This window comes from Lagenorhynchus albirostris, chromosome 5 (assembly GCF_949774975.1).
Source record: "Lagenorhynchus albirostris chromosome 5, mLagAlb1.1, whole genome shotgun sequence".
Classification (NCBI taxonomy): Eukaryota; Metazoa; Chordata; class Mammalia; order Artiodactyla; family Delphinidae; genus Lagenorhynchus; species Lagenorhynchus albirostris.
In genome coordinates, this window is record NC_083099.1 from 64,911,348 (window position 1) to 64,982,555 (window position 71,208).

General features: G+C 42.0%; 3 protein-coding genes and 1 pseudogene across 8 annotated transcripts in view; 1 reads left to right on the forward strand and 3 right to left on the reverse strand.

The window, feature by feature from the left end:
* Positions 1-8,982: 8,982 nt before the first annotated feature.
* Positions 8,983-17,349, reverse strand: LOC132520235 (mitochondrial assembly of ribosomal large subunit protein 1-like; annotated as a pseudogene).
* A 13,765-nt stretch (positions 17,350-31,114) lies between these two features.
* CRYGS (crystallin gamma S) lies at positions 31,115-52,345 on the reverse strand. 3 transcript variants are annotated; one of them, XM_060150247.1, is made up of 5 exons: positions 41,588-41,628; positions 38,943-39,002; positions 36,736-36,802; positions 31,878-32,120; positions 31,115-31,482 (listed from the first exon to the last, which is right to left on the reverse strand). In XM_060150247.1, the coding sequence occupies exons 2-5, from the start codon at positions 38,978-38,980 to the stop codon at positions 31,210-31,212; spliced, it is 621 nt and encodes a 206-aa protein (XP_060006230.1). In that variant the 5' UTR covers positions 38,981-39,002; positions 41,588-41,628; the 3' UTR covers positions 31,115-31,209. The 3 variants fall into 3 exon arrangements, with proteins under 3 accessions (XP_060006230.1, XP_060006232.1, XP_060006231.1); XM_060150249.1 differs by lacking the exons at positions 38,943-39,002; positions 41,588-41,628 and adding an exon at positions 52,205-52,345; XM_060150248.1 differs by lacking the exon at positions 38,943-39,002 and having other exon boundaries at positions 41,588-41,644.
* Positions 41,598-59,505, reverse strand: TBCCD1 (TBCC domain containing 1). Of its 4 annotated transcripts, none has more exons than XM_060150245.1 (7): positions 59,432-59,505; positions 56,562-56,655; positions 52,205-52,360; positions 48,880-49,246; positions 46,898-47,084; positions 46,266-46,763; positions 41,598-41,738 (listed from the first exon to the last, which is right to left on the reverse strand). In XM_060150245.1, exons 1-7 carry the CDS (start codon positions 59,458-59,460, stop codon positions 41,609-41,611), a joined length of 1,461 nt encoding a protein of 486 aa, XP_060006228.1. In that variant the 5' UTR covers positions 59,461-59,505; the 3' UTR covers positions 41,598-41,608. The 4 variants fall into 4 exon arrangements, with proteins under 4 accessions (XP_060006228.1, XP_060006226.1, XP_060006227.1 ...); XM_060150243.1 differs by having other exon boundaries at positions 56,562-56,940; positions 59,432-59,493; XM_060150244.1 differs by lacking the exon at positions 59,432-59,505 and adding an exon at positions 59,199-59,391 and having other exon boundaries at positions 56,562-56,940.
* Positions 59,506-64,200: 4,695 nt separating this feature from the next.
* Positions 64,201-71,208, forward strand: part of DNAJB11 (DnaJ heat shock protein family (Hsp40) member B11) — a 15,207-nt gene continuing 8,199 nt past the window's right edge. The window contains exons 1-3 of the mRNA XM_060150251.1: positions 64,201-64,479; positions 67,130-67,286; positions 71,051-71,148. Coding sequence (XP_060006234.1) covers positions 64,412-64,479; positions 67,130-67,286; positions 71,051-71,148 — 323 coding nt within the window. The 5' untranslated portion in view covers positions 64,201-64,411. The remainder of the gene's footprint in view (positions 64,480-67,129; positions 67,287-71,050; positions 71,149-71,208) is intronic.

The following is a 71,208-nucleotide window of genomic DNA, read 5'->3' on the forward strand; positions in this document are numbered from 1 at the left end:
CCAGCCCTGGGCAGGCACGAAATGACACACCGAGGGCTGTGCGAAGTGCATTTACATCTCTCGCTTTGTTCCTGGATGACTCATGCAGTGGCCCACACGACAAAATTAATGTCTCCTCCAGCTCTGGCAAACTGCTTGGCTTTCTTTAAACAACTCACGATCAGCTTGTAAATGGCCCTGGCTTATTCTGGGGACATGGAGCCATCCTGTGGTCACTTCCCTGGACAGGCTGGAAGCTGTGGTCAGGATCCCAGGAATGGGAGTCCTCCCTGAGGCCGTTCCCGAGTCCTGCCCTCTGTTTCTGGCCAGACCTTCTGCTCCCGCCAGTAACATTTTGTCACAGCCCTGTCTCCTCCGAACTCTTGTTCTACATACGAGCAAGTGCTCTGGAAGTCCCGTGACCGCTGCCCTCACACGGCCCCTCTCCCCTGGGTGGCCAGGTTACTCACCTCTAACGTTTCACCTCCAGGCCCCGCTCTGCAAGCCCTCTCTGCCCCCGCCCACCCCCAACTCCATGTACACATCTCATAATAATAATAACCAGACACTACTTACAGAGTATTTTTGATGCACCAGACACAGTTCTAGGAAAAATATATATATACACACACATTTTATATGTGTGTGTGTGTGTGTGTGTGTGCCTATACAAACACATACACACACATAGGCACATTCATTTAATCGCCACAATCCTATACGATAAGCATTATTATTATCTCCATCATACAGATAGGGAAACCAAGGCATAGTGATTGCGTGCGATCGCTGTGCTAGTTAGTGGCAGAGCCAGAACCTGAGTCTCTCCCGTCAGGCTCGAAACCCCTCATCCTAACCACTGCACCTATGGCCTAAGTCACCCCTTGTTGTACTTGCTGATTTCTCTGGGCGCATGTATTCTGTGGGCTACTCGAGGTGAGGGCTTCTTCTTCCTCTTCCTCTGGGTGTCTCTGTGTTCCGCTCAGTGCCTAGACCACAGCAGGGCTCCACGCGTGCTCGCTGAAGGGGTGCATCGAGTTGACGTTCCTGGGGCAATAGCCACTTCACGTGGCTGCCACTCAGCTTCACGCCTCTTGTTTTTCCAGTTCATCCACGACGTGCCCCTGGCCCTGTTCTCTGTGCTGAGGATGGTCGGTGCTGCTTCTAGCCCTGGCCTTGCCTCTCTGTTTGGGGCTGAGGGCTTCATTCCGTGGGGGCCTAGGCGTGCAGGGGACACAGACGAGCATGCACTCCATTCCTAGTTCAATGTTTCTTTGCCTTACCAAGGCACTAGGTGTATACACATACATCCAACGGATACATTTTGGACATCTACCTTAAATCAGGGGCAGTTCTAGGTGTGGGGACATGGCGGTGAACGAGAACCAATCCCCACAACCATGGCAATTATATTCCTAGCAGGGGAAACAGTAAACAAATAGCAACTGAGCCTGTAAATCGGTGCCAAGTGATAGTAAGTCTGTGAGGAGGAAGGAAGCAGCAGAGGGTGGAGAGCCGGGATGGTGAGGCAGGCTTCCCTCAGAATACGTCGGAGCAGGGACCTGATGGACAGAGTGAGGGAGACAGGCTGAGATCTGCGGGAAGAAGGCTCCAGGCAGAGGGAAGAGCGAGTGCCAAGCTCTGCGGTGGGCTCGTGCGTGGAGGGATGGAGACACAGCCGAGCGCCACTGCTGCTGGAGCAGAGCCAGTGAGGCGGGAGCGGCGGCATGTCCTACAGATTCCCGCGGACCTGTGCTGAGGACTGAGGCTTTGTCTCAGTCGATTAGGGCTGCTGTAACAAAACACCACAGACTGCGGGGCTTATAAACAACAGAAATCTATTGCATACAGTTCCGGAGGCTGGAAGTCCGGATCAGGGTGCCAGCGTGGTCGGGTGAGAGCCCTCTCCTGGGTCGCAGACTCCTCATTGTCTCCTCACGTGGCGGAAGGGGCCGGGGAGCTCTGTGGGGTCTCTTTTATAAGAAGCGTAATCCCACCATGAGGGCTCCACCTAAGCACCTCTCAAAGGCCCCGCCTCCTAATCCCTCCCATTGGGCGTTCGCATTTCAACCTACGCATTCTGGGGCGGGGACACAAACACTCAGACCATAGGCGGGTTTCGTTCCAAGCGCTTTGGAAAGTTCTGCGGTCGGTTCTGCACAATCCGACCCATGTTTTACAATGTGGGAGCCTGGGTTTCTGTGTGTGATGTCCCTTCAGTTACCGAGATCAGTAATGACGTTTGGGTGTTTACACGTAGTCCTTTCTGTTACCACCGCCTTCTCTCCACAGCTTCCTCCCTACACAGCCCCCGTGTGTCTCCACGGGCCACAGCCAGAATATACAGTCTATCGAGGGCCACAACTAAACAAACGATGGCAGTGCTGCTGATAAGGGCTGTGGTCGGGGTCTCTGGGGGCCCAGAAAAGGGTCAACTCAGTCAGACCCGGCTTTCTCAGCTGGAAGGTCACATGGCTTCTGCAGGGGGCGGCGTATACGTGAGGCCCGAGGGATAAGCAGGAGGTGGCCAGGAAATGAGGGGTGCAGGCAGGGGAACCACACATACGAGCAGAGAGGCTCCTGTAGTGATGGGCTTGCCTGCACCCCGATTCCCTCACCTGCCCTCACCTCCTTTAGTTCCTACCCTGCCCGCCCAATACCAGACCCGGCCAGACCGGGTCAGGGCTCGTCTGCTGCTGAATGTTGCTGGAGAAATTCGCCAGCATCGGTTCCAACACAAATTCACACTCTAATGCCAGCTGGACCCTCGGCCTCTCAGCACTTCTTTCCTCGATAATTAACTGCTGCCACACTCCCAACTGCACAGACGCCAGACATTCTTTTTCTGCTTCCCTCACTTGCTGAGGCTGATCTGACCTCAGGTTATAATGTGAACTCCCCTTCCTCTCTTCTGATCTTCACCTCCTAGAATGTTTGCATTTTCAACCCTCATCTCCCTCAAGTGGTCTCAGAAAAAGATGTGCTGATTTTTCCTGGTTAAGATGAACCACTTATCTTGCCTTGCCTGGGTGGACTGTATTTCAGGGTTAACCAAATAGTCCAGGTGAATAAGAGAAAGCTCTTTTTTTTTGTTTGTTTTGTTTTTGTGTGGCCTCTCCTGTTGCGGAGCACAGGCTCCGGACGCGCAGGCTCAGCGGCCATGGCTCACGGGCCCAACCGCTCCGTGGCATGTGGGATCCTCCCAGACCGGGGCATGAACCCGTGTCCCCTGCATCGGCAGGCGGACTCTCAACCACTGCACCACCAGGCAAGCCCGAGAAAGTTCTTTTTTATAGAAGAATTCGCACTTGAAAATGTGACCAGAATGCAGAATTAGAAAAAGCATCTTTTCATCAGTGGATGAACCAATCAGATTGGTATGTCAACAGGAACTGCCCCGGAGCAGTATGGATATCACCACCTGAGCCCACTGTTTGGTCTTAGTGAGACCACTAAGGATGGGAAAACCAACAAATGGGCCTCCTGATGAGATGAAACAGTAGCAGATGGCACACACTGGAATCACCTGGGGAGCTTTAACAAGTACTGATGCCCGAGGTCCAGCCCCACCACTCATGATTTAAAAGGTCTGGGGTGCAGCCTAGGAGGAGAGCTTTTTATATAAGTGCTGCAACACATTGTAATGAGTAGCCAAGATTAAGACCCATTAGAATCACTTGGGGAAATTTTTAAAAACAATAATGCCTAGACCCTGTGCCCAGAGATTCTGATTTCGTTGTCCTGGGATGGAATCCAGGCAGAAGTACTTTTTTCGTACAAACGATCTTTTTGTAAAATATGATCTGTCCTGATAGAACAGAAGGGATACCAGACAGACATGAAGTTGTTATCGAGAAGTCACAACTAAATTCGGACCAATCAAGTTTCATGGGTTCAACTCTGTCACTGAACATTAATTTACTGTTCAACTATGGGGTATTTTTTGGGGTGACAATTCTGAAGACTGTAGCATGAGAAAATATTATGCTATTGAATGAGAAGATGGAATTTTCTCTCCTCTATGATTGCAATTGCATAAAAATATGTTTTAAAGGCCTGAAAATGAATGCACAAAATGATCATAATTAGGGTATTGGATGAGTTTTTTTCTTTCAAAACTTCTTTTGCATTGATCATCACACTTTTAAAATTTAAAAAAAGAAGCAAAATAACGTCTAAATACTTGGATTTATTTATGAAGAGACTGCCTTTTGCCAACGACCAGGGTGAAGACAGGTTACTGTGCATGCAAGTCAGACAAGACTCCCCCACCTCGTTCTCCCATCTGCAAATTGCACCAGGAGAGCGGCAAGGCCTCCTGCAGCACCACACTCTGATTCCAGGCTCCCACAATGCTGTTTCTATGAGACCAGTTAAGCAAATGTTAACCAATATGCTTCTCGTGGTGAGGAGTCAGGGCCAAGTGGGCTCTGAGCCGAGCTGTTTCACCTCCTCACCTTCTGAGCATGCACGCCCACGGTTCTGCCCTTGCCTCCGCCTACACGGTGCCTTGCGCTTGCCAGCTTCCCTCTGTGGTCCCCTTCGCCCACTCACAACTGCAGACCTCCTTCCGGGCCGCCTCTACACGATGAGCAGTTTGCCAGTTAATATACATCAAGCTGCCACCTTCAAACAGCTCGGAGAGCCCCATCTGTTCTCAGGAGCATTCTAGCTAGAGAGACCACCCACCACCCACTGCCAGCAACTCACAGGCCAGCCCAAGAGGGTCCTCTTGAGTGCTGGGAAGAGGTTCCCCTCTGAGCCCAGTGGGGCTTGGCTGGGAAGAGCCAGAGGCAGGCGCATCCCGTCACCCGGCTGAACGAGGGGCTTTATGCTGTACCCAATGAGGACCTCCTTCTCACTGTCGGAGGCTTTGTGAGTCAAGGTCCATCCCGAGCCACCCTCCCCTGGAGAGATCTGAGGGCTGAGGACAACACAGCCCTGGATGCCAGCACAGGGTTCAAGGAAACTATCCAGTGTGGCTCTGGGAGGCTTGTCCCTTACAAATCATCACATAATGACTGCTGCCACTCGTTGGTCCCTGTGTGCTGGCTGCTCTAAACTCCTCATCCCACGGAATGTTCTCAATAACACTGAATGTAGGTACTGTTATTATAGTTTTAGGTAAGGAAATTGAAGCTTAGTCAAGTTATTTTCCCCAAACACACAGCTAAGTGGTAAGACCATGTGAAGTATTGGTTCTGAATTCAAACCGCTTGGATTTGAATTCTGGCTTTGTCACTTACAAAGTGTGTGACTTTGGGTGAATTGTAAATTGCTCTGAACATCAGCTTGTTCTTCTATTACATGGGGTAATAACCCCCATTTATCAGGTTCAATGTGCAAAGATTAGGTGACATGATCAATGAAAAGTGCTTAGCTCATAGTCTGGGCTCAGGAAATACAAACTATCATTTTTAGCTGGATCTGAACCCAGATCCCTCTTCCACGTGCTCAGAAATGACCTCCCGTAAGTGTTGAGTTTGTCTGATTTGTCGGATTTGCCCCTGCCCACAGAGTCTGGAGAGCTGGACTCCAGGTGTCAGCGTTGCCCTTCAAAGCCCAGCCTTGAAGAAAGGAGTAACTGAACATGTGTACTGAACGTATCTTATTTTAAAGGCCCCCAATCCCACAGCCTTCTATTTCTAGTTGCACCATCTTTCTTATATTATCAGAAACTTGGTTGCCCTGGGCCAAAGTGTTGAGGTAGGATGGGGGGAAGTGAGTGGAACATTTAGAAGAAATAAAATAAGACCACCCATCCAGAGACACACCACAAGGGAGAGTTGGGATAGTTTCAGAGCCTGTTGAAATGGGCTGTCTTACATCCCACCCCCTCTGCCCCATGCTACCCAATCCATGCTCCAGTCAAATAGAGATGGGAGGAACACTTGCAAAGCAAAAACAAAACCACTTAATATATAAATAAAATATAGTATGAACACCCAGTTGACCTTTAAGGTTGGAATAATCTGGAGGGTGGAGAAGCATTTTTCCTGCCCCAACATTCAAGTAGGAATGGATAGCAGCAGTGGCTGCTGGGAGTATTCTGGACTTCGTGAACTTGTGGGTTTGCTCTGCCCATACAGAAAATCATCTAGTAAGGGCTGAAGTGTGTGTGTGATGTTAGTGATTTCAGAGTCCAGGCCACAAGTAAACAAATTGAGGGATTTGTGACATCCCTGTGGAAGGGGCCTCAGAGGTGTACCCTCCCATCATGTCCTTCTGCAGGCCATTGGCTTATTGCATCCAGAGAAGAGGCAAGTTTCTTTCTTTGTCACTAACCATTGCTGTGCACACGGTTTGCAGCCACCTGGGAGCTGGGACTGTGATGATGGTGAGCTCACTCCCACATGGCAGCACTGAGGGACCACTGAAGAAACTCTTCCCATTAACCTTTGACTCCAGTGCCCACGGGGCCTGGGACTTCTGCGAGAGCAAGACTGTGTGGGTGTAAAACTCACATTGAAAGGACTTTCTTCTTTTTTTCTGTTGCACTTCATTCTGGGCAAGACTCACTGGCTTGTGACTAGTACATGCTCTGGAGACGGATGCAGGCCTTCTGCTCTTTTTTATCCTTCTGGTGTAAGGTCGTCCTCCTCCCTTAGCTCTCTGGGACATTTCTTCTGCCAGGTGGCCCCTCGGGCAGGAATCAACCCTCTTGGAAGTCAGGCATTTTCCCTTCTTGCTCCTTTGGGATAACTGGCCCTCCCTTTGCCATGGCTGACCTCCCTCTGCTTCCTGGGAAGGCTCACGTGCCTGGCCTCCATGAGGTTCCAGTCCCGACGTGGAACTCTAGGCTTTTCCATTAGCCTTCATCTACCTCCCCATTCTATTCTCCCACTCAGACAGCCTTCACCCTTTCCCTCCACCTGCCACGTTCCCACATGTGGACTAAGGGGAGGGAAAGCGGGCCTGTGGGGAGGGGTGGTTGGGAGACAGACAGACAAACAGACAGACAAATAAAGACAGAGAGAAGTAAAGACAAGAGATGCAGAGAGAGAGCTGCTGCCTGGGTTGCCTTTGGTTCTCCAGGTCTTGATTCCGGGACTTCCAGAATACCGCTATAATCGTATGATGCTTTTTTTTTTTTTAAACTGGAGTTGAGTTAGCTAAATTTGCTTTCTATTTATTGTCTCCCAAAGTGTCCTAATAAATATCTTAAGTCACCCCCTCACCCCACAAAGGCTCTGCTTGTGTGCGCCCCTCTTCTCTGAAGTCTCCCCGCGGGTAGAGTAAGCTGCGCCCCCCTTCCCGCAGCATCTGTACACAGCCTGCTGTACACAGCCTGTGTCGGGTAACCGTCTCAGAAGCCCTTTGCCCACTTCCTTTCCTCACGCTTTCAGGGCAGGGACTGAGTCTTTTTCCAGACCAGGGACCAGGTATCTTTCATGCGTCAAGGTATCTTCAGAAGCCCAGAACAGCACCTGGTATATGGTTAAGTGTTTATTAATGTTGGATGAATGAATGAATCAGTGAAAGAATGATTTGTCAGTGCAGCAAAACAAAAGTTGTATAAAGCCCTCTAAAATAGCTCTGGAAGGGGCTTCCCTGGTGGCGCAGTGGTTGAGAGTCCGCCTGCCAATGCAGGGGACACGGGTTCGTGCCCTGGTCCAGGAAGATCCCACATGCCGCGGAGCGGCTGGGCCCGTGAGCCATGGCCGCTGAGACTGCGCGTCCGGAGCCTGTGCTCCGCAACAGGAGAGGCCACAAAAGTGAGAGGCCTGCGTACCGCAAAAAATATAAATAAATAAATAAAAATAAAATATTAAAATAGCTCTGAAAATTTCCATTCTAACTTAAGTTTTAGGCATGCCATTTGGCCCAAGAAACATTAGACTGGCAAGGATGCTGCCAGGAAGAGTGACTGCAGAAGCCCATCAAACAGGGCTTAGGAACTGTTGCTATCTGTTTTGAGAATGTTCCCATGCCCCTTCTCCTGGTAACATACACCATCCCCCCAGACAAAAAGGTAAGCATGTGACCCTGTTCTGGCCAATGGGTGTCCTTGCCTGACCTGTAGCACTTTTGTTCCCTCCCCCAAGATGCAAAGTGGCTGCTTCCTGAGGACAGATGGAGACCAAAATGAGCATTGAACCAGACAGGCAGCAAAGGGGGACAGATGGAAAGTTGGACATAACCTTGGACTCTTGAGCTGGTTCTTTTGTCCTCTTCCTTCTCTGGGAGCTGCCCCTGAGGCCTTACCACCTTTGAGAGCCAATAGATCTCCTTTTTTGTTTAAGCCAGTTTGAGTTGGATTTTTGACACTGAGAACATAAAAAGCCCTGATTAATCCAACATTAACTCTCCTGTGGGAATCTGGACCTGGTTACCAAGGCTGTCCCCCAGAAGACTGCAATGCCAGCCCTTCCTTCCTACCTGTCTGGCCAGGAATCATTTGCGGGCTTTACCTTTCTTCTGGCCAAGGCTGATCCAAACAAAAAGGCCTCTGGGCTAGATTTAAACGTGGCCTTTATCATTAACCTCCTAGAAGCAGGATTAAGTGAAAAAAGCAAGGTACAGAAAAGTGTGTAAAACAGACAATGATCGATGTACTGAAGCAGGGGTGGACATGGTATAAAAGCATAGAGTCGGGGCTTCCCTGGTGGCGCAGTGGTTGAGAGTCCGCCTGCCGATGCAGGGGACAGGGGTTCGTGCCCCGGTCCGGGAAGATCCCACATGCCATGGAGCAGCTGGGCCCGTGAGCCGTGGCCACTGAGCCTGCGCGTTCGGAGACTGTGCTCCGCAACGGGAGAGGCCACAACAGTGAGAGGCCCGCGTACCGCACTAAAAAAAAAAAAAAAAAAAAAAAAAAAAAAAAAAAAGCAGAGAGTGCATGTACAAAGGTAAATGGAAGTACCATCTGAACGTAAGCTCTTTAAGGACAGAATTTTTTCGACTTCTTTTTTAGTCACTGCTCTATCTGCAATACCTAGAACAGGCACTCAATGAGGATTTCTTTTCTTTTTTTTTTTTTTTTTGACCACAGCAGTTCATGTCATTTTATTCCCATTTAAACTCCACAGGAGCCAGAGGCGAAGTGTCATCTTCTATTCCAAGGATGAAGTCTTCAGGTAAGGTCTCAGGTGCTATCTGAGCTAACTGGTCATCATAAGAATGTAGGGTCCATAATTTCTCTAATTCATAGGTTTCCCTGGTTTCCGGAAGCATCGAATGAATCACCATGCTGCCAAAGTCCACACAGAGCCAGCCAGCAGTGTCCTTCCCTTCGGTGTTAACATGAGGCTCACTGTTACATTTCAGGTGTTTGTACATTTTCACAATGTAGTAGGCCATGGGATGTATGTGTCCAGTGGAAGTTCCACTACCAATTACAAAGTTATCTGTATATTTCATTTCTGGAGGCACCTCAAGGACACAAATGTCTCTTGCCTCAGAAGTGAAACCAGCATATTGATGTCAAACTTGGGACCGGTACGATCTCCAGTGCCTGACTCGGGCGCCCCTCGCCGGCGGTCCCCTCCGCCCGCCCCTCCGGGCCGCAGGCCGCGCGCTCGGCCGGGGGCCAGGCAGGCCCTGCGGAGCGCTGGTCCCACCGGAAGCCGCCCAGCCGAAGGTGGCGCCCCGCGGCCGCCGTGGGCCACGCTCCCGGGGAAAAGGCCTCAATGGGTATTTCTTAATTGAATAAATAGAACAGAATGAAAAGCATATCCCTGAAGAGAGAGATGAGAATACGGTATTGGTGGCTGCCCGCTGGTGGGGAGGGTGGGGTGTCAGGGTAGAGGAGGGCTGAGAGGAGACGGAACCCCATTCTGTACTGTGTGCAGCTTTTGTACACGTGCACCACCTTAAAAAGTTAAAAAAAAAAAGGGGGGGTAAGAACAGGAAAGCAGGACACCGAGGGCCTAAAAACAAGTTGGAAAAAATGTGAAATCTGGTCGAGCATCTCTTACTGATACCATCCTCCATTATAGCAGAGGAGAAAAGCTAACTAGAGAGTTAGCAGTCCCTTCCCCTTCACAGGGCGGCCCTGAGGGGTTAATCTGCTCTGGCTGTAAATATGGCAGCCTTGAGGGTTTCCTTACATAAGCAAATAAGGCTCCCTGTAAATAGCACAGCCTGGTCCTTTGAACACTGAAGCAACAGGCCTTCGTTCTGACAGCCAGCCCTTGACATCTTGTCAACCTCATGAGAAGTCATTTCTGCCTGTTCTCCACTAAGCTGGTTTCACTGACACCTTGGAAATGGTAGGCACTCTTGGATAAGGAAAGTCTCTATGTGTTTAATTTGGGCCAATTCCTGTTAAAACCAACATTCTTCTATTTCTAGCAATATTCCCAAATGCCTGATTTCAGTGCTCCCTTCAAAAGGTGGGCAGCATATGAAACACAGAGAATTAATATTCTTTATCTTTGACAGAGAATTTACTAGTTAATATTTTGACAGAGAAGTATAAATTTACATGAAATATCTCATTTAAATCTCATAACAGCTTTATGCAGGAGATGGGATCATCCTATTTTATAGGAATTGGGGCTTAAAGAAGCAGGTGGGAAGCAAGGATTCCAACCAGGCTGGTCTCTAAAAGGCATGCTTTTCCTCTCCACTGCCTCCCAGCATTTGTGTGTTACCTGCAATTTACAAAGCAACTCACATACACTATCCCATTTCATCCTCACAACCCTGAAATCTAAGAATTATTTTAAATTTCCATTTGCTATGGACTGAACATTTGTGTGCCCCCTGCAAATTCATATATTGATGCTTAATCCCCAGTGTGGTGGCATTCGGAGGTGGGGCCTTTAGGACATAATTAGGTTATGAAGATCCAATATCAAAAAAACAAACAACCCAATCAAAAAATGGGCAGAAGACCTAAATAGACATTTCTCCAAAGAAGGCATACAGATGGCCAACATGAAAAGATACTCAACATCACTAATTATTAGAGAAATGCAAATCAAAATGACAATGAGGTATCACCTCACACCGGTCAGAATGGCCATCATCAAAAAACCTACAAATAACAGATGCTAGAGAGGGTGAGGAGAAAAGGGAGCCCTCTTACACTGTTGGTGGGAATGTAAACTGGTGCAGCCACTATGGAAAATAATATGGAGGTTCCTTAAAAAACTAAAAATAGAACTACCATATGATCCAGCAATCCCACTCTTGGGTTTATATCTGGAAAAGACAGAAACTCTAATTTGAAAAGATACATGCACCCCAATGTTCATAGTAGCACTATTTACAATAGCCAAGACACGGAAGCAACTTAGATGTCCATCAACAGAATGGATAAAGAAGATGTGATACATATATACAATGGAATATTACTCTGGCATAAAAAGGAATGAAATATTGCCATTTGCAGGAACAAGGATGAACCTAGAGAATACTATACTTAGTGAAGTAAGTTGATATATTATATGATATCACTTATATGTGGAGTCTAAAAAGTAATACAAATGAATCTATACACAAAACAGGAACAGACTGACAGACATAGAAGACAAATTTATGGTTACCAAAGGGCAAAGAAAGGGGGGCGAGATAAATTAGGAGTATGGGATTAACAGATACAAACTACTATCCATAATGTAGAGAAGCAATAAGGATTTACTGTATAGCACAGGGAACTATATTCAATATCTTGTAATAACCTATAATGGAAAATAATCTGAAAATATATATATAACTGAAAAAAAGAAAAAGTTTCACATCAGTGTGTCTCCAAAGACACCAGGCTCTTTTTCCAAGAGTTATACAAAGTCTTGTTAAAACCTAGAAACGTTTAATTACCTATGGCATATACAAATTACTCAGATTTCAATTGGGTCAAGGCTTAAGATATTATTAAAATTATCTGTCAGGGGACTTCCCTAGTGGTCCAGTGGGTAAGACTCTGTGCTCCCAATGCAGAGGGCCCAGGTTCAATCCCTGGTCAGGGAACTAGATCCCGCATGCCGCAACTAAGAGTTTGCATGTGGCAGCTAAGAAGCCCGCATGCCGCAATGAAGATCCCGTGTGCCGCAACTAAGACCCAGTGCAGCCAAAATAAATATAAATAAATACATAGATAAATAAATAAATATAAAATAAAATTATCTGTCAGGATAAACTATAAAACAAAAAATTAGGTTGTGAGGGCAGAGCCCTCAGGAACAGGAACAGAGACTTCCTTTCTGCTCTCTGCCTGTGAGGACACAAAAAGATGGCCGTCTGCATCCCAGGAAGCAGGTTCTCACCAGAAACAAAATCTGCCCATGCCTTGACCTTGGACTTCCCAGCCTCCAGAACTGTAAGAAATAAATGTTTGCTGTTTAGGCTACCCAGTCTAAGGTAATTTGTTACAGCAGCCCAAACTGACTAAGGCATCATTTTACAGAGGGGAAAACTGCAGCTCAGAGACGGGCACATAAGGGTAGCATGGTATAAGACAGAGAGTGCTGGTCTGGGGAGAAAGACCTGGATCCTACTCCTGGCTGTGCCCCTGATGAACTTGGTGACCTTGGGCAAGACATGCATGCTCTCTGGACCACAGTTTCCTCTTCTGCAAGGCAGTGTAATGGACTAGATGCTCTAGCATCCCCAGCAGCTCAGATAGTCTTTGATCTTAGGAAACCTCTTGGTGCTCCTTGCAATGAGGTTAGAACTTTAGTTGTGAAGGGGGAGCCAATGAAACTGACATACACAACTGGCCCTGGTGGGATATTGGCATTTATTCCTATGCTGCAGTTCACACTTCTAAGTTTCTACAGTTGCAATGTCTTAATCATAATGACACTGTTTCTAGAATGCCATTAATATTCCCATCAGAAATGGAAATGCCAAATTGCTAATCACACCCCGGGGGCTTTTCTTCTCATACTATCATCGCTTTATATGATATTTAAAATCATATTTAAGTTCATTAAAATATCAACCATTTTTCGTTTAGAAACAGGAAAGTCTACGCCAGTGTTTATACAATGGCAGGAAAAAAAAAAACTCTGTCCACCAGAAACAAGCCAGCCCACAACTCCACAGAGCTGATGAAAACATTTGAAGAACCCAGCTCTGCCTGACTGGGGCTTCCCTTTGCGAGAGGGCATTGCCAGTAGCAGTAACAGATTAGTGCTGAGTTAAAGTAGCAGCTGGCATCAGCACAGGTGGAGGTTCATGACCCCTGTCTGTGGCTCAAAAGTGGAAGCTATGGTATCTTGCCTGCTAAGGAAGTGGGTGGAGCAGAAAGAGAGTGGGCAGCCCGGGTTTGAATCTGCGCTCTGTCGCTCGTGTCTCTGTGATACTGGGCCAGTTACTTCATCCCTCTGAGCTTTAGCTTCCTGACCTATAACTTCTCATTTAGCATTTCTGGCTGAGGACTGCTGCAGTGATGGAACGGGCTTAGTAGGTGCACAATAAACGTCCATGTAACCACAAACATCTGCGCTGGACAAGACACAGCCTTTGACCTCAAGGAGTTCACGGTCTAAAGAGCAAGAGAAACGTGGAGAGGCAATGACGACTGAGGATACCGAGGACTGGGGTAGTGGCAAGGATGGAGAGTTGCGGGAGCTCGGAAGAGAGTGTCTAGCCTTATGGGAAGAGGCGATGTGGTCAGAGGAGACCCTCTCCTCCCCCCAACTTCCCCCCAGGGGACATCTGAGCTGATAGCAAAGATGAGGAGGAGACTCACAGGGGGGAAGAAGGTAGGAGGATTACTCCTGGCAGGAAACAGCCTGCTGCCTTTGAAGAATTATCAGCGATTTGCAGGGGATTAGAGTTGAGGGTGAGGGAGTTGGGGAAGCAGAAGGAGCTGAGGCCTGTGAGCCCCTCTGTGAGCCTGGGGCCTCCCCATGCCCCCTTCTCTACCTGCGTGTGGGCACCCCCCTTGGCTGCATGGCTCCATGCACACGCTGCACAACTGCACCCCGAGGCCCGAGGCACAGCGCGCTGCCTCAGCAGGGACGTGTGTCATGGTCTGGGAAATCTGGATTTTGTTCAGAACACTCCGAACCTGAGAAATGAACTAGAAGGGTTTAAATCAAGGAAGTGACACAATCACAGCTGTGGTTTAGAAAGAACACTCTGAACACAGGAAGGCTTCTGGATTGCCGAGGAGAGAGAGAAGGCTGGAGGCCTGGGGGAGGATACCCTGAGGACACAAGCAGAGGCACGGGGGGCGGGGGGTGCTGGCAGAAAGGGAGGCTTCAAGGAATCCACAGAAGGTAAACTGGACAGGATTTTGTGCCCGCGTGGAGATGGGAGGAGGTAAGGACACGACGGTGGCTGGGGCCTGTGGATCTGCAGACGTAGATGTGGGAGTCATTTATGTGGAGAGAGAGGGGAAGGTGAAGCCGTCGGAGAGTCAAGAGGGAAGAGGATCCAGAACAAAATGTCAGGGGCCCCTGAGGTAGAGACAGGAAGAAACGTGCAGGGAGCGGGGAGGAGGCCGAGCAAACCCGGCCCTGTGGTGTTTCTTTTCCCCACTGAGTAGGAGGTGGAGGTATCTGCAGAGGCTGGGGCGTGTGGTAGGGCTCAGGATGGCAAGGAGGAAACAGCTACTGTGAGGGGGTTGGAGAGGCAGCGGATGGGGGACGCCGGGGAGGACTGCCAAGCACGGGTTGTTTTCTCCTGGCCCGACAGCTGCCGTCAGTCAGGGGACCAGATGGAACAATGAGGTAAGATCCTCCCAGCACACAAGCTACACTCCGGGGGCAGAGCAGGTGCTTTTAGACACAGAATTTACTCGTCTGAACCGCTAGAGGGCCACCGGTGCCATTTGCTTGCGGGAGTGTGGGAAGAGGCTCCCAGCCGGCCTCCCCAGCTACCAGCAGGAGCGGGCCTGGAGCGAGAGTGCAAACGGAGGCCCATACACCCCCTACACCAGCTGGCTAAGCATGTAGAAACTCAGCGAAGCTGTCCCCCCAACGGGCCTGCTTTCCTAGCTGGGCCTCGCAGCCTGTTCCCAAGCACTACCCTTGCATCCCAGAGGCTAAAGGAGGTGAGCTCTTCCCTGGGTCAACCCGGCCACCTGTGAGCCTGTGAGCCAGGATGGGGTAGAAGCTGGACCTGGGCCCAGGACTCCCAACTGGTGACTAGACCCTCGGGACTGAAACGGATGGACACAATCAAGGTCTCCCAGGAAGCTGAGGCAAGCAGATTCCCCTCCCTGTGTGTCATTTTGCCGACTCAGGATTTCCAGGCAATTCTAAGCACCTCCCCAAACTACATCACCCGCGTAGAGAGAAGGGAAAGCGCATAGTTATCTTGTGGAAACGTCTCTGGCTATATAGGTGATTTGAAGTGACTGTCAACAAAGCAGGGCTTCTGGAAGCAACCCAATTTCCTTCGACTGGTAAACGGTAAAACAAAATGTGGTACATCCAAACAACAGAACACCACTCAGTAACTGAAAGAAAAAAACTACTATATGCAACAACTTAGATGTATCTCAAAAGCATTTTATGTTAAGTAAAATAAGCCAGGCACAGAAGGGTGCATACTGCACGGTTCCACCTTTATGACATTCTAGAAAAGAGGAGCTATGGGGAGAGAAGACAGATCAGGGGTTGCCGGAGCAGGAAGGGCAGAGGGGATTAGCTGCAATGGGACCTAAGGGGATTTGACTGGGTGATGAAAGTATTCTATGTCTTGATTGCGTTGGTGGTTTCACAGTTGCATACATTTGTCAAAACTCATCAAACCAAATACCTTTAAAAAGGGTGAATTTAATGAAGCTAACCCCCAAATAAGTAAATTAATCCGACCCGCTTTCTCTGGTTTCCCAGGACAGAGGCTGTGGTTTTCTCCCTCTTCCTTGGTCTAGGGGGTCCATTTCAGCCCAAGTGACCCTCTCCTGTAATTCCTCTTCATTCAATTGGTTATCAAACCAGAGGAAGACAGACAGACAGAGACAGAGACAGCAGGAGACAGATTTAGACAGAAAGACAGAAAACATTCTATATTTTGGAGTTTGTGATATGTAGAATCCTCCTAAGCACGGGCCCCGAGGCAGGGAAAGGGTCCTCTTTGCAGGGTGTAAGAATAGCACGAGACTGTCATGGCTGAGAGCATCTCCTTTGATAAGTCTGGGTACCTCAACTTCTACCACCCAACAGATTCTCACTTTCACAAATTCTTTGATAGTAAGCATTCTGTGAGCATTGAATTTTTGCTGAAATTTTAAATGTGAATTTTTTAAAGACTCCCATAGGTAGTCACTTTAAAGTTTATATGCTTCCTGATTTATTTGTTTTGCACATTTGAAATTTTCGTGAATTGGATTTGCTTAAAAGGGAGTATACCTGAAGGAGAAGCCATCACACCTCCGTTTTGCTTGACAGACCTGCCAGATGTGTCGTTCTTTTGTGGCAGGGCCTAGCTAGAAACCAGAAAGATGGAGGGCAAAAAGGAAGAAGATAACACGAAACAATGGATAAACAGAAAGCGCTTCTATTTGTCTTTCTGATGCACACTCACAGACACTCGCACATTCCTCCCCAGCCCAGCACTCCCATGCTCACTTGGATTTCACTAACATTCCATGAAATCACAGGAGCCACCTACTCTGAAAGTATGAGTTCTACGTGTGATAAAAATGAAAGGACTTTTTCAAAATTGTCATATCATGGGAGAGACTTTTGGCATGAACCTGTCACACCAAAGGGCTGCTGTTGACTATGGGAGCCCAAGAAGTCTGTAAATGACCCCCACAGTCACCAGCCCTTCAGGGACTCAGTTTATTCACATGTAAAATGGGAATAACAATAACTGTCTTCTTTTTCTCACGTAACCCGTGGTTAGGGGCACGTGTGGAATTGCACGTGAAACAGCGCTGTAAACTCTGGACTAGCACCTGCCCACATAGCGCCTATAGCAGCTGCTGCTGAACGGCTGTGTGACGCAGCCAGCGTGGTGTGAAAAGCGACTCCCTCCCCACTGCAAGGACCCCTGGTCTTTAGAGGAGGCCCCCGGAGCTCGTTAGTGGTCGAGATACTTTCGTTTCTAGTTTATAACCGAGCTGCGGGAAGCCCCCTTCGCCTCCCCCGCTCACCGGAACGCAATCTAAAGATTTCTCTCGCTGTCCTGAGTGCTGGATCCTGCAGGACCCGCCAAGCCAGGGTCATCGGCTTCCCCGTAAGCTCGGCATAGCGTGCGGGTGTGCTGAGAAGCGCCGAGGTCAGCACCCCAGCCGGGACCCCCTTGTCCGGCCCCAGTCAGCGCGCCGGCTAATGCGGCCTATTCAGGGAGGCGGGGCGGGAACAATGGGAACAAATCTGTGCCCACAGCGCTCCCAGGGGACAAAGTGCTGGCAGCCTTTCCCTCGGAGCTCATCAATTCCGGAACCACTCAACCAGGGTGCTGAGCCCCGGCGGCTGCTGACTCACAAAGGGCCACGTGGGCGCCGGGGAAACAGGAACCCATTTCGCGCAAGTGAAAGGAAATGCGATCCTTTAGCGGAGATAAGAGAAGACCGAGGGGGCAGCACAAGGCCTGGCAGAAATGAAGTGAGAGAGATCACGTTCCCCTTTCTGTGCAAGTAGCTGCTCCTCTCCCCCTCCGAGGCACGGAGCTCTCTGCTCTCCTGCGGCCCCGTCCCCACCTCGCTCCACCGCGCCCTCCTCCCCTCCACCTGCTCCCCAGACACCATCTCATAGCCACTCACAGACTCGTAAGTCACTGGTCATGAAAGTGGGGAGGGGCTGAAGAGACCATCAGCCCACTGTTCCCAACCTTTTCAGCATCAATGGCTCCTCTTAAGCCTCCTCCTGCAGGGATTCCATATTTGGAGAGATTTTAGAATAGCTGCCTTTATCGAGTACCTGCTCCTTTGGGTCGTTCCCTGGACAAAGAATTTCCCCCTTACTATCTCATCTAGTGCCAGCAAGACTACTGGGAAGTGGGTGTAATTATCTCTATCTTACAAATGAGGAGGCTAAGACTAAGAGAGAGGTGTGTTTGCCTGAAATCCTACAGCTACAAAGTAGCAGAGTTAGAATTGAACCAAGGTCTGTGTGGCTTCAAGTCCCCACAGGCTTCCAGCATTTGAGAAGAGATAGCTCATGCTCCCAGCAATTGCACTGCTAGGTATGTACTCAAGAGAAATGAAGCTATATGTCCACATAATAACTTGCACACCAGCGTTTATAGCAATACTGTTCAAATGTTCATCAACTGGTGAATGGATAAACAAAATGTGGAATATTCACACGATGGAATATTATTTGGCCATGAAAAGGAATGAAGCATGGGTACATGCTACAACACGGCTGAATCTTGAAAACATTTGGTTAAGTGAAAGAAGCCAGTCACAAAAGACCTCATATTATATGATATCTTTTACGTAAAATGTCCAGGATAGGCAAATACATAGATACAGAAAGTAGACTGGGGATCACTCAGGGCTGAGGGACAATAGCAGTGATCCCTAAAGGATGCAGGGTTTCCTTCTGAGGTGACAAAAATGCTCTGAAACTGACCGTGGAGATGGTTGCACATATCTGTGAATATACTAAAAACCATTGAGCTGTACATTTTAAACCGGTGAATTGTATGGTATGTGGCTTATATTTCAGTAAAGCTATTTAAAAAGAAATAGCTCATGTTATGACTGACAAGGTATCCTGGCTCTGTGTCGTGAAGGTTGAGAAGCAGAAGCGCATGGTACAGTGGAAAGAACCAGAACTTTGGAACCAGCGACCTTGGACAAGTTGTTCAGCCTCTCTGAGCCCGAGTTCCTTGTCTGTAAACTGGGGTTAGTAAGCCCATCTCACCCCATTGTTACAGTGTAAGGGAAGGCCCCCAGCCCCTCCAGGTATACAGTTCCCTGATTTTGAAGTTTGAGGCTTGAGTGAAGAGGCAGAGGTGGGAGGTGCCTGCGGGCAGAGTGGTTTCCCCTGCATAGAAGGGATCCTTCTCTCCAGATGTACCAAAGGCTAATCAGGCAAAGGGCTGAAAAGAAAGCTTGGTGATTCACTGCCCTCTGTTGCCTAAGCGACCCCAAATAAGAGAGGCTGAGAGGAAGTGAGAAAACAGGGTGTGTGTGTGTGTGAGGTCTCGGGGCGACCCTGCTGGCCCTGGGACTGGTGGGAGCCAGAACCAGGAGGGAGGCAGATGAGAGAACTAAGGGAAACCAGCCTCCCGTGGAAAGCGGCTCTTTTTCAAGGCAGCAGGATGGGTTGGGTGATCCTGATGTATTTCTGCCCGACTCTGAAGCATCTGCCAAAAATGCCGCGATGCTTTTCTGAAAACAACTGGGGCATTAGAAAGAGGTATGAAAAAGCTAAACAAGTAAAATAACAAAAACCAGAAAACAGAGCAACTTGGTAACAGAGGTACTTAAGGTCTAGGAGGTGGTACCAGCATGTTGGCCACGGTGGGAAGTGCAGTCGATCTTCGTCATTCACAGATTCTGTATTTGTGAATTCACCCACTCACTAAAATTTATTTGTAATTCCCACATCACCGCTCATGGCGCTTTTGAGGTCATTCCTGGACATGAGCACAGCAGCAAAAAATTTGTCGCCCAGTGTGCACGTTCCCAGTTGAGGCAGAATAAACGCTCTGCCTTCTTGTTTCAGCTCTCATACTGTAAACAAGAGTCCTTTTTGCAGTGTTTAGTGCTATGTTTTCTGCATTATTTTCCTTTGGTTCATGATTTCACTGTATAAAATAACCCACAAAGGCAGTGCTGAAGTGCTGTCCAGTGTTCCCAAGCACAAGAAGGCTGCGATGTGCCTTACAGAGAAAATGTGTGTTATATAGTCTTCCTTCAGGTATGAGTTAGCTATGAGTTCAAGGTTAATGAATCAACAATGTATATTAAATAAGGTGTCTCTAAACAGAAATACACGTCAACAAAAGGTTATGTATTGATTAGTTGACAAGAATGTTGTGACCAGAGGCTCACAGGAACCCAGCCCTATATTTCCTGTAGGGAAAAGTACTTCAGTATTGTATCTGCTGTTCAGGGTTCACATAGGATTCTATAGTCATAGAATATAACTACTACAAATAATATATGCTCTGTATTTTTCATATATTATCTCATTTAATGCCCACAAAGTGTTATATTTTACAAATAAGGAAATTGATATTATATATATTAGATTATGTGACTTCTCTAACATGTGAAAGTGGCAGGATTTGAACCCATTTCTAACTCTTCAGTGGGGAAAGGAACTCTCTAGCCCTTGAGCTGAAATGCCAGTTCTTAGGGAAGTGTGATCAGGCTCATATCAGGGCTGGTAGGAGGGCACAAGGAGAGCTGAGCTTGGTCAAGAACAGTATAGATCTGAGAAAGGAGGGTGAAAGAACTAACATGACCCTCCAGTTGCAGTCTGCACTGATCAGACTGTAGCCAGGACAGCGGGGAAAAGCCAACTGCGATCAGCACAGAGGAGAGGCACCAGTGTGGTGAGGAAACTGGGAGCCAACCATGTCCAGAGAGAAACAATGGAAGGACTAGGAATTGTTCAGCCTAGAAATGAGAGCATGGAGGCAAACAGGGAGGGATCTTCAAATATCTAAAGGGTTATCTTGGAAAGGCAGAACTAGATGGAAGGCAGAACTAGGATTGAGGGCTGACAGTTAGTTACAGGGAGCAGATTTTGACTGGGTGTAAGGAACATTTCCTGATATTCAGAGCTCTCCAACAAGCCAAGATTGGAAATTGGTGGTCCACACGTCAAATCAAGCTGCAGACATGTTTTGTTGCCTCACAAAAAGCACAAAAGTGTTTTTTAAAAATTGTATGTAAATGCCCTGTGGGACATGTATCCCAGTGCCACAGCCTGCAGCACTCGCTTTTAGTCCCATGTCACTCATGTGTAACTTGCCTTACCCATCATGTATGGGGTTGACTGATTTAGCAAATAAAATACAGGATGTACAGTTTAATTTGAATTTCAGACAAATACTTTCTTAGTATAAGTATGCCCTGCAATACTTAGGATATACTTATACTGTATTTGTATCCCAACACTTGAGACTTACTAATACTGTCCTGCATTTAATCTGGCAACCCTACCCTGGTAACTTAAATGGGAGTCCCTGACATTGCATTTTGAGGAAGTGGGCTCCACCGTTGGGAGATAACCAGAGACTTGTCTCAGAGGAATGTTCAGGATGGAAGCAGAGCTAAAATGGTCTAAGAATACTTTTGCCCAATTTTCTTGAAACCCCCCATTTCAGAGCGACAAAACAATAAAAGGTAGAGGAAGTTAATAATTCTAAGTAACACCCCCGGTGCTCTTCTGGGTGTGCTTCATGGGAGAACGCTGGCTTCTTGCTCTAATGGCAGAATATCGTACCAGAACTGGGACTGATTGCTGGATAAGGACATAATGTGTTGCTGACCTCTAATATCAATTGCTAGTAAAATTCCTTTTAAGTGCAAGTTGACTGATGTCTCTACAGCTGGGGAGAAAGGTTGCAATCTCTTTCTGGATCAGGGCATGAACAAAAAGACATCTAATATCTCAAAATTATAATTCAGTTTTATCTGTCAAAAGCCATCCTCTGCTTCTCTGAGGCTGTGGTTAGTCATCCTGACACTTGTTTTCCTACCCTGCTGCCAGAACTGCTTTTCTGGTTGTTTTGAACAGACGGTGGCTGACTTACCGTGGATTGGAACGTGGCAGCAGTTGATACGGGAGGAGAGACTGGCCCTAACTCACTGCCTCAGTTTCCTGGGCAGAAAAGGAGGAGCAGTATCTCTGAGCCACTTCCAGAAATTGTGCCTCTAAAAATGAGTGTCAGTAGTCCTTGGTCATCAGCTAGTCCTTCAGCCTCCAGAGAATCCAAATGTTGATGTTTGACGGGATTTGAGTAAGCATTTGGTTCAACTCACTGTTTTGGAGATCAGAAAAGTTAGCTTCAGGTAGGGTGACAGGGCCCAGAGCCCTTTGAGGCTCAGCGAACGGCCTCCCATTCCTCCGCCCCGGTTCCTCGCCGGTCCTTCCCTTATTTTCACTCAGTTTTCTCAAAGCCCCTCACTCAAAACATACAAAATGGCAAAAGGCAGGGGAAGTTAACAAAATGCATAAAAATACTTGAGGGAAAGTATCTACCACACATTAGAGTGTAGACTAGAGTGTAGACACACAGAGGCCGTGTCCCCAGCCATCCTAACTTGTCCTTGTGGGGACAGCTCCTAGGAGACGGGCTTTGCTGTCTCTTTTAAAGACAGGTGAATTCAGCATATCCCCAGGTTCACTTGGATGCTCACAGAATATTCCTAACGATACTGTTTCCTTCATCATTCTTCATTAAGATTCAATAGGTAAGATCCCAGGGGTCACTCAAAGTAAATAAAACTCCATGTCAACTATTGTAGAGTAGGGACAAATTGTTTAATATGTCCTTTTGTTTTAGAGGAACTGAACTTAGGTTGAAAAGTAAGAGACCTAGGAGTCTCTGGATCTTAAACAAGGGAATTCCGGTGACTTGTGGCTCTGTTATTTTCTAGTAGTAGCCCTGTTCTTACTGACTATTCTTGATGGGTGTTCTGTCTCCTCAAGCAGAACTTCAAGGGGACCTCTCCTTCCTACCTTTTAAATTTCTCAGGGTCTTATTCTTACATTATGCACACAGATCCCCAGCCAATATGTGTTGAATGAACGAGTTGGAATCAAAAAGGACAAGGACTTTGGAAACAAATATCCTGGAGCAAATCCAGGTTTCTCCATTTACCAGCTGGTAAACTTGGGCAAATTTGAACTTCTCTAGATCTCAGTTCCCTCATCTGTAAAAAGCAGATGGACCCCCTCTCTTATAGGGCTGTTGTGAAGAGAACATGGGATAATGAAGGCACACGATAAATGGCAGCTGTGATTATTGTACCTGTTGAATTAATACAGACCTTTTTTTTTTTACATTTTAAAAATCAGTTTTATTGAGATATAACTTACATGCAATAAAATTCACTGATTTTAACTGTACAACTAGATGAGTTTTGACAAACATATACAGTTTTGTAGATACCACCACAATCACGGTATAGATTTCCATCACCACAAAGAGTTGCCTTGTGCCCCTGTGTAGTCAGTTCCCTCTCTCCATCCCTGACCCTTGGCAAACACTGATCTACTTTCTGGCACTATAGTTTTACCATTTCTAGAATTCCATATAGATGAAATCATACAGTATGTGGTCTTATGTGTCTATCTTCTTTCACTTATCTTAATGCTTTTGAGATTCATTTATATTGCTGTGTGTTATCAGTACTTCATTTCTTTTTACTGGTGAGTAGTAGCCCATTATGCGGCTATACCACAATTTGTTGATCCATTCACCTACTGATGGATATTTGGGACTTGCAGATTTTTGGCTATCATGAATAAAGACTGAAGTACAAGTCTTTGTGTGAATATTCATTTTTATTTCTCTTGGGTAAATACCTAGGAGTGGGATTTCTGGGTCAAATGACATATTAATTTTCTACTGCTGTGTAACTACGTATCACAAATGTAATGCCTTAACACAACACCCATTTATTACCTGATAATTCTCTATGTCAGAAGTCTGGGTGGGCTCGACCAGATTCTTTGCTTAGGGTTTCACAAGGCTGAAGTCAAGGTATTGGTCAGGCTGGGTGCTTATTTGGGAGAGCTGGGAAAGATCCACTTCTTCCTCCCGTTGCAGGGGGGCGGGGTGGGGTTCTTTCAGATCTTTAAGGTTGCCCACATTCTTTCTCACACACCCCTTGCATCTTCAAACCAGCAATGCATGTTGAGTCCTTTTCACACTTCCAGTCTCTCTGGTTCTTCTTCTGCTACCAGCCAGAGAAAACTCTGCTTTTAAAGGACTGGTGTAATTAGATTGGACCCATCCAAACAATCTCCCTTTTGCCATGTAATGTAACCTAATCACAGGAGTAACATCTGGGAGCAAAGGTCATGGGACCATCTTAAAATTCTGCCTACTACATATGGTAAGTGTATGTTTAACTTTATAAGAAACCATCAGACTGTTTTCCAAAGTGGCTGCGCCATTTTTCCTTCCCTTCAGGAGTGCACGAGAGTTCCAGTTGCTTCACATTCTTGCCAACATTTGGTACTGTCAGTCAGGTTAAGCTGTTGGTGAGTGTGTAGTGGTATGTCAAGGTGGTTTAATTTACATTTTCCTAACCCTAAGTTCTTTGTTATGCTTATTAGAGCATAAAATTTTGTTTGATGAAAGGTTCTGCTGCTTTAAAAATAGATTTACATGCACTGGCTTAGATAAACTGTGTGGCTCTTACAGAATCTGTGAATCTTTTTTTTTCACATCTTTATTGGAGTATAAATGCTTTACACTGTTGTTGTTGTGTTAGTTTCTGCTGTACAACAAAGTGAATCAGCTATATGTATACATATATCCCCATATCCCCACCCTCTTAAGCCTCCCTCCCACCCTCCCTATCCCATCCCTCTAGGTCGTCACAAAGCACCAAGCTGATCTCCCTGTGCTATGATGCTGCTTCCCACTAGCCATCTATTTTACATTTGGTAGTGTATATAAGTCAATGCTACTCTCTCACTTCATCCCAGCTTCCCCATCCCCCCTGTGCCCTCAAGTCCATTCTCTACGTCTGCATCTTTATTCCTGCCCAGCCACTGGGTTCATCAGTACCACTTTTTAAAATTCCATATACATGCATTAGCATATGGTATTTGTTTTTTTCTTTATGACTTACTTCACTCTGTATGACAGACTCTAGGTCCATCCATCTCACTACAAATAACTCAATTTCATTCCTTTTTATGGCTGAGTAATATTCCACTGTATATATGTGCTACATCCTCTTTATCCAATCATCTTTCGATGGACACTTAGGTTGCTTCCATGTCCTGGCTATTGTAAATAGTGCTGCAATGAACATTGTGGTACATGTATCTTTATGAATTATTGTTTTCTCAGGGTATATGCCCAGTAGTGGGATTGCTGGGCCATGTGGTAGTTTTATTTTTAGTTTTTTAAGGAATCTCCATACTGTTCTCCATAGCGGCTGTATCAATTTACATTCCCACCAACATTACAGGAGGGTCCCCTTTTCTCCACACCCTCTCCAGCATTTATTGTTCCTATATTTTTTGATGATGGCCATTCTGACCAGTGTGAGGTGATACCTCATTGTGGTTTTGATTTGCATTTCTCTAATGATTAGTGATGTTGAGCATCTTTTCATGCATTTGTTGGCCATCTGTATGTCTTCTTTGGAGAAATGTCTATTTAGGTCTTCTGTCCATTTTTTATTGGGTTGTTTGTTTTTTTATATTGAATTGCATGAGCTGCTTGTAAATTTTGGAGATTAATCCTTTGTCAGTTGCTTCGTTTGCAAATATTTTCTCCCATTCTGAGGGTTGTCTTTTGGTCTTGTTTATGGTTTCCTTTGCTGTGCAAAAGCTTTGAAGTTTCATTAGGTCCCATTTGTTTATTTTTGTTTTTATTTCCCTTACTCTAGGAGGTGGGTCAAAAAGGATATTGCTGTGATATATGTCATAGAGTGTTCTGCCTATGTTTTCCTCTAACAGTTTTATAATGTCTGGCCTTACATTTAGGTCTTTTATCAATTTTGAGTTTATTTTTGTGTGTGGTGTTAGGGAGTTTTCTAATTTCATTCTTTTACATGTAGCTTTCCAGTTTTCCCATCACCACTTATTGAAGAGGCTGTCTTTTCTCCATTGTATATTCTTGCCTCCTTTATCAAAAATAAGGTGACCATATGTGCATGGGTTTATCTCTGGGCTTTCTATCCTGTTCCATTGATCTATATTTCTGTTTTTGTGCCAGTACCATACTGTCTTGATTACTGTAGCTTTGTAGTATAGTCTGAAGTCAGGGAGCCTGTTTCCTCCAGCTCCGTTTTTCTTTCTCAAGATTGCTTTGGCTATTCGGGGTCTTTTGTGTTTCCATACAAATTGTGACTTTTTTTTCTAGTTCTGTGAAAAATGTCATTGGTACTTTGATAGGGATTGCATTGAATCTATAGATTGCTTTGGGTAGTATACTCATTTTCACAATGCTGATTCTTCCAAGCCAAGAACATAGTATATCTCTCCATCTGTTTGTATCATATTTAATTTCTTTCATCAGTGTCCTATAGTTTTCTGCATACAGGTCTTTTGTCTCCTTAGGTAGGTTTATTCCTAGGTATTTTATTCTTTTTGTTGCAGTGGTAAATGGGAGTGTTTCCTTAATTTCTCTTTCAGATTTTTCATTATCAGTGTATAGGAATGCAAGAGATTTCTGTGCATTAATTTTGTATCCTGCTACTTTACCAAATTCATTGATTAGCTCTAGTAGTTTTCTAGTAGCATCTTTAGGAGTCTCTATGTATAGTATCATGTCATCTGCAAACAGTGACAGTTTTACTTCTTTTCTGATTTGGATTCCTTTTATTTCTTTTTCTTCTCTGATTGCTGTGGCTAAAACTTCCAAAACTATGTTGAATAAAAGTGGTGAGCGTGGACAACCTTGTCTTGTTCCTGATCTTAGAGGAAATGGTTTCAGTTTTTCAACATTGAGAACAGTGTTGGCTGTGGGTTTGTCATATATGGCCTTTATTATGTTGAGGTAAGTTTCCTCTATGCCTACTTTCTGCAGGGTTTTTATCATAAATGGGTGTTGAATTTTGTCGAAAGCTTTCTCTGCATCGATTGAGATGATCATATGTTTTTTCTCCTTCCATTTGTTAATATGGTGTATCACGTTGATTGATTTGCATATATTAAAGAATCCTTGCATTCCTGGGATATACCCCACTTGATCATGGTGTATGATCCTTTTAATGTGCTGTTGGATTCTGGTTGCTAGTAGTTTGTTGGGGATTTTTGCATCTATGTTCATCAGTGATATTGGCCTGTAGTTTTCTTTCTTTGTGACATCTTTGTCTGGTTCTGGTATCAGGGTGATGGTGGTCTCATAGAATGAGTTTGGGAGTGTTCCTCCCTCTGTTATATTTTGGAAGAGTTTGAGAAGGATAGGTGTTAGCTCTTCTCTAAATGTTTGATAGAATTCACCTGTGAAGCCATCTCATCCTGGGCTTTTGTTTGTTGGAAGATTTTTAATCACAGTCTCAATTTTAGTGCTTGTGATTGGTCTGTTTATATTTTCTAATTCTTCCTGGTTCAATCTGGGAAGGTTGTACTTTTCCAAGAATTTGTCCATTTCTTCCAGGTTGTCCATTTTATTGGCATAGAGTTGCTAGTAGTAGTCTCTTAGGATCTTTTGTATTTCTGTGGTGTCACTTGTAATCTCTCCTTTTTCAGTTCTAATTATATTGATTTGAGTCCTCTCCCTTTTTTTATTGATGAGTCTGGCTAAAGGTTTATCAATTTTGTTTATCTTCTCGAAGAACCAGGTTTTAGTTTTATTGATCTTTGCTATTGTTTTCTTTGTTTCTATTTCATTTGTTTCTGCTCTGATCTTTATGATTTCTTTCCTTCTACTAATTTTGGGTTTTCTTTGTTCTTCTTTTTCTAGTTCCTTTAGGTATAAGGTTAGATTGTTTACTTGAGATTTTTCTTGTTTCTTGAGATGAGCTTGAATTGCTATGAACTTCCCTCTTAGAACTGCTTTTGCTGTGTCACATAGGTTTTAGATCGCCATGTTTTTGTTGTCATTTGTTTCTAGGTATTTTTGATTTCCTCTTTGACTTCTTCAGTGACCTCTTGGTTATTTAGCAGTACACTGTTTAGCCTCTATGTATTTGTGTTTTTTACTGTTTTTCTTTCCTGTAATTGATTTCTAATCTCATAGCTTTGTGGTTGGAAAAGATGCTTGATAAGATTTCAATTTTCTTAAATTTTCCAAGGTTTGATTTGTGACCCAAGATGTGATCTATTCTGGAGAACATTATGTATGCACTTGAGAAGAAAGTGTATTCTTCCACTTTTGGGTGGAATGTCCTAAAGATATCAATTAGGTCTATGTGGCCTATTGTGTCTTTTAAAGCTTCTGTTTCCTTATTTATTTTCTGTCTGGATGATCTGTCTATTGGTGTAAATGTCCCCCACTATTATTGTGTTACTGTCAATTTCTCCTATTATGGCTGTTAGCATTTGCCTTATGTATTGAGGTGCTCCTATGTTGGGTGCATAAATATTTATAATTGTTATGTTTTCTTCTTGGATTGATCCCTTGATCATTATGTAGTGTCCTTCCTCATCTCTTGTAACAGCCTTTATTTTAAAGTCTATTTTGTCTGATATGAGAATTGCTACTCCAGCTTTCTTTTGATTTCCATTTGCATGGAATATTTTATTCCATCCCCTCAGTTTCATTCTGTATGTGTCCTTCGGTCTGAAGTGGGTTTCTTGTAGATAGCATATATAAGGGTCTTGTTTTTGTATCCATTCAGCCAGTCTGTGTCTTTTGGTTGGAGCATTTAATCCATTTACATTCAAGATGATTATCGATATGTATGTTCCTATTACCATTTCCTTAATTGATTTGGGTTTGTTTTTGTGGGTCTTTTTCTTCTCTTCTTTTTCCTGCTTAGAGAAGTTCCTTTAGCATTTGTTGTAAAGCTGGTTTGGTGGTGCTGAATTCTCGTAGCTTTTGCTTGTCTGTAAAACTTTTGATTTCTCCATCGAATCTCAATGAGATCCTTGCTGGGTAGAGTAATCTTGGTTGTAGGTTTTTCCCTTTCATCACTTTAAATATATCCTGCTACACCCTTCTGGCTTGCAGAGTTTCTTCTGAAAGAACAGCTGTTAATCTTATGGGGATTCCCTTGTATGTTATTTGTTGCTTTTCCCTTGCTGCTTTTAATATTTTTTCTTTGTATTTAAGTTTTGATAGTTTGATTAATATGTCTCAGCATGTTTCTCTTTGGGTTTATCCTGTATGGGACTCTCTGCGCTTCCTGAACTTGATTGACTATTTCCTTTTCCATGTTAGGGAAGTTTTCGACTATAATCTCTTCAAATATTTTCTCAAAGCCTTTCTTTTTCTCTTCTTCTTCTGGGATCCCTATAATTCGAATGTTGGTGCGTTTAATGTTGTCCCAGAGGCCTCTGAGACTGTCTTCAAGTCTTTTCATTCTTTTTTCTTTATTCTGCTCCCTGGCAGTTATTTCCACCAGTTTATCTTCCAGCTCACTTATCCGTTCTTCTGCCTCAGTTATTCTGCCACTGATTCCTTCTAGAGTATTTAATTTCGGTTACTGTGTTGTTCATCACTGTTTGTTTGCTCTTTAGTTCTTCTAGATTCTTGTTAAATGTTTCTTGTATTTTCTCCATTCTGAGATTTTGGATCATCTTTACTATCATTACTCTGAATTCCTATTCAGGTAGTTTGCCTATTTCATCTTCATTTATTTGGTCTTGTAGATTTTTACCTTGCTCCTTCATCTGTAACATAATTTTTTGTCGTTTCATTTTGTGTGTGTGTGTGTGTGTGTGTGAGTGGGGCTGTATTCCTGTCTTACTTGTTGTTTGGCCTGAGGCGTCCAGCACTGGAGTTTGCAGGCAGTTGGATAGAGCCAGGTCTTGGTGCCGAGGCGAGGACCTCTGGGAGACCTCACTCCGATTAATATTCCCTGGAGTCTGAGGTTCTCTGTTAGTCCAGTGGTTTGGACTTGGAGCTCCCACCACAGGAGCTCAGGCCCAACCCTACAAGCTGCATGGCGTGGCAAAATAAAAAAAGAAAGAAAAAGAAAAAAAGGAGCAGTACAATAACAGAGAATAAAAAAAATATAAAATTAGAAAGATAAAAAATATATTAGGAAAAATAAAACTATAATTGAAACAAGGTAGAATAAAACCACAACAGAAAAAAGAAAAAAAAAGGAGGGGGGGAAACAAGCCAAAAGGAGCAGAACAATAACAAAGTGTAAAGAATAAAATAAAATTAGAAAAATAAAAGATTAGAAAAAATCAAAATATAAGTGAATCAACAGCAATGAGTCAACAAGGCAAAACAGAACCCCAATCTAAAAGAGGAAAAAAAGAAAAAAAAACAACCCTTGGCTATGGGGGTGGAGTTTAGACGGGGGGTGGTGGTGGTGGGAGTGGGGGTGGTGGTGGTGGAACTTAGGCAGGGGTGGGGTTTAGGGTGGGGCGGGACCTAGACAGGTGGGGCGGTGACGTTTGAGCGTGGGCGGGGTCTAGGCTCAGGACCTTAGGCTCAGCTGGAAAAGGCCTTCCGGGCACAGCCAAGGTGGGGCGGGGCCTCTGCTCAGGACCTGCGCAGAAAGGGAGAGGCTGCACGTGGAAAGAAGGGCCTCTGGAATGTGGAGTTACAGAGTTTGGAGGTAGGGCGCTGAGTGAGGGTGTGTGGGTGGGGTTTAGGCCCCGTGCGTTGGAGGGGGACCGTGTAGAGGTGGGGCCCTGGGTGGGGGTGAGGCGTGAGGCTTGGGTTCTGCACAGCAGGAGGGAGGCTCTGAGGACAGAGGATTAGGCCCAGGAGCCCAACAGGCTTCCTGGTGCCTAAGTGGACAGGGAAAGCGCTGGCCCTGTTCCCTTACGTTCCTCCGTGCCCCTCCCCCACCGTCTCCCCCAGGGTCTCCCCTGTCCCGCTGGCCCCCTAACCGTGGGTGGGTCCCGCTGGGTGTAGGAACTCCTCCCCTACCCCAGCCGCCCCTCAGGGGTGCTGGTCCTGGAGGTCCGGCCTTACCTTTGCTCCCCTTTCCCTCCCTCCCACTCCCTCAGGACCCGCACGGCTGGAGGGGGCCTAGGTGGGCAGAGGATCAGGCCTGGAATCTCAACAGGTTCCTGGGGGCCCAAGTGGACAGGGGAAACCTGGCCACGCTCCCTTTTGATACTCTGCCCTCCCAGTGGTCCCGCAATTTCCCCCATTGGGCGTGGGATCCTTTTCTCTCCCCCAGCTGCCCCTCAGCGGTGCCAGTCCCGTCCTGCCTCCACTACTCCTCCCCCCTCACTCTGCCCCACATCCTACCCGGTTACTGGGGGTTCCTCCCATCCCCTTCGGTGTCCGTGGCCCCCAACCGGTGCCTGATAGGTGCCCTAGTTGTGAGGAGACGCGAATTCCGCATCCTCCTAGTGCACCATTAATACAGACCTTAAGCAACAAGAACCACCACATGGCAGTACGATTTTCTAACCTTTTAATCCAGTCCCATTTCGTCTGGCACGAAGATATAACCTGAAGGGTGAGTTGCTTTGTGTAACTGCCTGCTGTGGTGGGCACTACTTTACTGGTGCCTACAAGTGTTTAAGGAGAGGCATTATAGTAAACAGTGGAATGCACGCCAATTGTTTTTATTTATGATGCTTATTTGGACGACAAGGCCAGCCAGCATTTGGCCCCAGGAAGAAGCTTATGGCTGCATCCGTATCATCACTCCACAATGCGGCGGAAAGACTGGACAGCTGGGGAAGCTGCGCCCCAGTCGATGGGCTTCCGGTACTCCTTCTTGTCCAGGAGGTACTGCCTGCCACGGTAGTTGGGCAGCTCGTAGAAGATCCACGCGCCCTCCAGCACCTTACAGGAGTGGACCTCTCGCATGTGAAACTGCTCCATGATGGAAGGGCAGTCTTCAGTGGTTTCATACATCTGACCATTAAAATCCCCTTTCTCAAAGATCTGAATCTTATACTGGCCTCCACTAGACTAAAGAAACAAAGGGGGAAATGAACAGCAAACATTAGCAAAATCAACAGCAGGCCAGGAACTCAGAGAACAGTGAGGTTTGGGACCCACCATCTTGAACGTGAGATGATCTGAACGCCCATCCCCACTGTGCACTGACTGAAACAGCTGACGTTCAATAAGAAAAACAATTCCTTAAAATATACAAGAGGTAGAGAAAGTACTATGGAAATAAGTCACGTAGTCTTGTGATGAACTGACCTAAGATTTTATTGAAGCCTCAGCAGCCAACAAGAGACAACCACCATTAAGAGGTGGGAAAATCTTAAGAAAACTCTTTCACGTAAAAGCAAAATGGCGGGGTAGGGGGTAAGAGACAGAAAGAGAGGGAGCACGCGCATCCTGTGCAGACTCACCAGGTGGACAGCCCTGCAGGAGCTGAGACGGTCATTGAGGCCCATCCAGTGCTGGTACTCAGAGTAGTCGCCCCGGGGTAGGATGTACATGTACCCAGCAAAGTTGGGCCTTTCATACACAGCCCAGGTGCCTCCTTCCACTCTAATGGAGTTGCAGCGACTCAAGTACATGTGGAAATCTGCACAGTCGCAATCGCTGTCATAGTGGCGGCCTTGAAAGTTTTTGTCTTCAAAGAAAGTAATCTGGAGCACAGGGCAAACAAAGTGGAAAAACTGAGGGGTTAAGTGGCTGTGTTCATAGAAAAATGAAAATTAAGAACACTTTCCCCACTTTAGGAATTCCTTTTTCCTCCATTTTGAGGAGAAAATATCTAGTTCTACCATACCTCACAACATTTGCCTTCTGGCAGACAACTTTAGTTGTTAACAACAGGAATGAGCACTTTCTGAGGCCTTAAAACGAAGCAAAACAAAAGAATGCTCTACTGTAAGCCAGCATTTTCAGACTCAGGCTCATGGCTTCTTTCTCACTGTACTTATGTAATAAATTTTCCACTTTTCTATCTGTCTCTCCCACCGACACCTACTAGACTTCTTCCAAGGGCAAGGACCAAGCCTTATTTCAGCTATGGACCCCTATACCCTGCACTTGACAAACCCTCAACAAATGCTAGATGAAGATGAGTGAGTTCCAAATACAGAAATCCATTCTAGGTGATATGGAAGAGATATATAGAGAAAAAGAAAACACAGACCTTAGCATTAGAGCTTATTTTAGATGGCTATAGAACATACAGACATGAAAATATATCATATGTTCTGTATTACTATTTTGTTGCCAACAAAGTAGTTGCAAAGTAACAAAATGACAAGGCAAGAATGTCCTTTGCTTCAAACTCTTACCAAGTTGCATCACAATCTTTGGGGTAAACCTCTGAAGCCTGTGATGGCACTGGGAAATATGCAGCCCTGAGGAACGGGAAATACTACGCCTGGGCTCTAGAGCTGCATCTCTACAATCAGCCCTACTATTTTAGTCAAGCCACCTCTCAGGGCTCCAGCTTCCCATCTGTCAAATGAAAGGACTGGACTAGATTTGAAGCCCTGGCTATAAAATAAAACTTTTCTGTTTGAAACAGGCAACAGAGTTCCCGGGAAGTCCCAGGGATTCATGATGCAGTTTCTGAAAACCACTAGACCAAATGGACCACACAGTCTGTCCCTTCTTGTTCTGTAATTCCACATCCAAGATCAATGCCAGTTTATAATTTAAACTGAAATCACAGGTGTCATTGATTTGAGCAGTTAATTCCCTGGTGTTGTGCCGCCACCTTGTGGCTAATTTGCTTTATACGTTTAGAAGGAGAAAAACCATGTCAGCCATTTCAGATGAAAGAAGCAGACAGAGCCAGTTAGAGTCTGGAGAAGATTTTTGAGGAGAGGATCTTTGAGGCAAGGATTGAAGGATAAGTAGGGGGTTTTCCAGAGGCAGAGCAAAAAGAACAGCTCGTTTAATGGAATAAAGGAGTGGAAGGACATGGCCCACTATAGGGACAAGTAGTTCATTAAGCCTGGTGCAGACTGAGCATGTGGTGAAGTGTTAGGAAATAAAGCCAGAAGTGACACAAGAGCCATGCTAGAATCCCTCTGGTGATGATGTGGGAAATGTAATGTAATGGTTTGTACCTAGAAATAGCTGATTGCTATGGGCGGAGGTGAGAGATGCTGAGGACCAACCAAAGGCAACTGCAATGTGAATGACCATGAGGACAGTCACAAGAAATGAGGATTTGGTGACTAATTAGATGCAGGGAATGAAGGAAGACACTAAAAATAGTTCGCAGCTGGGCCTCATTCTTTTTTACGCAGGTGAGCCTTTCTACATAGCAACCTACTAATAGCTTTTCCTTCCACTGTAAACTTTCTCCTTCCTGCCCTTCCCATTTCTCAACTCTTCCCTTTCCTGTTCCCTAAAAGGCTCCTTACCCTTCCTGCCCCTAAATCACCTACTTCACCTCCTTTCTTCCCTTCCCACAGTCATCTCGATCTCTTCCCGCTCCCTTTCCCATTTTAGCACAGCACAGATTTAGATACGTGGTACAGGTGAGAAAACAAAATCGCAGCACCTAGTTAAATCTGGGTAACATTATGCACTGTAGAGGGTTGTTCTGAGGGTCTGATGGCACAGTGCCAATAGAGCAATTTTAATAGCTGCCTCATGATTTCCAATAAGCTTTCGCTACAACTGTTACAGATAAAGAAGTTAAATGACTTGCCTAAGGTCATTAGCTAGTTACAAGTTGGTTGCAGGCAAACCAGTGGACAACAGTGCAGACTCCTGGTTAGTAATCTGTTGTTCATTTTATTTCACTTCATCTCCCTCTGTTGTCTTCCTACCTGCACAGCTAACTCTGTTCAAAATATACCATTTACTTTTAGCAATGGAACAAGACCAATCCTGAATCTCAAAGGCTTTTCCCAAAACCTGTGGCAAGATCTTCAAGAAAATCAAGGTAAACTCTCTAAGAATGGATAGATTCTAAACTTAATTAAATTTACCTTTGGTTTTTGGCCAACTATTCACCAAAGAAGAGGCTCTGCAAGGGATATGCCATGGGAAATGAATATCATCTTTCTTCCTTCATTGTTTCTCACACTTACTACCCTCTGCACACTTACCTGACTGACTTCAGTATATGAAAAGTGGAAATATATATGATTTTTTCCTTGCTGTCCACCTTTCCAGCAGACCAGCCAACCATCCCAAGGCTGAAACAAAGCACTAGCATTGCCACAGAACCATTACTGAGCTCCAGGGCCAAGCTCTTCTTTCAGTAGCAGACCTTCCAGGTTTCAGGGCCCAGAGAATGTTGCACCTTTACTCAATTTCCATTTGTAGAAGACCATGAAATCCACTTCACGGTCAGCTGAGAGGTTGGGACTCTTGGACAAAAAGTTTTGTAGAGAAGGCTAAGAAATGTGCAGGAGCTTTTCCTAGAAGTTATTACAAAATTACTCTAATTGTCAAGTTAATTTTTTGAAAAATAGCCTACTAATCCAATATAGCAGAGGGGAAAATGTCTTGACTATTCCACAGGTAACAAGAACAAACTTATTAAAATGCATTGCTTTTGCCCAGCCCATAACTCCCCTGATTAAACTGCTAGCAAGACAATGAGAAAGGGAGAAGAAATAAAAAAGTAAAAGATAAATTGCTATTACTATCTCCTTTGGCTTAGCAAGCAAAAGTTTTTACTAAGTGAACAGACCAGCTACAAGAAATAAAAGAGTACATTATCCCTACACTGGAAATCATTGGAAGTGGGGCTGTTCTGTAACAACCTTCCCTCCAGGCACGTGGATAGCCCTCTAAGGACTTCAGATGCTTTTTAGTGGGATTTTCATGGCGTATTTTTCAAAAACCTCAGAGCACTAAAGACACTGTCTCATTTTTCTCCCCAAACCTTCTGGATGCAAATACGACTATTAGTTCTATTTTCCAAACGGGAAAAAAAATCAGGCGCTCACCAGTTATGCAACAAGTTAACAGGTGCCTCCTGAAAAAATGCAATGCAAAGTGCCTGACATTGCCTATGTAGTTTTTGTGCCAAGGTGGTTAGTATGAATCTAAACATGAGAAAACAATTAGACAAGTCCAGATGTCAGGACTTTTTATAAGACACCTGGGTTTGGACTTTGAAAAATGTCAATGTCTCACAACAACAAAATCTAGGGGGATTGCTCTATATTAAAGGGGCTAAAAAAAAGAGGCTAATGAAACTTGACAACCAAATGAAATTCATGACCCTTGACTGGATCCCACATCAGGGGAAAAGCCAGCCATGAAGCACATTTTTGGGAGCAACTGGAGGAAATGTGAATACAGCCTAAATATTTGGTATTATATTCTGATAAATGTGGAGGACCTGATAATGTTATGATGTTTATACAGGGAATGCCCTTGATTTTAGGATATACATGCCTAAAAACTTAAGGCAAAAGTATAATGAAGTCTGCTATTTATTTCCAAATGGTTTAGTAAAAAGAGAAAGAGACACAGAGAGAAACCAGATATGGCAAAATGTAAACAATTGGAGAATATAAGTAAGGGACATACAAGTATTCATTTACCATCTCTTACTTATTCTTTTAAGATTCAATGGGCTTGAACATTTACACAGTAAAACATTAGGTGGAAAAATCAGGCACCAGAGGCTTTGCTTTAGACCTACAGTCAGTGAAGAACTAGAAAGAGAATGAAGGTATATTCCCTCATTCCCAAAGAGAATCAATTTCCAGTCCAACAATCGTGAATCACATATTTTAGAGGCAATTTTCCTAACGTAAGTAAACAATTTTTTGGGGAAAAGGGATAAGAGTAGCTGCTGAATGAAGGGGATATGTAGGATTTAATTCACTTGATTGGTCCATCCGTTTTGGCCATTTAGAATATTAATGGTTGATGCTAAATTTCAAAAGACAGATTTTTAATTGAACACTGAAAGTTCTCTACTCCATATAATCCTCTTATCTGCATGTCTTATTCCTGTGGAAATACAGAGATTAGTTGCTGGAAGGCAGAAATCATGACGATATTTACACATTACATACCTGTACGGTATTCAACATAGTAAGTACCACACATGAAGATAAACCCTTAATAAATTATTTGGTAATTTTGTTAGAATAGAAAATAAAATAAGCATTCCTTAATCTTTTCTTCAATCAATCCCAGCCTTCTATCCACTATCATACTCACCTCCAGGTGAAGAAGCAAAAGCTTTTCTCCACGTTTCTTTCAATGTATCATTAGGTGAAAAAGTGGGTAGGCTAGAAATCAGCATGACCATTTACTTACCTTGGTTCCAGCTTTAGACATTTTTGGTGCATAGATTGGTTTCCCCAGTGCTGAAATCCAGGAATAGCTACAGAGAGTTAGAGGCACAGAGACATTTATACTGGGTTGGTTTCAAATCAAACATTTGCTTAGTCAAGAGAATAGGATCCAAAAATTGAGTCAGTCATTTAGAGGCTATTGATGGTTTCTAGAAAAACAATCAGGATTATGAAATAAAGGAAAGCTTCAGTACCCTCTTTAATGCTTACCAAGCCTTGCTGCATTATAGACTTTGCTGACTCAAGACACCAAAACCCAGCCAAATTTTTCAAAATTGAAAACAGAAAAGTTCCTCTTACTTGGGCAATTTGGTTTTCTAGCAAGTAGCCACCTTGAAATCCCCCATGTCTTTTTTTCTTCTAAAGAACTTGCAGGAGATGAGTCAAAAAAACCACCCTCTAATTCTGAACAGAAGTGAAACATGTTCCAGAGCAATAAAACTGACATGACAACTAAAGGCAATGCATGATCTTGTGTTTGGAAAAAAAGTCAACACAAGTGATATTTGGGGGATAATTAGAAAATTTTAATACAGTCTATATATTAGGTACTACTATTGTGCCATTGTTAAACTTGCTGAATTTAATCATATGTACTATGACTATGTAAGAGAATGTCTGGTTTTAGGAAATACATGCTAATATATTTAGGAGTTAAGGTCCCAGATGTCTTCAACCTACCCTTAAATTGTTGAGCAAAAATAAAATAGTAACACTATACAGAGGGTTGGTAAAGTGAAAGTGGCAAAATGTTAACAGTTGGTGAATCTAGACAAAAGGCATGTGGGAATTTACATTCCTGCCACTGTTCTTTAAGTGTGAAATTTTTTCAAAACACACACATACACCCAAAAGATCCAGTCCACAAGAAAGGGTGCTACAATGTGTAGCCCGAGAGACAGAAAGTTACTGTGGAAATCCTGAATTTGCAAAGGTTTAGCTAAGCCCAGCTTGCCACCTGCTAGGTGGCACTTCTCTGCATGATATCATACTGGAACCTGTGTAGGGAACAGTTTTTGGTGCTTCATATACCTCTGATTTTAGGAATGAGATTACATCTTACTGAAACTCAAAGAAACAACAAATCAACTGTTCTCCATTTTAATTTTCCTGGTCAAATATATTCTTCTCAAAAGCCCAACTTCCTCATCTTTCCCCTTAACAAAGCCTCCAGCAAATATTTTTATAAATGGGATGCCCCTAAAATATATTTTGGTCAGCCAGAAAATGACAAATGTGCCTTGATGTGAAGACTGTTGAGTTACAAAGTATTAAGTTATATGCTTAGTTTTCTGAACTTTATAAACTTTAAAGAAAGTATCTAATTAATACCATTAATTTCATTAAACAATAGCGGTTTCCAAAAAGACACTTCTATTATTCCAGTGTTTCTTTATTTGGTAATGCTCTCCTTGCTTGAATTTCATCAAGCAAGTTTAAAATAAAAACTCCAATTATAATTAAAACACATTCTGAGGGTTAATTTTCATTTTAGAAATAAGAGATCAAGCGCTTTTAGATATAATTACTAATTAAATGGCCAAAAAGCATATGAAACAATGTTTATCAGCAATCAGATTCATTAAACTGGTAACTGTTTTATCTTAAAGAACATAGCTTTCCCATCAAATGTAAACTTTATTTTGATATAACATCACAGAATGACATTGGAAATCTTTTCTAAAATTAAAAGTAAAGCTTTATCTTTTTACTGAAAGGAGAAGATTACTTTTTAGAGTTTGTTTATTGAAAATTTGAAGCAGAAAGTGAAATGAAAAATAAAGATTTTATACAGTTTCATTGTTGCATACTTTAAGGACTAAAATATCTTTGTATAAAATATTTCCTGCTATATTTATACTCCAAAAATCATACCTTCATTCCAATTCTTTTCTAAAAGGAGTAGTAATTTCCTTTTAAATAGTTACAAAGAACTATAAAACCTATTCTCAATCACTTTAATATTAACATATATACAATGCCTTCATCAACTTTTTCATTTTAGCATCACAAAATGAGCCTTCTGATGTTCTATAAACTATATGTTTATATAATAGAAGTTTATCTAAAATTCAATGTAAACAGTAGCAAATGACATTGGAAGGAAACTTAAGGAAAGGTCTTAAATAGGAAGAAAAATCCCCAAAGTCTCTTAAGCAGCAAGAGCACCTTTCCAGTTTAGTTTCAACACGTGCAACATCTTGCATTCATCCTCCTGTTTCCAGGGCCCTGAATATGAAAAAAACAAAACAAAACAAAAAAACTAACTTTCTATCACCTTCGTGTAAAAATAGGAAAAAATCCTTTTCATAAAATCACATAAATTGGTCAGATGATGATTTAGAGTGATAAAATATGTGAAGTTAAAAGTTAATTACATTCCTTTTCTCTGAGGGTCACATTAGTTCATAATAGAAGAAAAGAAATTCATACATAGACATAAAGTAGCAGGCTGTGGGGTTAGTCTAAAGTAAGATTTTATCCTCTTATAGTTCCCATTTCCTTTGTATAATCTTCATCAAATTTCCAATTCTTAATCTCAATATTTATTAACTAAATATTGTAAAATTATTTTTTTATAAAAAGTAATACACACTTTGAAAATGTAAACAATATATGAAAAATAAAGAATAAGTTTACGCAGCTTTGGAAAACAGTTCAGCGGTTCCTCAAAAAGTTAAACATATTATCTCGCAATTCTACTCCTCTGCATAGTATACTGAAGAGAAATAGAAACATCTCTACACAAAAATTTGTACACGAAAGTACATACAGCAGCATTATTCACAATAGCTAACAAGTGGAAGCAACTCAAATGTCCATCAACTGATGAACAAATAAAGTGAGGTACAATGGAATATTATCCAACCATAAAAAGGAATGATGTACTGACACATGCTAGAACATAGATGAACCTTGAAAACATTATGCTAAGTGAAAGAAGGCAGACACAAAGGCCACATATTGTATGATTCCATTTATATGAGATGTCCAGAACTGACAACTCAAGCGACAAATAGTAGAAGTTAGAAGTTGCCAGGGACCAGGCGGCAGAGGAGATATGGGGAGTTGGAGGAATTGGGAGTGACTGTCAATATATACGGGCTTTATTTTTAGGGTGATGAAAATGTTCTGGATTTGTTAAATGGTGATGATTGTACAAACTTGTGAATATAATCAAAGCTGCTGAATTCTTCACTTTAAAAAAGTGAAGTTTTGGGCTGCCCTGGTGGCGCAGTGGTTGAGAGTCCGCCTGCCAATGCAGGGGACACGGGTTCGTGCCCCGGTCTGGGAAGATCCCACATGCCGCGGAGCGGCTGGGCCCGTGAGCCATGGCCGCTAAGCCTGCGTGTCCGGAGCCTGTGCTCTGCAACGGGAGAGGCCACAACAGTGAGAGGCCCGCGTACCACAAAAAAAAAAAAAAAAAGTGAAGTTTATGGTATGTGAATATCTCAATAAAAATTAAGAGTAAGTTTTCTCCTACCCTAGACACCCAGTCTCATTCCTCAAAGACAAACACTGCTAACAATTTCTTTATATCCTTTAAGAAATTTTTAAGGCATATAACTAGCATAAAAATATGTGATTATCCCTTTCCTTTTTTCAAACACACGAGGCAACATTTTATGCCCCCTGCCAGCTTTCACTATCACCCCCTAGAGGTCATTCAGGATCAGCACATGCGGGTGTGCTTCATTCCTTTCAAAGACGCATTCCGTGGCATGGATGAATCAGTTCATTAGGCACCTGCCCTCTAATGGGGAGCATTTGGCTGGTTTCCAGCCTACAGCTATTTCAAACAATGCTGCAATGAACATCTCTTGTATATGTATGTACGTATGTACTTATTTTTTACTGGAGTATAGTTGTTTTACAATGTTGTGTTAGTTTCTGAACATCTCTTTTAAACAGATCTTTACATACATGAATGTATCTGTAAGATAAATCTAAGAAGTGAAATTGCAAAGTCAAAGAATGTGTGCATTTTTAATTCTGATTTTGTCAAACTATCCTCCAAAAAGGTTGCACAAATTTACACTTTCCCCAGAGGTAACTGAAATGTCTTATCAGTGTTGTGTACTATGTTTTTGATCCTTGCCAATGTGATACATGAAAAATAGTATCTTACATTTCTTTAATTTTAAGTGAAAGTGAGCATCTTTGTGTTTGTAAGTATCTTTCTGTGAACTACCTATTTATGTCCTTTGTTTTTCTATTGTTAGTCTCTAAAGATACTTTAAAATAGCAAAATAAGCTAATTTCTATTAAAAAAAAAGAATACTATGTATTTGGATTAAATAACTTCCAATAAATTTGCCTGTATCCATGTTCTCTTCTACTGAATCTGTAGGTCTCCTAGAGTTTAGTATTCAAATCTTCATTTGGACTAATTCTGGTAATTTATTAATGCCCATATGTACAATCAACAAAGATTAGCTAATTTATTAATTGATTTATGTGTGGGATTATGGGAAAGAGGAAAAATGTGTCAGAAAGGGTAAGACTTAAAACCATATATGGGGAAGTACAGAAGAGCTTTGGACGGTCTAACTCGTGCCAGGCAAGAGACAAAAAAGACAAATTTGGCTATTATATTTGCCCGTAACTCTATAGGCTCCACCTGAATATTTTGCTTGGCCTTCTCACTATAAAATGTAGTCTATGTGGGTATGTAAAAATCTGTATATGCTGCAGGGAGCGGTGGAAAAAATCAGCAATAGTTGGTGACATAATATTCTGTGTGGTTTTTTGGTATGCTTGTAATATCTCCCCCCAATAACTTGTTTTAAGTGCTCTCCATTATAAATGCCTACCAGTGTTTTGATGAGGAAGTCTTATCCTGCTGCTTGTTTGGAGCCTGCTGCAGGGGGCACAAGACTGTCCAGCTGCTGACGATGTCCTGTATTAATCAACCACTCATAAAATTTGTTTTCCACAAGTACCTGGAACTGCTTCCTTTGATCCCTAAAATTGCAAAAAGAATGTAGCAATACTAATTCATATTAATTTTACTCCACGTGATTATAAAATACTTTAATGGGATAAATGTTAACTTATTTCTACTTATCCATTTGTTCTCTCCAAATAACTGCTCTGTTCAGTTCTATACACTGAATCACCACCACCACCACCACCACCACCAAAAAAAAGATTGGTCAGATACAATTCCCTCTTTGTAAAAACTTATCAGTAATTATATATTTTGTTCTACTGTGGTTATTCACTCAACAGATATTTACTGAGGACCAAGTGATGCTGGGTAGTGTTCTGACTGATGAGGATAAATGTGTAAAGAGAAGAGAAATGGCCTCTGTCCGGGCAGGTTTGCACTGCATGATTCTAGAGGGCGCCATTCACATTGTGAACTATGTAGTCTGTGCTCTTTGTGGACTGAATATTCTAGTAGGGGAGATAGGTAATAAATAAAATAAATATGTATATGAACTTAAGTAGTTGTAAGTGCCTTGGAGAAAAATAGAGCAGAGTAGGGAAATCAAGAGTATTTGGAATGCTAATTTAGAAAAAGGATGGACAGAAGCCTAAGATGACGCGTAAGCAGAGATCTGAATGAAGTGATGGATTAAGCAAAATAAATATCTGGAGAACATTCCAGGCAGAGGAAACAAAAAGTTCAAAGGCTCTAAAGTGAGAGAATATTTATCATGTTCAGGATAAGCAAGAGAAGAGAAGCTCCTGACAGCCAGGAGCTAGCTTAGCACCATCAGCTAGGCCTACGTGTAGCTGGGATCTGGCCTGCTGCTCTTCTGTTGAACATAAATAATCCCATAGCACACCAACAGGGGACGAGGCCACCATGGGACAATGCTAGATCAAGGCAAAAAAAAAAAAAAACTCATTCCATAATCATATCTCAGGTCCAGACAAAAAACAAAACCATTTTGTGGTCCAAACCACAAAAATGACCGAGCATCACCCTTTCCTGGCTAATGAGTGACTGCTGTTTCTTTACAATTATAGTTTTAGCCGCTCTATTCCCTCCTCTTTAATATAAAAATTATTACAATACCAAATCATAGAATTACCCTCACTTCCAGATTGCATCCAACCCACAACAAAACCTTGCTTCCTACACCCCTCCCCCAAATCACCTAACAGCCAAAATCCAATTATCAGTTCTTTTAAACACGCTTTTATAGAGATGAAACTAGTTCTCTCCCTCCTTGTAATGAGTAACAAAATCCAACTTTATTCTACAGATACGTTCCTGGTGGTGTTTGGCTGGACAGCAATGACTAAGTAACACTATAGTATGGTGGGAGGGAAGTGAATGAGGAAAAGAATGACAGAAAATGAGGCAGAGAGGGCCTGGTAGGTACTGTGAAGGTTTTATATTTTATTCCAAGTATGATGGGGACCCATTAGAGGGGACAGAGCAGGGAAATGACATCATTTTATCACTTTAAAAGGATCGTGTTGGCAGTTTCTTTTCAAATTATTCAATAATTTTCCTGTCTTCCCATGTTCCCAAAGTTAAATTGCATGCTCTTGCTGGTTTCTAGTGTTATCATGGATCTCATCGCTTCAACATGCTATGATTCAGAGTCAATATTTATTAAATGCTTACCACATTCCAGATTCCACACATGTGTATAAGCTTTTCATATGTGTAAGAAAATCTAGCCATCTAAATACTAGCAGCATCCAAACAACAGAATTCCTTTAAAAGAACGTTCTTCCAATGATCCATTTTTATATCACATCGGTATAATGATTAGATTATATATGACAGTTCACAGAAAACAGTAAAGACACTAAGAACCCACGTTCTGGAACCAGGCTGACTAGGTGTGAATCCTGGCTCCTGTGTGACTTTGGATAAATTACTTAAATCTCTCGGTTCCTCAGTTTCCTCATCTGTGATAGGGAACTATTAGGAAGAATAAATGAATTAATACAAAGAAGGTGCTTAGAACAGTACTTGGCACACAGTAAGTGCTCAGTACATATTACCTATTATTGTGGTCATCAGCGCTATTCTGCTAAATTGAGAATGACTGATCTGTAGTATTAGTATCCTGGTGGCTCAATCCATGAGATACAAACCAGGTGGAATGTTTGTAACAGATAACAGCAGTATTACTACAGTGGATTCCCAGGTAAAGCATGAGTTGTGACTGTTATTGATGTTTATATTTTTGGCAGGTAGCAACTGTTTTAAAGAATCCAAATGCAACTATGTAATTATATATTATATACTTCCTTCCTTAATCCATATGCCACAAGAATGCATCCAGAAAATACCATGGCTGGATCAAGTCTTTCTTCAACAATTTCTCTTAGAATGAAGCTAATTCTAACAGGGCAGGTCTCAGATATTGTGGGTAAACAGTCTTACCCAGAAGATGTGTCTCACAAACTCATCACTAAGCAGGGTGCCTTACACTCACATTACTACACACAGTACAGCACACACCACTACAGTGTCTTACACACACATCGTTACTATAAGTTATCTTATTAAACTTTTATATCAATTTCATCAGGTAGAAAATATACTTTATATATGATATAGCTAAGAGCTAGACAGGTCAGATGACACATTCAATGTCACACAATAAGTGGCATGATCTGTACTAATTCCTGAGTCAGAGTACTTTCCACTACAATATAGACACAGCTATCCAAAGAACAATACTAATTTTAACATCTAATAAAACCAAGAGATCTAATTAAAATAGGCATTTTTACTTACACATCAAATCACAGTTCTGGATCATCAGAAATAGAAACATTTTTAGAATGGCTAATTTTCCAAGATAATGACAACCAGAAGAAACAACAACAAACAAAAAGACTGATACCAAGCAAATGGAATCCAATTACTAAAGTAATAGTTTTTCTAAGTCTCAAGGACCAAGACATTATCAGAATATAGGACATTTCATGTAAACATCCCCCAAAAGAACTTGATACCCTTTTCTCAAACTGGCTCCAGCTCCCAAATGGACAATGCTGTAGAAGAAGCACCCCTCCATCTTTCAGTACTATGTTTCCTCTCCTAATATCTCTAACAAATAAAATTTAATTAAATACCAAAATACTTGTATAGACAATAATTACTTATTCTGAACATCCACTACTTTTAAGTTGTACATGCTATTCTGTCCAGAAGAAAACTGATCAAATGTTTCTAAACTGGGCTCCAATTTTTGGAGTCATCGTTAATTTTCTTGTCTTTTTTACAAAATCTTGCACCAAGTCCAGCCTCCTGTCAAAGTATTTCTGGTCTCCACCCCCTTCATCTCCACTCTAGTGCAGTTTCTTAGTCTAGAATATTGTAATATCACCCTGACTTCCCTCTTTCAGATCTAAGTAGAGGATTTCCATATGTGCCAATCACATTTTTTAATCTACCATAGCATCTAATAAAGTGGTTTGCATATTGTAGGCATTCTATAAATGTTCCTGAATAAATGAAATGGCTTTCACTCCATTGTTCAAAACCCTTTTATGGCTCCTATTACTTAATTCCACTTAAATCTAACCTTTATTGCCTGATATTCAAGATTCTACATAATCTAGCTCAATCTACCCATCCAAGTTTAAATATCATTATCCACAACCAGAATCTTGTTTCAGCAACTGATTTCCAGGATACCTGAAGTCTGCTGCTGCTTCCACATCTGCTGCTCTAGTGCTGTTAAAAGTATGCTGCCCAACCCTCACTTCTTCTCCAAACTCTGCTCATTTTTCAAGGTCCAACACAAATTCTATTTTCTCCATCAATCTCTGACCACCCACACTGACGTTTTCTGAATCTTTATATATGGTTTATATATAGCGTGTCCCTGGCTTCTAGAGTTCAAAGATCAAAACACTTGAAATAAAATTTTGTGGTGGACATAATAAACTATAACCATCTACTATCACAAGCATGTTATTAAAAATAAAATATTTTAGTACCCCCAAAGTAAAAAGTAATTTCAGAATAAAAGACAGTATTCTAAATTGACTAAATTTAGCATTATTTTAAACACTGTACTTATTTTTCACATTTTACCATGGATTAGGAAAATTCTGACAAAAACTGGCGTTAGTCCATGGACCAGCATTAGGAGTCCACCCTTGCACGTCTGCCTGTGGAGTGGTGGAGCCAGGAAACCTGTATTTTCAACGAGCTCTTTGGATGATCCTGATGCACAATGCAGTTTGAGAACCACTAGTGTAGTGCAGAGGAGTAAATTAAAAACTAAAACCAATCCATTTATGATTGACCTCATATATGATCTTTCATTCATTTAAGTCTTATATCTGCCAGTTAAACTTAAGCTACTTAAAAGAAAGGAATCTAATACTTGAGTATGCACTTGCTCCCATCCCCCAACCAAACTGTGCCTGGGATACTGACCTTAGTGAAAGACACACTATGTCTTTTTGATTTCTTTAGCACAATTATAAACATATGCAGGTTCATTTGCTTTCCCATGGAGTTTTACATAAGACAAATTACTACTTTTAGAAAATACTCACTTTGTCAAACGAGCCTCCTTCACAGTTTTCTGCCAGGTCTGTATCTTTTTTTCTCTTTGGCCCAGTGCTTTCTGATATGCAGATGGAAGACCCCCAGGTATCTCTGTTGTGTCCCCTTCCATTTCAAAGGGAATAATAAACACATAGAATTCACATGGTGCTAAGAGTCGGAAGACACTTGTGCTGCTGTTCTCTCTGCACACAATCATGGGATTATCCCAATAGTTAGGCACTGTAGCAAGGCCAGTCCTGGCCATGTGGTCCTCCAGCATTGGGTAATGGGTATGAAAGGGGGCAAAAGTTACTCTCTGGTTCCCAGAGAGAATAAGTGGGCGTGTAGGCGTCAGAATGTGAAAGATGCAACCCATTGTAGAAGAGATGGACAGACGATGGCAAACAGCAATGACTTTAACATTGTCACAGCTGTGGAGATGAAGAGCAGTCTGTACAGGGCCCAGGATGAAAGTGCTATTCCTGCACTTCTCAATTGTTACAGATCTGAAAAATGAGGTAAATTTCTCTGAATAAGAATACGATGAAAAATATCTGACTACAATATTATTCTGATGGCAAATAAAAGGACAAATCCTGATCCAAAGAAAACGTCACAACATCAAAACACCCTTGCTTACCGTAAGGGAGACAGCAGATATACAAAAGTCTCATTGCAACGATGAATCTTTACATGTGCCCCCACCAGAGTATCTGAGCTCTTGGCCAATGTCTGCTTGTAAACCTGGCTCATCACCACCAGGCGGTGCATCCTAGGGGCCACATGAGTATTACAAGCAATCTTAGCTCTTTTGGTCGTCCCTTCAACTATTTAAGAAAAATATAAATAAATGAGATTGTTTCAAAGAAAAACAATCAACCATACAAGGTTACACATGTCTACATGTCTAAAATTAGACCCGTGTGAGGTTTAAAAAAATGTTAGATTTGGGTGTTGGGTATGCCATATTATTCTCTGTGCTTTTCTGTATATTTGCAATATTTCAAATTTTTTTGTTTTTTAAAAAAAGGTTAAACCTATAATCCATTCAACATTGCCTATAGATCTAAGATTTTTTCATGCCTACCCTTTAACTTAAGTAATGTGCCTAAGGCCACATGGCTAGTAAGTGGCAGAGCTGGCCCAACTCAAATAGTATCTTCTCCAACCAGCCTTAATTTATCATCCCAACTCTTAAATAATCTCTTTAAATTGCCATAATACTAATTCTGAACCCCTCCTAAGTTACTCACCACATCATTCCATGAATTGTATTTGGGTTCACGTCTTTACTCCTAGGATCATTACTAAGTGAGAGCACATCTTCCTCTCGAACGTGGTGCCTTAAACATAAACTCACCCCTCAAGAAATCTGTGCAGGCTGCCCTCCTAACACAGTCCCACCATTACATCATTGCCTTCTCAGACTGTACTTCCCAGAAAACCATCAGGATACCCTTGTAAAGAAAATTGGCCAAATGTGGAAAGGTCACATAGTATGCTGTTCTTCTTTTAAAACAATTCTTATTGTTTCCTTTTATTAGAAAAGTAATATATGGCTACTGTAGAAAAATTTTAAATACTAGTAGTAAAACAAGATAAAAATTATTTGTAATCCTACTATCTAATATGTTTTGGTATAATCCTAAAAGGTCAGATGTCCTTTTTCCTCCAGTGCCTACCTTAACAACGTTTAAAAACTTACTATATTCTTTTACCAACATTAAGAATTATGTAGTATCTCCTGTATATTTGTAGGAGCCTTACATATCTGAGAATCGGAGCTCACGCTAGAGCAATAGCTTGGTTGCATGTATAATACTTGGGTCACTGTAGATGTTGCTCAACCATTTTCTGGTTTTCAGAATTATAAACATTTGATATGAAACTGATTTTTTTTGTTTACATTTGCACGGAAACTATTTTTTCTTTACCTTTGAAACTCAGAGATTGTGGAAGTATATTCTAGTTTTTTCCCATTAATTTTGCTTGGCCTTAGTACAGATACCTACTTCTCTTTAAACTTCTATCTGGGCCCCTCTTCTCTTAAAACTTATATCTGGGCCTGAAGAAGTCATACAGTACCTGAACCTATCCCTCTAGCCATCCCTGGACTATCAGGAATAGATACATTTGCAACCAAAGCGTAATTCTCTCTACTATGAATTTAAATTTCCAATTTAGAAATAGCTAGTCTGCTTGTGTCTGTGTAGCTAAAAAAGAATCTCATCTTTACACCAATTCTATGAGGTTGTAACTATGGAATGGACAATTTCTGGTAGGGTGCCTAGAAAATAGGAAAGCTTCAAGTAAATGAGCATATGAGAGTGACAGGAGGAAAAGAGTCCGAAAAGAGAAGAGCAGAGCAAAGAAAAGGACCAACCGAAGCTGGAGTTTCTACTAACAGCAACCAAAACAACCTGGCCTAATGAATCAACTCTCTCAAACTGTTGCAGCCTTGAGAAAAAGTCATATACAAAAGAGACGTTCCCTTTTTCTGTTTTATAGTAGCAATATTTTTTAGGTCTTCCACAAAAGACATGTGATCATTAATACACCAGAAAACACTAGGTTCCTTAACCTGTCATTCAATTTAATATAGATTAAAATATTAATAAATACCTTGGTGAGCCCAAGCCAATTTCTTCCCAGACTTGAGGCAAGCAGATACACCAAATGGATTCCCAGTTAAAGAGGCTCTCAACCAGGCTTCCAGCTTGTAGAAAGAAAAGGCCTTAGAGGTCTTTGAGAAGCCACTTTCTGCATGTAGTGGTTGCCACAGTGCAAGTTCATAAAGTGGATATATCTTCCTGGCTCCACTCACTGTACCTTCAATAAGAAAGCTGAGTGCTACAACAGCTTCTCGAGAGACTAGACTACTATGGGTTGAATGAAATGATGCAGTGAGTTGTTCTGGATCTACAAGCAGTTCAAGGAGATCTGACAGATGATCACAGACAAAAGCTTGGTGACTGTAATCATTCCAGTTCTAAAAAATATCAAAAGAAAGCACTTTTAACAGATCAATGAGATTGAAACTCATTGTTTCAACAGAACAGTAAGACCTGAGACTTATATTTTAATTATTTTGTATTTATACTTTGCCTCATCCTCCCAAAAGCATTTAAAGTGGCTATATAAACCTTATAAAGATTTTCTGTGCACGTAATAGGTATAAACAGATTCTCTCTCTACCTTAGATAATTCAAAAGTAATACTAGTAGCTAACCCTCAGTGTGTGCCAAGCACTGTTATACAAACTTTAACATATTTATAACTAGCAACAGTCTTAGGATAGATGCTATTACCGTGCCCATTCTACAGATGAAGAAATGGAGATACAAAAAGGTTCAGAAACTTGCCCAAGGTCACACAGCTAGTATTAACTATTCTAAAAGTTTCAGATCAAACATAAAAATAACCGCCTCAGACATTCATTTCATGAAGCACTAGGTTTTTTTTAAAATTTACCTTCTCAAATTACAGAAGGAATTTCAAAATCTAATGAAACAAGGCAACTGATCTTACAGTAACCAGATTTAAGAGAAGTTATAACCTTGGGGGCTTCCCTGGTGGCGCAGTGGTTAAGAATCCACCTGCCAATGCAGGGGACACGGGTTCGAGCCCTGGTCCGGGAAGATCCCACATGCCGCGGAGCAACTACTGAGCCTGCACTCTAGAGCCCGTGAGCCACAATTACTGAGCCTGCGTGCTGCAACTACTGAAGCCTGTGTGCCTAGAGCCTGTGCTCTGCAACAAGAGAAGCCACCACAATGAGAAGCCTGCGCACAGCAGTGAAAAGTAGCCCCGCTCGCTGCAACTAGAGAAAGCCCACGTGCAGCAACGAGACCCAACGCAGCCAAAAATAAATATAAATAAAATAAATAAATTAAAAAAAGAAAAGAGAAGTTATAACCTTGGGAATAAGCTTTGAGTTGGCAGACGTACCAATAACTTGGCTTATTCATTTGACAGATATGTGATATGAGCAGTGTTAAGTGATGAATTATGCAAACTAAATAAGACATAGTTCCTGTCCTCAAGGAATTCAGCAACTATGTAGTGAAATGACAATATAAACAAATAACTATAACACAGTGGGATGAGACCTATAGCAGAGATCTGTAAGATGTTCTATGAGCATGAGAAGAACAAAGAACTTCATTTGGGGAAAACAACTCTTAGTGGAGCACTGTTTGAATAGATTCTTGATTGACGCTGGTAGTTATGCAAACAGAGCAGGGAAAAAAGCATTCTAGGCCTAGGGAACAGCAACCAAAGGCCCATAGGAGTAAAATCACCTGCTGTGTTCAGAGAGACGGAAGTTCTGGGTGGCGTGTAAGGAGCATGCTGGGAAGTGGCAGGTAAAGGTAAAATGGTAGGCAGGGACCAGTCACAAAAGGCTCTGTATGAAATACTAAGATATCTGGACTTTATTTTGTGTGCCAGAGACAAAATAAACCATTTTGTAAATAGCTATACCATTTTTCTTTTTAATAAACTCTCATTTGGACGCCAAAGAACATTTCAAAGCAGAGCTGTCCACAGCCTCACCTGCTCTTCCTCCCTCTTGCTGCATCTCCCTCCCCCACGGTAAGTAGGCCTAAGAAGGCTCCAAACAGTACAAGATGAAAACAACAATGACAATGAGAATTCACTGATGGAGTTCTGACAGGAGATGGATACAAAGGATCTGTATTTTACAAAGTCCAGTGTAGTAGGTGGGCTATAGATTGAAAGCAGGGTGACCAAGTAGGATCTAATTATAGAAATCAAAGCAAAAAAAAATGACATTAGGGCCTATACAGAGGAAGAAAAAGGATAAATTTTATTTTGGCTGCACCTCGAGGCTTGCAGGATCTTAGTTCCCTGACCAGGGATCGAACCCAGGCCCCCGGCAGTGAGAGCACCGAGTTCTAACCACTGGACTGCCAGGGAATTCCCAAAAAAAGGACAAAATTTTAAAGAGTTATTTTGAATGCAGAATCAGTAAGACTTGACAACTAACTAGGTATGGGTGGTGATAGAGAAAGCAAGGGTGGCTGGTGGTAACTTTCACTGAAATGGGGAATACAAGATAATTCAAGTGAAGGGAGATTCTACTGTAGGGACATACAATCATCTCCCAAACTGAAGTACAGGGAAACCTCATCAGAACTGGAACTGGAAAGCCATCTTGAACCTGGTTCTCTCTCAGGTCTCTCTGCATGTCTGTTCCATTCTCTTCTTTATCTCAGAGTTGCTAATCCCTCATAACTCCAGGTCACTCACGGATGTGGTAGCTATTCTGGTCCCAATGCCACATGAGCTACCAGCAAATACCTATCACCAACTGGGTAATTTCTTCATTCCTGGGGTACTGATTGGGCCAGATCATCATTTCAAATCAGACCAAATTCAAATACATACCTAGGAATGGGTTATTCTAGTCAAGTGTCCATCCCTGGTCCAATCAGTTGCTGGGAGAGATCATGCTATAGCACAAACTAAAGTCACCATATACTGGTGCTTACGATGCAACAAGTCTCATGCTATGTATTCCTGAATTCTCACAGCCATTCAGAAATAGGCATTATCATCTCCATTTAGAGAAAAGAAGCCAAGCTAGAGAAGTTAACTGAGTTGCCTACAATCATGCGAAATCAAATTCATTAACATTTGCAAAAATGGGAATGCTAGTAAGAGTAGAGTGAACGATTTGCCTGAAAATTTATCTAAGTGATTTTTGTGTCGTTGCAGGAACTGAAATCACTTCTCTATCTTGATTAAGATTGCACATATTGATTTCGTTTTATAATTAGGAAAAGAAAGAAAAAACAAAAAAAAACAAATCAAGCCAACAAATCTCTGGCTTATATAAGCAATTCAAAGTAATTTTTAATGAAGGCAAACTGTCTCCCTCACAAATTGTCCCTTTCAGAGAAAGAGATCATAATTTAAACAGTACCTTATTATGACAACTGGATTTTTCAGTCAGGTCAGGAGACTGAGATCTGTGTCTGGGACTAGGCCACTCTTCTCCAATCAAAGATGTCCTCAGGGAGACCTTGTTTAACTGTTGTATATATAAGAAGAGCAGAAACTGTAGGGTGTCCACTGAAAGCTGTCCAAGAAGAAAATAAATGATGAACATATGTCTTAAAACAACATCAACCACTATTAGATATAGTAACTAAGTAGATATAGTAAAAGAAATTCACAACAGTGTGCTGATCCTAAGAAGACAAATGTGGAAACATTGCTAGCGTTGGATATGTATGTCTCTGATACCCAGATGTAGGAGTTTCTAAAACTAATTAAACTGGAGTCACTTACTTTCTCAGAAAGCTATGTAGCATCTATGGCCATAGTCATTCTCTCCCAAAACTGATGAAGTGGAAAGGATGAAGTACATACTTTTTAAAAGTATATTATTTCAGAAGTTTACAATTACAATTAAAAAAAACCTTAGTAATCTGAATAAACAAATAGATGAAAGAAAGGAAGAAGGAAATTTAATCAAGACACAGAGGTTAGTTTAACCTGATCACAGACTTATCAAGAAAGTTCAGGATATCAGTGCAACACCTGAAACTGTACGCAATTTTTTGGTGTATATGCATTTTGTGGGGAGTAGGCCTCAGGTTCTCATCAAATTCTTAAAAAGGGTGTTTGACTTAAAAAAAAATACTACTGGTCTGACAGATGTTACGTCATTTCTTATTTGAAGAAGGGTGTGGTTTGAAGCTCAGGATTTGAAGCTCATGATTATCCTCATATACCCATTCCCATACACATACAAGAGAGGCAAAAAAGTGAAGTAATACATCTGGGTCTACAGCTATATTCACCTGACTCTCAACATGGCTAAAAATCAGTATGCCTAGAGAACTTAAAAATATGATTCTCAGGATCACCTAAACCTACCAATTCAATCAGCTGTCAATGTGGAACCTCATGAATCTATATATTTTTAAAAATTTTACTTGCTTAATTAAACTTTTTGAGGTAACTGCAGTTTCACATGCAGCTGCAAGAACAGAGAGATCCCATGTACTTTTTATCCAGTTTCCCATCTTGCAAAACTATCATACAACAGCACAGCCAGGGTATTGACACGGATGCAGTCAGGGTACAGAACACTTCCATCCACGCAAGGTTCCTTCATGTTGCCCTTTTATGTATAGCCTTTTATTCACGTGGCAATCCAACACAGGGCATCTGGTTGGATGAGTCTCTAGGCTGCTGTCATCTAAGCAATGACTCAGGGATCTAGGCATTTTCTGTCTTTTGAAGCCACTATTATACTAGTGGCTCCACTTCCCACCCTACCTCACCCCTTCTTTAGCCCCTAACCACTTATCTGTTCTCTATCTCCATAATTTTGTCATTTCAAGAATGTTACATAAATGGAATCATATAGTATGTCACCTCTTGGGATTGACTTTTTTCACTCAATGTAATTCCCTGATTTTATACACACTTCCATTTAACAATTATTTGTTATATTATCATTATTCCTTCATATACCTGCCTCTCCATGAGACTATAAGATCTTTCTCTTTTTCATTTTTATATTCCTAGTAACTAGCATAGAAACTAGTACATAGTAAGCACTCAAAAAAATTGGAGCTTCTTGAAGGTTTTATTCATATCTGTATCCACAGCACCCACTACTGTACCTAGCACATAGTAGGCACTCAATAAATGTTTAATTAATGAAAACTATAATGCCCTTCTCCTCCTGGTTGCTTGCAAAACTTTTTTTTCAATCTCCAAACCCTTGTTTAGATATTATACCATGTGGTAGAGACTGGCTAGATGCTAACTAAATGCCTTTCCTTCCTGATCACACAATTAGATGGCATTTCCCAGCCTCCTTTGAAGTTGCATATGGCATAACTGGGTTAGTCAATGGAATGTGGGTGGGTTTACATATACTGCTTTTAAGCCTCCCAAAAACTTTCCCAAAGAAATGGAAGTGAAGGACTCAGGCCCTAGTGGGAATGGCTGTGGCAAACTGTATTTTATTTGCAATTGTTCACTTCCTCATCCTCCAAGAGGCTTACACGGCCCTTCCCATGGCCATGGGATTTCCGTGCCTCCTGTGAGGTAGTTTACTTCCCATCTTATTAATTTCAGGCATGGACATGTGACAAAGCTTTTGGCCAATGGAACAAAAGTAGTTGTAGTTTATGTCACATCTGAGCAAAAGTTTTAAGAGGCATCAGGACTTTTCTCCTGCTCTGTTGCTCTTCCCTTCTATCCCAAGAATAGTCATGACCTACTTAGAAGCTGTTTCTTCAGCCTGAGTCTCCAAATGGGCAGACACATAGAGCCACAGCCTGGAAAAGAGCCATAGCTAAGGTGCAGCCTAAATGTAAAATAAGCAAGAAATAAACCTTAGTTACTGTAAGCCACTGAAATTTCATTTTTGTTTGTTTTTAACCTAGTATAATAGTGGCTCCAAAAGACAGAAGATGCCTAGATCCCTCAGTCATTGCTTAGATGACAGCAGCCTAGAGACTCATCCAACCAGATGCCCTATATTGGACTGCCACATGAATAAGAAATAAACTGTTATTGCACCAAGCCACTAAAATGCTGGGATCACCTGTTACTGTAATAGCCTACCCTGAATAATATACTTTCTCTGTGAAGTCTTTCCTCATCACCAGAATTAATCATTGTCTTCTCTATTCTATTTCTGTACTTTATGCATACTTTTATTGCACATTCCATACTATTAAATAGCACTCTTTAAACTAAAGTATAGTTGATTTACAATATTGTGTTAGCTTCAGGTGTACAACAAAGTGATTTGGTTATACATATATACATATGTTATATATTTATATTCTTTTTTTTGATTCTTTTCCATTATAGTGTATTACAAGATACTGAATATAGTTCCCTGTGCTATACAGCAGACCCTTGCTGCTTATCTATTTTATATATGGTAGTTTGCATCTGTTAACCCCATACTCCTAAATTATCACCCCCCCTCTTCCTCTTTGGTAACCACAAGTTTGTTTTCTATGTCTGTGAGTCTGTTTCAGTTTTGTAAATAAGTTCATTTGTACTATTTTTTAGATCCACGCATAAGTGATATCATATAATATTTGTCTTTCTCTGTCTTACTTCACTTAGTATGATAACCTCTAGGTCCATCCGTGTTGCTGCAAATGGCATTATTTCATTCTTTTTTATGGCTGAGTAATATTCCATTACACACACACACACACACACACACACACACACACACACACACACACACACATATATCAAAATATATCACATCTTCTTTATCCATTCATCTATTAATGGACACTCAGGTTGCTTCCATGCCTTGGTTATTGTAAACATGCTGCTGTGAACATTGGGGTGCATGCATCTTTTCAAATTAGAATTTTCTTTGGATATATGCCCAGGAGTAGGATTGCAGGATCATATGGTAGCTTATTTTTAGTTTTTTGAGGAACCTCCATACTGTTTTCCATAGTGGCTGCACCAATTTATATTCCCACCAGCAGTGTAGGAGGGTAACCTTTTCTCTACACCCTCTCCAGCATTTATTATTTGTAGACTTTTTGATGATAGCCATTCTGAACAGTGTGAGGTAATACCTCAATGTGGGTTTCTTTTTTATTGGAGCATAGTTGATTTACACTGTTGTGTTAGTTTCTGCTGTACAACAGAGTGAATCAGTTATACATATACATATACCCACTCTTTTTTAGATTCTTTTCCCATATAGGTCATTACAGAGTACTGAGTAGAGTTCAGTGTGGTTTTGATTTGCACTTCTCTAATAATTAGTGATGTTGAGCATCTTTTCATGTGCCTGTTAGCCACCTGTATGTCTCCTTTGGAGAAATGTCTATTAAATAGCACTTTTTTACACACCAGCTTCACCTACTAGTCTATGAGCTCCATGAGGTCAGAGCTGCTGTTCTAATCATCTTTGAATCTCAGCATATAGCAGACGCTCACTTAAAAAGAGTCAGGTGCTCGGACCGTAACATGTCAGCAGTTCATAAGCACTCATGTACCTCGGTAGTTTTAATGTCAATGAAAATATTTCTCTCTTCCAATTACAGGGTTTCTATAACATTACTGCTTTAAAAATAAGTGAATAAGGATTGCTAAGTAAGGACTAACTCACTAAATATTGCCAAACTGGAACTGCTAAAACTTAAATGGTGCTTTGGCATCACATGGTCATTAAAACCTTAAACTGCACACTGTACAGCTAGTACAAAAATTTTAAATAGTTTATTTCCCAAAGTAATTAAACACACATACATGTACACATAAATCCATACCTGATTTCTTTGCTTTTCAACTTCATCCTCAGACATGCAGTTGGACAGAATCTCAGACCATTCCAGGCGCTCCTTCGGTGTCTTCACTGCAAGACTATCAAATATTTCAAAGTAAAGCCAGGCCAGATCCTTAGCCAACTGCAGCTTTCCGCATGCAATGTGCCTCCATGTAGACCAGGACAGGCGTGGGTAACCTCCCTCTGTGGCCCGGGTTCGCACATAGGTGGATATCTTCCTGAGATAGTGAAGACTGAACTTGGATGGAGGGGGGACCTGCAAGGCGCCCACTATAAAGGGTTCTGCTTTCACCCAGAGGAGAACTCCGGACTCATCCATATTATCTCTAAGGACATCTGTGTGAAAAGGCTTCTTTGCATACCTAGGAAACAAAGTTTCTTCACAAGCTAATTTGAAATAAAACGCATTTACACAGTTTCTTGTAAGGTGACCCCTCCCTTAACTGTTTTTAAATGTACTATGTCAATTTAAAAAGTGGATCTAGTTCATCAAACAAAAGCAGAATAGATTTTTGGTCAGATCTCATTATAATCTATTTAAGCAAGAAAAATATTGTAATAAAACTATCTCACTTGAGTTGTTCAAAGTGGTTGTTCAAGGAAGTGTGTAAATGCATGAGGTATGAGATAGACGCCTGCTTAGGACGAAGAAAAGAAATGGGAAAGAGCCATCCTATCACCAGAAATCTTGCTCTATCCTGAGGGGAAACACTAGTCAAAATAAGGGGAATAAAATTTCAAAGTCCAATCACTTACACATAGAGGATGCCTGATTAAAGATCTGGACGTGTTAGCTGACCATATGAACTCAATATGAAGCACTAGCACAGGGTGGCAGACAAAAATGCTCAGGTAGGGCTTCCCTGGTGGCGCAGTGGTTGAGAGTCCGCCTGCCAATGCAGGGGACACGGGTCCGTGCCCCGGTCCGGGAAGATCCCACAAGCCGCGGAGAGGCTGGGCCCATGAGCCATGGCCGCTGAGCCTGCGTGTCCGGAGCCTGTGCTCCGCAACGGGAGAGACCACAGCAGTGAGAGGCCCGTGTACCGCAAAAAAAAAAAAAAAAAAGAAAGAAAAAGAATGCTCAGGTAAACGTAGGCTGCAAAAATAGATCAAGGAAAGTCAAAGCATCTTTAGTCTCTATAACAGTGAACCTGCTCTGGCATATTCTACTGTCCTTAGTTCAGATGCAATATTTTTAGATTTTGTTTGTTATAACAACAATACATGATTTTTAGGAAATATTTGTTAAATATCTAAAAATAGAAGGGGAGGAAATCATCCACAGTCCCACCACCAAAGGGAAACTAGTTAATATTTTACTGTACTTCCTTGTTTTTTTTTCTACACAGGTTAGATATTAGTTTTTGAATTGTCATAGTTGTGATAATACTATATAGTCTGTATTATTTTATAATACAATTCTGTCTTATTTTAAAAGCTTAATAGCACTCTAAATAAATGTACCCCAGTTTATTCAACTGTTCTATTTTCAGACATTTCGTAGGTTTAAACTTTTTCACAAAAACAAGATAGGCAAACTATTTATCATTGTTGAAGCTAGATGATGAATACATGGGGGTTCACTTACCTATTCTACTTTTGTGTATGTTAAAATTTTCCACTAAAAAATGTTTAAATGTTTTCACTTTTATAAATAATGCTATAATTACCATCTTTCTGCATATTTTCTGCATTATGATTAATTCCCAGAGAAAATTTTCAGATGTGCATTTGTGAAATGAAGTAACTGAGATTTCTGAAGCTCCTGACATATATTACCATTGCTTTCCAAAATGATTATATCAAATTGTTCCATCAATTTGATTATATCAAAATGTTTCATTGCTATTATTATGTTTTGCATTTGACTTTAAGAAAATTGTGCTTCTTTTGGGAATTCTCTGTTCAAAAAGTAATTGACATCAATTGAGTGCTTACTATGTGCCAGGTAGCATTCTAAGTATTTCATGTTCTTCACCTTTCATCCGCACAACCACCTGGAGATACATATGATTATCCCCATTTTCAGATGAGAAAATTGAGGCTTAGAAAAGTTAAGGGACTTACCCAAAGTCACATACTTGAGTTGGCAGAGCCCTGGATTAGAATTCAAGTCTGTCTGACTTGAGAACTGTGTTACTTACAAATGTATTTTAGGAACCCAGTTTTGGGAGACTCTGGAAAATAGGAATAAATCCAGAAGAGAATGACCAGAATGACTGGCCTTAAATGGAAGGCCACCTAAGGACCAGGTGTAAGATCATGGAAGCATAAACCCAAAAGAAGGGTGTGAGAGGGTAGATGGCAGCTGTCTTCCAAATTGGGAATGGCTTAACGTCCCTCTGAGTAACACCAGACGATGAAAGTTCTGTGAGGAAGATCTTAGTCCGCTCCAAAATGAAAATAGGCTGCTCTGTGAGGTACTGACCCCTGTCCCTGAAGTTAGCAATCAAAAGCCAGAACCTGGGGATGAACCCTCTATTCTAACCACGAAACTAGAGAGGGCTAAATTCGTAAACATAAACTGGGGCTCCTTCCCTCTTCAAGAGCTCCCCTGGGATGCGCTGGGATCCGGCTTATTCAGGCAGGGAGATCGGCGTGAGGCCCAAGGCGGTCCTACCGAGGCTTCGCCGCCACCTCGTCCGCTCTCTGGGGTAGGACGCGGTCCAGGATGCGGCTCTGAGTGGGCCGTCCGAGCGCCCCCCAATCTCACTTCAGGAACCGAGAAGCCCCAGCTGACAGAGTCCGTAGAGGACCCAAGACCTGGCGAGCGCGAAGGCGGCCTCCCCAGCCCGAGCCCGAGGCGTGATGGGCTCCTCCCTCCTTCCCTGGCACCGGCCCGCGCGCGGTTACCTGCGAAGGTAGGGGCCAACTGGCCGCATCTCCCAGCGCGCAGCCGCGCCTCGCCCGCCAGACCGGCCAGCGCCCGCCGCCCACCCACTGCGCAAGCGCGAGGCCTCGCACCACCGAGAGCTGGACGAAATCGTTGCTAGAGCGGCCCGGTACTTCTTCCGCGATTTGGGAAACAGGTGGCTGAGGCTGAGAGTCCTTGATGCCGGAACGTGGAGCCGGATCCGGCCGCTTTGTGGTGTCGCGCCTTTCTACTCAGGGTATTAGGAAGTTTTCCATTGCTCCACAGAGCTGTGGTCAGCCACTAGCTGCTGGTAAGGTCAGCACGCTTTGATCAGTAACAATAATGATAATGACAGTTTACATTTATAGAATGCTTACTGTGGGCTGGGCACCGATTAAAGCACCTTTACGTATCTTATCTCAGTCTTCCTAAGAGCCCTCTAAGTTAAGTACGTTTGTTTTACTGATGAGGGCTTAAAGAGGTGAAAGTAACACAGAGACCGAGCTAAGACACAAACCCCAGGATGTCTGAAGCGAGAGCCACCAGGGTTAGCTCCTTAACTGTTAGCTTTTCCTACATGTTACCGCCTTCAGGAAGCTTTTTTGGATTTCACCCATCATAGGAACATAACTCCTTCCTCTAAAACTCCATATTATGATTTTTGGTCATTTCCTGCTTTTTTTAAAATTTATTTTTTATACAGCAGGTTCTTATTAGTCATCAGTTTTGTACACATCAGTGTATACATGTCAATTCCAATCTTCCAATTCATCACACCACCACCACCACCCCCCGCGGCTTTACCCCCTTGATGTCCATACGTTTGTTCTCTACATCTGTGTCTCAATTTCTGCCCTGCAAACTGGTTCACCTATACCATTTTTCTAGATTCTACATATATGCGTTAATATACGATATTTGTTTTTCTCTTTCTGACTTCACTCTGTATGAGTGTCTCTAGATCTATCCACGTCTCAACAAATGACCCAATTTCTTTCCTTTTTATGGCTGAGTAATATTCCACTGTATATATGTATCACATCTTCTTTATCCATTTGTCTGTTGATGGGCATTTAGGTTACTTCCATGACCTGGCTATTGTAAATAGTGCTGCAATGAACATTGGGGTGCATGTGTCTTTTTGAATTATGGTTTTCTCTGGGTATATGCCCAGTAATGCGATTGCTGGATCGTATGGTAGTTCTATTTTTAGTTTTTTAAGGAACCTCCATACTGTTCTCCATAGTGGCTGTATCAGTTTACATTCCCACCAACAGTGCAAGAGGGTTCCCTTTTCTCCACACCCTCTCCAGCATTTGTTGTTTGTACATTTTCTGATGATGCCCATTCTAACTGGTGTGAGGTGATACCTCGTTGTAGTTTTGATTTGCATTTCTCTAATAATTAGTGATGTTGAGCAGCTTTTCATGTGCTTCTTAGCCATCTGTATGTCTTCTCTGGAGAGATGTCTATTTAGGTCTTCTGCCTATTTTTGGATTGGGTTGTTTTTTTTTTAATATTGAGCTGCATGAGCTGTTTATATATTTTGGAGATTAATCCTTTGTCTGTTGATTTGTTTGCAAATGTTTTCTCCCATTCTGAGGGTTGTCTTTTCGTCTTGTTTATGGTTTCCTTTGCTGTGCAAAAGCTTTTAAGTTTCATTAGGTTCCATTTGTTTATTTTTGTTTTTATTTCCATTACTCTAGGAGGTGGATCAAAAAAGATCTTGCTGTGATTTATGTCAAAGAGTGTTCTTCCTATGTTTTCCTCTAAGAGTTTTATAGTGTCTGGTCTTACATTTAGGTCTCTAAACCATTTTGAGTTTATTTTTGTGTATGGTGTTAGGGAGTGTTCTAATTTCATTCTTTTACATGTAGCTGTCCAGTTTTCCCAGCACCACTTATTGAAGAGACTGTCTTTTCTCCATTGTATATCCTTGCCTCCTTTGTCATAGATTAGTTGGCCATAGGTGCGTGGGTTTATCTCTGGTCTTTCTATCTTGTTCCATTGATCTATGTTTCTGTTTTTGTGCCAGTACCATAGTGTCTTGATTACTTTAGCTTTGTAGTATAGTCTGAAGTCAGGGAGTCTGATTCCTCCAGCTCTGCTTTTTTCCCTAAAGACTGCTTTTGACTATTTGGGGTCTTTTGTGTCTCCATACAAATTTTAAGATTTTTTGTTCTAGTTACATAAAAAATGCCATTGGTAGTTTGATAGGGATTGCATTGAATCTATAGATTGCTTTAGGTAGTATAGTCATTTTCACAATATTGATTCTTCCAATCCAAGAACATGGTGTATCTCTCCATCTGTTGGTATCATCTTTAATTTCTTTCATCAGTGTCTTATAGTTTTCTGCATACAGGTCTTTTGTCTCCCTAGGTAGGTTTATTCCTAGGTATTTTATTCTTTTTGTTGCAATGGTAAATGGGAGTGTTTCCTTAATTTCTCTTTCAGATTTTTCATTATTAGTGTATAGGAATGCAAGAGGTTTCTGTGCATTAATGTTGTATCCTGCAACTTTTCCAAATTCATTGATTAGCTCTAGTAGTTTTCTGGTGGCATCTTTAGGATTCTGTATGTATAGTATCATGTCAGCTGCAAACAGTGACAGTTTTACTTCTTCTTTTCCAATTTGTATTCCTTTTATTTCTTTTTTTTCTCTGATTGTCGTGGCTAGGACTTCCAAAACAATGTTGAATAATAGTGGTGAGAGTGGACATCCTTGTCTTTTTCCTGATGTTAAAGGAAAGGTCATTTCCTGCTTTCTTAGTTCGATTATGGCCTCTCTAGGTATGGGAGATACAAAGGTAAATAAGACCATAAAATGCAATTTAGTTCCTCTTTTATGTGGCCTCTCTCCCCTAGTAGGCATCTTCCTGAAAGCAGTAACCTGGTCTACCTCTTACCTCTGCACTCTGTCTGGCACAGTGCTACGCACTAGGATTACAGCAGTGAACAAAACAGATAAGGTTCTTGCTTTCTTGGAGTGTATATTTTAATAAGGAGAATAGATAATACATTAGGAAAATAAAATAGAATAATTTCAGTTGTTAGTAAGTGTTATGAAATTTGGGGAAAGGGGTGAGTGCCGAATCTGAGCTGAGGCCTGAAGAATAAGAAGCCAGCACACGAAGATCACAGTCAAAGCGACTTTGTCTCTGTCACAAGCTCTGTTCTAGGTTGCTGTTCTAGACAGCTGTGAACAAAACAGTACAGATTCATGCTTTCATGAAAGTGGCATTCCAATGTGTGTGAGTGTGGGGGGCAGGGATGGAAATAATAAAATAGCACACTGTAAGAATAGAGACTCAGTAGGGGCTAATTTTGATTGGTTGGTCAGGGAAGTCTGCTATGAGGTGGTGAATTTAAGCTGTTATCTGAGTTTAAAAAGGAGTCACCCATGTTAGGATCTGAGGAAAGAGCGTTTCAGGCAGAGAACAGCTAGAACAAATGCCCTAGGCAGGAATGAGCTTGGCGTATTCAGAAAAGAGAAAAGAAACCACTTTTATTGGAACGTGGTAAGGAGTATACTAGGTGAGGGTACAGATCATATAAGATTTTTGTTCTTTTTCCCCAGCTTTATTGAGAAATAATGTTTCTATAAGCTAGTATAAATATAAAGACTTGGGATCTTATTGCAAGTGCATTGAAAAGCCATTCGAGGCTTTTAAGCAGACAAATTATATGATCTGACATGTTTGTAAAAAATCATGGCAGGGGGAAGGGACGGGGTGAAAAAAAGATACTAAGATATTACGAGTGGAGGCAGGGAGACTAGTTAGGAAGCCCTTGCCAGGTGGGAGATGTTGTGACTTAGCCCAGAGAGGTAGTGGAGATGTAGAATAGTGGACAGATTCAATATATGGTTTAAAGGTAAAGATTTGGATAGGGGATACAGGAGAGAATCAAGGAAGACACCTAAAGTTTTGTAGTGAACAACTAGGTGGTGCAATTACTGAAATGAGCAAAAATGGGGGGGGGATCCGTTCTCTTCTTAACTGTAATATTTATTGTTCTTTGCGTGCTTAGTATGTGCCAGACGCTGTGCTAGACGGTTTACAGATTTTCTCCTACTAAAATTTCACAACACTACCAGTAAATGCTTTGCCTCAGGTTTGTAGATAAAGCAGCTTAGTGTCAGGCTGGGAGCGGGGAGGGAGCATGTTCTCACCGCTAGGAAGTGCTGGAAGCTGAATCCGAACCTAAGTCTGCTTCCAGGGCCACTCCTCATCAGCCTCTTCTTTGCGAAACCGAGACAATTTTCTCCTAGGATTGTTAGAAGATAAAATATGATCTAAGCTGTGCATCAGCCGTACTGTTGGCGTGGAGTCATTGTCCCCGCCCATTTCGCCCGCGTCCTTCCACTCCGGCGTACAGCGCCTAGCTCTAGGTGAATGAAATTCCGAGACTCGTAACCAAGATAAAACCTCCCTCCCGCAATTGGTCAGTGCTTGAGGAGGAGCCCCGTGATTGGTGGAGAGTCCAAGGAGGCGGGCGGAGGGAAACTTTGTGTACCGCGATGCCGGCTTTTGGAACCCTTTCCCACCACCAATCTTTACGTAATTTTCTGCGACTCGCAGGTGCCGGGGCTGAGCGGATTCCTGCGGCGGCACGATTCTCTGACGTTTCCCCTTCTAATTGGCCGGGAGCTGCGGCTGTAGTTCCGAAGCCTAACTGGCCGGCCTCACCGCCTCGGAGGTGAAGTGTACTGCGCTGATTGGCTGTGAGGCGCCGGCCGCGTGTGATGTCCCGAGCAGCGATTGGCTCTGGCCCGCTGGGTGCTTCTCTCGCCGGGACTCGGGACTCCCGGGAAGTGGACTGGTAGAGGAGGGGGGCAAGCTAGCTGTCGCTCCCGACTAAGTCGGAGACTCCGGCGTGAGGCGGCGTCTCAGGGCCGGGTGGGCTGGCGAGCCGACGCGGCGGCGGCGGCGGAGGCTGTGAAGAGTGCGGGGGTCAGGGGCCCGCACAGAGAGACCATGGCCCCGCAGAACCTGGGCACCTTCTGCCTGTTGCTGCTGTACCTCATCGGGGCCGTGATCGCCGGGTGAGGAACTGGCATCCGCGGGCACGGGGCCCTTAAGTCAGTCTTGGCTGGGGAGGGGGCTTGAGGGAGGAGGGGGCATTGTCAGACTGGGGGAGTGGAGAGGGGCGTTGCTATGGTGAGGCGGTGGAGCGGAGGAATGGGTAGCGTGGGCCAGGCTTGTGGGGTGGAGAGGAGAGCAGAGGGTGATACGGGTGAGAGGGGCTTAGACCCAGAAGACCTAGAGCTAGATTTGCCTAGAGAAGTGAGGGTTGGATGCAGTGCCAAAAGCAACATGGTGTGAGGGGGCTGCTGAGCTGGAGAAGAGGACGATGCAGTGTTGAGCCTGCAACAAGCCATTGGGCGGACATTAAGTGGGTGGGTTATGATGCCAGGCCAAGTGAGGAAGTGGGGAGGACAGGTTAGGGAGGCCATGCTGGGATTGAAGGAAGTTGGACTGAGGGAGCAAGGCAGACCCTTGGGAGAGCCCTTGTACTTCTCAGCTTCTTGAGATGCTGAGCCTGAGTTGTCATCATGCCTCACTGTCTCTCCATGGAGCATTCTTAGGAAGCTGAATGGTATTACGAGCGGGGAAAAAACATTTCCACTACTACACCAATAGGTAGTAGACTGGGATTCTAGCCCACCCCCCTACCCCCACCCCACTTACGAATTATGTGACCTTGAAGGAACATTTCAATTCTCATCTGTGACATGAGGATGATAATGTGCCACCTGTTTGAAGGAAGTAGGACCACCTGAACTCTTGAGATTCTCCGGCCTTTAATAAGATCCACTATCGTATAGGCCTGCTGACCACAGGGTATGATATGCCAGGCTCATATTTTAGAATGTGGGGAATAGTAAAGTCTTAGCTTTTGACAAATTTATAGGTTGCTCTGAATGTAGAAAGCACTACCTAGCAGAGCTTTAAACTTTAAGTACTTGTTATTCTCTTAAAAGTTTTTTCCCTGTGCATATATGCTTCAACTTTGTTGGGTTTTTTTTCTTGTGAAACATATTAAATTTCTGAAAAAATTAACTTCTCCTAGGTAATGCTTTATTGGGTTTTTTAACATGTTTTTTGTTAGTACTTTTTGCACTTAAAGGAATGGGTACCTTAAGTTGTTTAAACAAGATGTCAGGATAAATACTGTTAGTACTGTAGCTATAAACTTCAGTTTTTCCTAAAGGATTCTCTTGGGAACCGTCATGTTGATGCTGAGTTATGCCAGCCATCTTTTCCCTGTGTTTTTCTCAGCTGTTACTTAACCATTTTTATATTAAGTATATCCTAAGCCTCATTTTTTTATATAGCTAGCTCTTTTGTCATTAACATTAGTGAAACTTTTGATTTATTTAGTTCTTGTCTCAAGAGATGTCAAGTTTTTGCAGATTTTTGGGGTGTGGCGATAAAGCACCTAAATAATCCTCATGGAACCCCTTGTCAGTGATAGTTTTTAAAATTTATACATAAAATGATTAAATGATTTTCCTGAAGTGTGACTAAGAGCTTATGAAATACATTTTTTTAAAAAGTTCTGTCATATATTACGTGGCTCTTGATACCCCAATGCATTTTTCCGCACTGCATTTTAAAATTACCATCATTACTACATCGTCTCCCTGTGAACAACTTTCCCATCCCTTTGGTTGAGAGAATGCATTTTCAGAGTAATTTCTGCTGGCTAAGGTGACTCTGGCAAAATGAATAGACTTTTGTGAGCATGCTTATTTATTCATTTCATTCAACGAATATTTATTGGTGTCTTCTATGGGCTGGCTATGGTCCCTACGCTAAAAGTTTGTTAGTCTTATTCTGTCTTCCCATTGGCCCTTCCTGCAAAGATTCCCTTTACAATTAATTTGGTTCCAACATAGTTCCTGGCAAGGAGGTCAGTGGATCTCCACTTTATCTCCTAGCTCATGCCACGTACATATTTGCAGCTGCTGGGACTTATAGGCGCCTGCATATGGGTTCCAGCAGCTGTCTCTAATTAAGACTTGACCTAGACAAACTAGTATAACCACTAGTAATGACTGCAAAATGGAAATTTTCTCTCTCAGCAAAAAATTCCACAACTCATCCATTCAAATGGGTGTTATTCTCTCTTCAAGCTTTTTATTTGGGCTTTGACTTAACCTCTGTGTTAACCTCTGAAGTTAACTTCAGTCACTTCATCTTTAACATTCCAAGAGTGCTACTGTTAGAACATTTCTGTGACATAATCTTTTTGAACAAAGAAATTCATCCTTTGAGATTGACCTTTGGAAGCAGTCAAAAGTCATTTGAAGTCAATAATAGGGGAGAAAAAAGAGAGTCAATTTGAGTATACAGTTCTTGGTTGAAAATGATGTGTGACCATAAAATAAGAAAATGACTTTCTTGACTAAAGGTAGTTCTAAGAGAAGAATACCAGAGATATTTTGAATAATTCTAGTATTGTTCAAAAAGTACATAGCCTCTCATTGTGATTACTTCAATATGAGACTCATTACAGATTCTGGTGTGTTCTCTTTTTAGTCATTCTTTTTCGTGTGTCACGTGGGTACCTTCATTTTCCTACCTCTTTGCTCAGACACAAACCTAAATGTAAAGGAAAAAATTTCACTTTTAAAAATGTAATGTATTAACTCTTCAATGAAATATCTTCTCCCTCTCCCCCACCCTCAGGCGAGATTTCTATAAGATCTTAGGGGTGCCTCGCAGTGCCTCTATAAAGGATATTAAAAAGGCCTACAGGAAACTAGCCCTGCAGCTTCATCCTGACCGGAATCCTGATGATCCTCGAGCGCAGGAGAAATTCCAGGATCTGGGTGCTGCTTATGAGGTGAGTCAGGAAAAGGATAAAGTGTGAATAAAACCTACAGATACAGAAAAAACCATGTAACGCTGAGTAACACTCCCATTTTTCAAGTCACTTTTTAAAAAAAAATTGACACTAGATAAAAGCAGTTGATGCTATATTGTACATTAATGTTAGTAGGTGCTACTTCCTGCCCTTTTCATTTCAGTATTTGTCTTATTAAGGAGAGTAATGTTGAAAAAGACGAATGAAAGAAAATAGGATCGGTAGGTTAATACGTAGATTGATGATCAGTCAATCCGTTTGAGAGTTGGAGCCAGAAACAGAAATAAAATCTAAATGAGGATTGCAAATCCACATGTGCCCATGTGGATCAGGCAGATAACATTCAGGGCAGGTATAAGATAAAACAGGAGAGTGGATATTCTACCTCCATGTTAGGAATCAGTAGCGATTGAAGAGGACTGTGACAAGCTGAAGACTTCTTGCCCCATTTAAAGGGAACAGCTGTTATTCAACGCCAGCCAGTTTTTGCCATATACAGATGCAAACACTGTGTTTGCACACCGTGGCCAGATCATTTAATTTTTCAAGAGGAGTGGAAATCCTGATTTTTTGGTAAATTCTCCTGGTTGTAAAATGCTGGTAACTAATTCAATTTAAAATTTTCTTTTTCGTGCAAATCAAAGAAAACACAGCTGTAGTTTGAATTTGCAACCTGTAATCTAGAGGTCAAAATACTTTCATGTGTATCATCTCATTTAATCTTCATTAGGACACCCTGAGATATAGTAGAGCTGGGCATATTCTTATTACCATTTAAAAAAATTTTTTTAACAACACAGAGGAATATTTACTGAATGTTTAATAGTCTTTTTACTATTTGAAAAACCATTATACACAGAACCTTTCAACACGGTGGTGAAAAAATTTTACAAATAAGTCACTGATAATCTTTCATATGTATTAATTTAGGAGTTAGCTGTTTTGTGTGTGTTGCAATTCACCTTTCCCCTAGAAATAGAATACTATTATTCTGTGGTTATACTTTTTCTTTTCAGCTTTATTGAGATATAATTGACAAATAAAATTGTAAGATATTTAGAGTATATATTGTGGTTACTTGGTACACATATATATTGTGAAAGGATTTCACCCATCTAGTTCATCCATCACCTCATATATTTATTGTTTTGGTGAGAACATTTAAGCTCTGCTTTCTTAGCAGATTTCAGTTATACAATACAGTGTTATCAATTCTAGTCACCATTTATTCACATTTTCTAAAAGGGCACAGAAAAAAATAATTTGACTCCAAAAGTCAGAGAGCTACAACTTCTGAATTCAAATTAAATCCCTGTATAGTGAGAAGACTGAAAACAAATCTGAAAAATATTTTAGTGGAAAAAACCCAGAAGGAAGGGATCCCAAGGCCTCCTAGGTTAAAGAAGTGAATGAACCAAAACAGTGACTTATATACGCAGGTGAAACCTAGAACTAATGGGGTTCCCCTTTCTTCTCTCAACACCTGTAGGACCAAAGTTCCTAACCTCGGGCCCACAAATAAACTTGAGAGGGTTGGTGGACCCTCCTAAATTACTGTATGTAACATTTTCTTTCTTGTTGATCATATGGATTCCATATTTCACACTGTATTTCCCATGCGTATTCCCATTGCTTGCTAGGAACCCAATAATCAAAAATATTTTCTGGGGAAGCTGTTGCTAAGAATTTACCGTGCTCTTTAAAAACTTTACCATGTTCTTTAGCCATGACCTAGGCAAGGCTATACATAGATCATTCATGATATTGCAGTTTAACTCTTAAGAACCTTTCTGGTCACTAGTTCAAATTTTCTTTTTTCTTTGTATCATTCACTTGATTGCCTGCCTTTGGTCCTTAGATAAATTAGTGTTCACAAATCAGAATCCCAGTAAAGTTGAAGAGTCTTTTGTGAATACAAATCTGTCTTCTCTACTGAGCTGGGATTACTACTGGCATTTTAATTAGTTGAGACTCTGGTTGGTTGGCCAATCAACTAAGAAACTCCTTTTTTTCTTTTAATAATAAAAGTTTCCAAGACTATGGAATAAAGTTGCATTCCTTAGAAGAAAAGTGAGGAGTAAGTGAACGGTAATAGATAACTTTAAGGGTAATTTGGGGGTAGTTATTACAGAAGCCTCCTATGTCCAAAAAGAAGCTGACTTAAAAAAATAATCTTTGTTTTGGGGTTTTGAAATGGTGTTTCTTATGGACCCAAATGTGGGGTTCATTTCTTTGCCAAGACAGGAACAGAGAAGTAGACTTGAAAGTGAAAATATTGGAAATCCAGATCACATAATAATGAGTTTTGTTTTGTTTTGTTTGTTTTTAAAGTTAACTCTGCCCATTTCTACTTCCCCAAAGTGGCTATTTTTTTAGGATATTTACCAAACTATTTTTTTCTCACCTGGTCTATCACAGTGGCTTTAGTTGAGTACTCTGGTCCCTTCTAGACTAACCCATTTGTCTTTGCTTTTAAGAATGCTCACTCTCTTGTACACTGAGTTTTTTTTTATCCTTCTAAATGTATCTTAAATGTTAGTAGATTTTTGCTGTGGCACCTTACACATCATTCAGGCCCTGAGCCAAAAGTGTGTCCTATTTACATACGCCAGTTAGATCTTCCCTTTCTTTTGCTGAGTCAACAAGCCCATCTACTTCCAACCTCACGTTTCCTGAGCCAACACAAGTATGGGTTTGAAATAACTTTCTCCTTCAGTCTGCTATCTAAATAGACATTTAAGAATATCAAATAACATAAAGTTATTCAATTTTCAAAGTTATATGTGTGCATATATTTCAGAATGCTCTAAGTAAATGGGAAGCTTTTTTTTTGGGAGGGCAAATTTTGAAGAACATTGAAGCTTATTTTGTTTTACATTCTTTAGTTCTATATATGGAATGGTCCCAATGAGAAAGCATATACCTGTGACTGAGTATGTAGTTTTCTAAAACCATTAAAACTTCAGAAAGTCTTTTCAGGTTGTGAAATTGAGCTTGAGCGTCCTTCATAGAGCAGTGTCCCTTTTCACTCCTTGCAGTTCAAACTCAGGAGGTTATGAGCTGTGTGTGGCAGACAGCATTCTTCCACAAATGGATTTCTACATGAATCAAAAGAATGAAAAGGGAATATGAAAATACTGCAGTGTAGAGCTTTCTGGAGACCTGTCATTGGAGTCCCTTGACTTACCAGTCTCTTAATGTGTGTGTGGTAGTGGGGTGCAGGGGTTATGGTATAGATGTGTAGGGCTGAGCAAACTTGACGGCTGTCCTAATTTACTGCTTCTGTGACTAATGACAGTCTGTCATAGTCATGTCCTAGTTTATAGTTTAGAGAGAGAATATAACATAGTGGTTAACAGCCTAAACACTGGAGTCAAACTACATGGGAAGTAAACCTGAGGAATTCATCTCACCTCTTCCTGTTAACTGCCCTCACATTCATAGCCATGTCGCTAATCTCCAGCATGATATTTATGTGGCTAGGTGAGTTTTGATAAATTTAAATTAAAAACATGAATGGAGCATTGTGGAAAGTTACAAAATGAGCACTGATCAAAGAATTTAGTCTGATAAAGAAAATAACTTTATAAACATGCCTTAATACCATACATAATGAAAACTGAATTCCACTAAAATTTTACACACAGTATCAGAGTTTAAAAAAACAAAAACATAAATGTGAATTCACCTTACCTGAATATTACCAACTCATAATCTTTTCTTCCACTGGCTTTTGCCCCCAGGTTCTGTCAGATAGTGAGAAACGGAAACAATATGATACTTATGGTGAAGAAGGATTAAAAGATGGGCATCAGAGCTCCCATGGAGACATTTTTTCACAGTAAGTAATTTATCTATCTGCAGGGTATTAGTGTCTGAGAATGGATCACTTAGTGATTAT

What these genes read in the sequence shown, in the direction of transcription:
- TBCCD1 (XM_060150243.1), bottom strand. Translation starts at nt 59,460, where the DNA reads ATGCGGCCAGTTGGCCCCTACCTTCGCAG. An exon ending in TTGAAAAGCAAAGAAATCAG is followed by an intron (nt 52,361 to 56,561) that starts GTATGGATTTAT and finishes CTTCTTGGACAG; the next exon opens with CTTTCAGTGGACACCCTACA. An exon ending in TATCTGCTGTCTCCCTTACG is followed by an intron (nt 46,764 to 46,897) that starts GTAAGCAAGGGT and finishes CTCATTTTTCAG; the next exon opens with ATCTGTAACAATTGAGAAGT.
- CRYGS (XM_060150247.1), bottom strand. Translation starts at nt 38,980, where the DNA reads ATGCAAGATGTTGCACGTGTTGAAACTAAACTGGAAAG. An exon ending in GTTGAAACTAAACTGGAAAG is followed by an intron (nt 36,803 to 38,942) that starts GTGCTCTTGCTG and finishes AACTCTCTGTAG; the next exon opens with CTATTCCTGGATTTCAGCAC. An exon ending in TGTCTAAAGCTGGAACCAAG is followed by an intron (nt 32,121 to 36,735) that starts GTAAGTAAATGG and finishes CCTGTGCTCCAG; the next exon opens with ATTACTTTCTTTGAAGACAA.